This window comes from Lactuca virosa, chromosome 4, assembly GCF_052849685.1.
Source record: "Lactuca virosa cultivar CGN04683 chromosome 4, Lactuca_virosa_CGN04683_v6, whole genome shotgun sequence".
Lineage (NCBI taxonomy): Eukaryota > Viridiplantae > Streptophyta > Magnoliopsida > Asterales > Asteraceae > Lactuca > Lactuca virosa.
The window spans coordinates 457908669-457980757 of NC_136429.1; the positions used below are offsets into that span (position 1 = coordinate 457908669).

Below are 72089 nucleotides of genomic sequence, written 5' to 3' on the forward strand. Positions count from 1 at the left end.
GAGAATGTGGTCTTTGTAGCTAGGAGGGCTTTCTTTCGAGAGAGAGAGAGAGAGAGTTCATATGCCAAGGAGACAGTGGGATGCAAGTTGACCTTGAAGAAATTCAAGAGTCAAGTGGTGAAGGAACTTCAAACCCTAGCACTCAACTTGAGGAGGAAACTTTTGTTGAGCCAATTGACAAGTCTGTACCTCTGAGGCGTTCCACAAGGGTTAGGAATGCACCTGAGCATTACTATGGATTCCATATTACTGCGGAAGGTGATACACTTATCAGTGATGAGACACTGATAGGTCTGGATGAACCTAACAGTTACGCGGAAGCCATGGCAGGCCCTGAGTCAGCCAAGTGGAAAGAGGCAATGGACAGCGAGATACAGTCCATGTATGACAATCAAGTTTTGAACTTGGTTGAGAATGTATCAGGTCGTAAGACTGTAGGGTGCAAATGGATCTTCAAGAAGAAGACCGACATGGATGGTAATGTACACACTTATAAGGCACGACTGGTTGCAAAGGGTTTCTCACAAACTCCGGGAGTTGATTATGATGAGACCTTTTCTCCAGTGGCCAAGACTAAGTCTATTAGGGTTCTGTTAGCCATAGCCGCATTTCATGACTATGAAATATGGCAAATGGATGTCAAAACCGCTTTCCTTAATGGAAAGTTGGCTGAGGATGTTTACATGAGTCAGCCAGAGGGTTTTGTCAACACAGAGTACCCTAATAGAGTGTGTAAGCTTGAGAAATCCATTTATGGGTTAAAGCAAGCACCTCGCAGATGGAATCTTTGCTTTGATGAGAAAGTCAAAGAATTTGGCTTTTCTAGGAGTGAAGATGAATCTTGTGTATATGTCAAGGCTAGTGGGAGTATAGTTAGCTTTTTGGTATTGTATGTGGATGACATACTACTCATAGGAAATGACATCCCAACTCTGCAGGAAGTTAAGTCCTGGCTTGGGAAGTGTTTCTCTATGAAAGACCTAGGAGAAGCTGCCTATATTCTAGGGATAAGGATCTTGAGAGACCGGAGTAAAAGACTAATTGGACTTAGTCAGAGTACTTACTTGGATAAGGTGTTGAAGAGATTCGGCATGCAGGACTCCAAGAAAGGAGAGTTACCCATCCAGAGTAATGCCAGATTGAGTAAGACACAAAGCCCTAGTACTGAGGCTGAGATAGCATAAATGAGTCGAATACCTTATGCTTCGGCTGTAGGATCGATCATGTATGCTATGACGTGTACTCGACCTGATGTAGCCTTTGCTTTGAGCATGGTTAGCAGGTATCAGGGGAACCCTGGCAAGGCACACTAGACTGCGGTAAAGAATATCCTCAAGTACCTACGGAGGACTAAGGACTGGGTCCTTACCCTCGGTGGGAGTGAAGACTTGAGAGTTGTAGGGTATAGTGATGCTAGCTTTTAGACTGATAGGGATAATTTCCGCTCTCAGTCAGGCTGGGTCTTTACCTTAAATGGAGGAGCAATTTCTTGGAAGAGTTCCAAGCAAGAGACAGTGGCTGATTCAACTTGCGAATCAGAGTATATAGCAGCTAGCGAGGCAGCAAAGGAGGCGATATGGCTGAAGAACTTCATTAGAGACCTTGGAGTTGTACCAGCTATTAAAGAGCCAATGGAAATTTTCTGTGATAGTGAAAGTGCAGTTGCCTTAGCCAAGGAACCAAGGGATTACGGGAGATCCAGACACATCGACAGAAAATACCATTTCATCAGACATCGAATAGAAGAAGGACTCCTCGTGGCAAAGAGGGTATCATCGGATGAGAATCCAGCAGATCCCCTCACGAAGGGACTGACTCGGGTTAAGCATCTCCAGCATGCTCGGAGCATAGGGCTGAAGGATGATATTAGATTTAGTAGTTAGATAACCTTGAAATTTGTAAAGTGTAATTGACATTAGATTATGAATAAAAGGTGTTTTATTTATGAGTAAAGTGTTGCTATCTCTTGTCGATCGTTTACTATATTTCTTTTGCATGTTTTGACTTCCAGAATAATTATGTTTGGTATATCATATTATTCGAACCTCCACAGTCGATCATATGTCGGAAGTAGGTATGAATCAAGACTGTCATGATTGGTTGCAGAGGTCTAAGTTGTTGGACATGGCTACAACACTCATGAGTGCTCATAAGTTCTGAGCATTGGACTCAACCCACGATCACTGGAATCACTTCATGGAATTTATCTCGAGTGATCGTGAGACGGTAATATCATATAAGTCTTCAAACCTAGAGATATGATTTGTTAATTATGAGTTGGTTATGCATTGACTGTACGTTAACGCATTGGTAACTCGATGTTATAAAACGTGCTTTTGTGTATAATTCAATGAGTGGTAGAACAAACATATGAGTCGAAGTTTATCTGTTCCTTCTTGGATTAGAAGCTGATATATGGGCCCCTCGATGATTTTGTTTTGACCTATGTACCGGGCCCGGTCAGAACTAAGTTGATGTGTTCAATTAAGTTCTTTGTCAAACAAATCGGAAATCGGGAAACAAACTGCTGGACAATAAGTAAGACATTGTTCCATGTATTTGTCCGGCTGATATCTAGAACAGAGGATTATATGATCACTTATCTTAAATGGCGTATCATCATCTTCTCAGTTCCGAGAGACCTTGAAAGAGCTACGATTGTCGATCGGTTCCTGAAGTATTGCAGTTATAGTTATTAGACTTATCCAAGTGGGAGACTGTTGGATAAGGTGTCTAAGTCCATAACTATTTCTGGTATGTACTTGACCCGACCCAACATGGTCCATTTGGGTTGCATGACATCATGCATTTGGATAGACTAAATGAGAGAAATAACACTTGTGGTTTATTAATATATTATAAGTTCTAATATATTAATAGTATTATTTAATTAGTATTGATCAAGAATTAATCTAGGATTAATTGAGTGATCAAAAGATGACTAGTTAAATATATGGGTTGATCATGTAAATCATCCATAACTTGTATAGTGGGCTAAAAGGCTCCATGGATAATCAAGTTGGGTTAAACCCATTGAATGCTCCATGGAGGCTCCATGGGAGTTACAAACCCATGGGTCATGGAAATGAAGAGTCATGCCACATTAGGGTTTACATGGTGTAACCCTAGATGTGACACACTATATAAGCAACATGTTCTCCACCAAAATCGGCGGCACACAAGAATCAAGAGGGCTAGAGCCGATTTTGCAAGTGTAATATTCTCTCAAAAGTTTACTCCAAAAGCATTTGGTGTTGTGTGAAGCATTTGAGGCATCACACTTAGGGTGCTAGGCTCACAAGGTTTCAAGGATCATAATCAACAACAAGGTAAGTTATTCTATCTTTCATTCAAGTTAAAAATGTTCCCCATGTATGCTAGATAGGAATATAACCTTGGAATTCAACTTTGCATGATTATTAGACAAACATAGATTCAAGGTTATTAGGGTTGCATGTACACTTAGGAAGTGTTAGAATGCTCAAAACCCATCAGATATATTTCTTAATATCCAACTCCCATTAATTGAAACATTTCCATATTTTCCATATAACAACTCATTCTTAATAGAATCTTATCTATTCATAATAATGTCAATATAGTCCATCCAGTACTATACTTCCAACTACTCACAAGCGACAAATCCTCAGTGAACCTCAGATCGTCCTTTGATAGTTGTTTAATTATTTTAGTCAAAATCAGTTCTAGTCCCTTTTTCCCTCTTAATGCCCTAGGCATTTGGAAAATTTTAGAATAGTCAAATATTATAGCATATGCAATCGATCCTATACCCGAAGCGTATTGGACACGATGCATAATGTCTCACATAAAGACATGATACTTCATCATCCTTCTGCCATAATATTTTATGTGCCCTGTTCCCACAATTCGAACTATGAAGAGGGATGCCGTAATCATAATCGAATTTTGAGAATGCACTATGTATCCTTGACTAAATTTATTAACATTTCTCGATCTAAGCTTTAGAATTTTGAAATGAAGTATAATATTCTCTCCCTTAATTATAGCAAAACAACTTTTCAACCCTTGCAACTTTGCAAAAATGAATATTTGTTTTCTATAATTAATATTGCTAACTTGCAATACTTACCATAATAATCATGCTCCCACTAACATGATGATTATTTTCTTACCAGCATAACACTTATGCTCCCACTAGCTTTGACATGTATTCAGAAAACAATTAAACTTCTAGAAAACAATGCTTATTGAATTCCTTAAGTTCATATTTCTAATACCTAATGCTTTGATAATCCTTTATCTAAGTTTTTTTTTTTTAAGCTCATACACCTTTGCCTTAGATAGCTCACATGTGTGTCTAAACAATTCAGAATTTATGTTACTAAGTCCCAAATGTTTAGATCAATTGTCAAATCTCACAATTCGAACTATGAAAAGGGATGCCGTAATCATAATCGAATTTGAGAATACAATTTTCACAATTGCTATCTTCTTAAAATCTCTCTTAGTGAAAGTATTTCCTCACAATCATTTTCATGAAGGATTAAAACCTTATGACACTTAGATTTTATGATGTATGTGTTCCTATCCATGTGAATTTGTCAAAACGAAGGTTTGCGACAAATCCAAAACCATATGGACTGAACTTGTTCAATCTTGATTTCTTGCCTCATGGTAACATGAATGCCCACCATGTCTTCCAAGCAACTCACCCTTTCATATCAATGTACTTTCCATTGATCAAGGTGCTTTGTCTTTATGCATTCAAATGAGAACTCATAGAACTCACACGCATAATTAACTCAATTGGAATGGCACAGAAAAAGAGTATGTCATCCACGATAGGCTTTAAACCTCAAGTCGTGTGCTAGTGATGATCAACTAGGTTTACTCTTGATTTGTTCTTGAAACTTTTCAAGACCATTAAGACTCCCACTGACTCCTTGACATATAAGATTCTCTTGTCAAGAAACATTTATTGACAAACAAATATTCAAGAGTTAGTGTAGCCTTTTGTCAAGTTTAACACTTCACACAATTGGTCCTGGTTGGTCTTTGTCTTATCCAAGACATCACAACTTACCGATTTCAAATGTGCAAGAATAAGAAAACTTTTCCAAATTCCACATTTGTCGAGTGTTATAAACCTACTTAAGACTTGTCACTCATGTCAGAATCTTGACTCTAAGACTTGATATTGGAACGAAGTATGATTGACTTCTTGATTTAACCATTTCTACAATTCTCGATTCCTCTTCTTAGATATGCAATTGCACTAAGACTCACTTAGAGGATCAATTGAGATATGGTTCTTAATCATTAAGACTTATCATAAAACATAATAAAAGGTACTCTCCCTTCTTCTTAGAATAAATAAACTTTTATCTTTCTACCTACTTGATTCTTCTTATTCGTTCTGCTATTGATTGAAACTCTTTCAATCAACTCAGAATTATACTTAATCTTATAAGTATAATCATATTTACTAAACTTTAGTAAATCATGATGAATATCTTTATTACTCTTGTGGTGGACTTGATCAATGCACAACCTAGTGTACTCGATCTCCTGGTCCTTCTCTTGACACTTTGCCAAAGAATTAGTCTAATTTCCAAAATATGAAGTTTCTCATTCATCACGAAACCAAGTTGTATGATTCCAAGTTTCTGTCCAATTGAAACTTAGGCGATGAGAATCTTCCTTTATTTGGCAAATCCTCGACATTTCACAAATAACATAATCAAGAATCACATCCAATTCAACATTGCTAAAATTAGAAATACATAAACATCCATTTTCACATATGCCATTGCAAGGATAAATAAATAGGACGAAATCAAAATTCATTTTATTGCGGAAAAACTTGTCCTTACAATCCAATTCAAATGAAAACTATGTTATTTCAGTTTCTAAGCAATTTATTCTAACTCTAAAGTAGTAGCTCAAAAATCCGATCTTCAAGCAATGCGATCGAAATCCATTTCTTCACGATCAAATTCAGCTTACTTCTTCCCTTAAGCTTCCTCTATTTTCTTCGATCCTACAAAACATCAAAATGTAATCTTATCACATCATGTATTGAAAATCAAAGAATAGGAACTTATAGAGTTAGTTATTGGATTTTACCTGAAGTAGAGCCATACGTCTTGACTCTCCTATCTCTTAGATCTCTCAGGTAAACAGGGCAGCTTCGTCTCCAATGCCCCTTCTTTTGGCAGTAGAAGCAGATGGACTCTTTTGGAATGGCACAAGGAACTATCTCAGATTTTACCTTTTCTGGATTTCCAATGTCACTATTTTCAATGTCCATTGAAGTTTGGGAGTTTGATTTGCCAGACAAATTTGCTCGATCAGCATGCCAAATCATTTCTGATTCAGCAGCTATAAGCAAATAGGTCAAATCAATGAGGGTCATGTCATGGTCCATCATATAGTACTCTCCAACGAACTCACTATATGATTCAGGAAATGACTGAAGAACCCAGTCAACAGCCAACATTTCTGAGATATCGACACCCATCATCCTTAACTTATCAATGTGTGACTTCATCTCTAAGATGTGTGCACACACAGGTTTCCCATCTTCGTGTTTACTTGCCAATAGGACTTGAGTGAGCTTGAACTTTTCAAGCCTTTGAAGTTGTGGGTTAGGGAGAATAATTGGAGGAGGTGGAGGAAGTGAAGCATGACTCTCATTTCCTTGATCATATCATGGAATGTCATCTTCATTTGGAAAGCTTGTTCCAAGGGACTTGGGAAGACCATTGTAAGATTTAGACATCTACAAAACGGGAGAAAATTCAAGTTAGTTGATAAGAATCCTTGATGTAACACACAAATGAAACATCAAGGCTAGGATCCAACACAACATTCTACAACCTAGAAGAGGGATGCCGTAATCTAGTTGCAGAATATTTGAAGGTAGGTAAATGACGATTTACCAATTCCCACCATGAAAAACGAAAAAGAAATTTAAGTTTTAAATGAATTGAAACTCCTAGATCTTTTGAGATTCATTGAACTTTTCAATGGCATGTTTAATCTTGATTATACCCTTCTATTTGTGACTGGGATGCCGAGGATCACAAACAAGGTGTGAATAACCACGCGAATCACTTGGTGCACTCAACGTCTTGCTCACCTAATCAATGTGCCGGTTAACCACACACGCTCCATTGATCAATAACAGACATCGAACCACTCTTCACCACCAATGCCAAACCCAAGTTAGTGTGCCGGTTAACCACACATGCTCCACTAACGTTTAGACAAGGGTACAAAGTGTAATTCCATGGATTAGCATACAATTCCACATTTTTCCTAAAGTAACTATGATTTGGGAATTTATAAAAGCATTTAGTTACTTTGTACTTCATTATACTTATAATGGAAGGTTTTGTCCTATCCCACCCGTTCGGCTAACGACCCTCCACTAGTCAAGAGTGCGGTGGGTAAGAGTAGATACCCATTCAATCGCCATTTTATAGGCAATTTCCTTAAACACCCCTTATAGACCAGCTTCGTGAATGAGGCCTACTAACGGTAAGACTGACTCTTTACTCATATATATAATATTAGGCTTTTAAAGTTACATATATATAGTATATGGTGTATATTACACTTTTAAAATACTAGGTGGTTTTATTAACTTTTCATTTTAATTAAACTTTTAATTAACTTAACAAAACCATGAGGATGTAATTTGAACTTTTCAAAATACTATAGTTTTAGAATTTAAGTATTACATAATTAAACTATTAATCAAAATTTTTAATTCCAAAAGTTGAGGGCAAGTTTTGAAACATTTCAAAACATTAGGTTTTAGAATTTAAATATTTCAACATTAAACTTTTAATCAAAATTTTAAATTCCAAAACTTGAGGGCAAGTTTTGAAACTTTTCAAAACATTAGAGTTTAACTATTTAAATTTCAAAAACAAAACTTTTAAGTTCAAATTTAAACTATAAACATAAATGGAGTAATTTGAAACTATTCAAACTTACTAGGGATCAAATAACAAATAAGATAAATCAAATAATTAATTTAGTGATTATTTATATTTGACCTAATCTTATTTTAGTCATTAGATAATTACCAAATAACTTTAAATAATCCATATTTATCAAATAAACAACTAATATTCAAAAGATTTGAAATTATCTATTGGTTTGGCAAGGATAATCATTTAATTAAGATAAAATTTGGATTTTAACTCAAAAAAACGATTTAGCCATCAAATCCAAGACAAAACAGCAACTAAATCTCGAAATATCCTCTGCCTGACGCACAAACTCGCCGAGTCAGCACTGAACTCGCCGAGTAGGGCCAACTCGCCGAGTCCAGATACTGACTCGCCGAGTTGAGTCGGGCAGAGGCAAGAAAATGATTTTTCAGCAAACAAAACAGTTAAGCATCACATACAATTGAAACCAATCAAGGCTCTGATACCACTAATGGGTTTTATGTATAAGAACAATCCTATGTGCTCATACAAACCCTAATGCTTGGATCTAGGTTTCTCTATCGTACATGCAATGAATCCAAGACTTACAAATCCTAGATCTATCAAATAAGAACTGAAATAAGGGTTTAGTAATTACCTTTGATTGTTATATAGCAATAACAATCAATCCTTGCTTTGATTGGCTTCAGAAAGCTTAGTGCCTCAAGTGTTGCACCTCTAATGGAGTCACAAACACCATTAAGCAACTTGGATGAAGAGGGAGAAGAGAGGATGCACCAAAAACGGCTGGAAACCCTAGAGGAACTCTTAGCCACGTTTTTGGGGCATAGGGGTCCTACATATACATGTAGGCTATTAGGGTTTGCAATTAGGAAACCCTAATCTGACTGCTTAAGCCCTAAGCAGTCCAATGGACCATTCCAAAAAGCCCTTGGACGATTTCTTTATGGTCCTCCATATAGAATTCGTCCATTGCCATCTAATGGATCCTAAGCCCAACTTTGTAACTATCTTATAATTACAATATCAGTCCCCTTAATTTAATTAATCTCTTTTAGTCACAAAATTAATTCTTAATTAATTCTTAACTAATATTAATTAAACAATATGATTTCTCCTTTAATATATTATTCTTATAATATATTAATAAATCATATATATATCCTGCTAAAGTAAGTTTTCCCATCTAGCATAGAGTTCACAGACAACTTGACTGTTGACCCTGGATTAGACCTTTAATAAAGGGAAGGGGATGGAAGGAGAGGGAGGAGAATGAAAGGAAAAGACAAATGATTAATCCGTTCTCGAGTTGGAGGGGAATGGAATGGAAAGGTGGGATATAAGCTTTTTTTTTTCTCCTCCTAACCCTCCCAAAAGTGGGCCGGTAAAAAATACACATGTGTTGCTTCCCCTCCCATTCCATATCTTAAAAAAAATTCAAGAACATATTTCCCCTCTAAACTACTTCGCTTCCTTTCCATTTCACTTCCTAAATAAACTCGAGAACAAGGTGTTAAAGGTAGTCTTTTAAACCCGAACATGGATCAAATCCGAAAAAAAAAAATACAAGGATGGTCCGAGTTAGAAAAATAAAAGTTAGGGACTAAGTATACGCGCAATTTTGATACGAATTGAAAGAATAGGGACACAAGATAAAAGATTGTCCTAAACCTTAGGACCATTCTGTAATTTATCCTAATACAACATGAGCTTAAGTGTACTAAAAAACAAAGCATGTCAATGAAGTCAAACATATGATTGAGATATTTGGTGCGTCGTATTTTCTCCCTGTTCTACTAGTATTTTGGTCAAGTTTTGTGGTTGAAGTATCAAACAGCCACCATGTGTGGAAATTCTGAAAAAATCATTAAACACACACTATGGTCATTCAAAAATATTTGGTCATCAAATCTTAACGTTGAAAAGTCAAAAGAGCCACCATGTGTGGATATTGAGAAGTCATTATATATTTATATGTTATTATGTTAGGTACAATTTTTTTGTTGTCCTAGGAAAAAGAAACATTTTATTTAGATTTACGCCCAAATTTATCTATTTACATGTTTGAAATGGTTATAAGATACTTGTAAAAATCAACTGTTCTTCATAAGTTTATTTAATAAGTCAAAAGCTCTTATCAAAACACGTAAAGTTAAATTCTTTATTAATTTCTAAACGAATTAAACATATTTAACTAACATATTAGAAGTATTATAATATTATTGAAATTTGGAAATCTTTTTCTAACACATACAACTTGGACTGGCAACCCAAATTTTCAAACTTGTTAGTCAATAAAACGTATCCATTTCTTCAATTCTTTTATCTATAAATATCACCCCAAAGGTTTTCCATTTTTGAACATAAACCACAACCAAACATTACTCGCTCCCCTAATCTCATTATACAAAGATTTTCAGATGGCTATAGCTATTAAGTGCCAAAATCTTATAACCCTTCTCGTGTTACTAAACTTGGCATTCTTGATGAATGCTCGACCTTTAAGTATTATAAATACTGTTAATTGTCCAGATGAAAATGATCAGTTGTTTGATCGGTTTTCTTTGGGTTCCATTAAAGAAGGACCAAGTCCTGGCATAGGGCACAAGGTCGAAGATAAGGCAATTCTTGGAGGAATCAAGGTCGGACCTAGTATTGGAGCAAAAGACAGATATACACATGAACCTAGCCATAGAATTGAAAATGTGTTCAACATTGAGACCTTGGTTGGAGTCAAAGATGGACCAAGTCCAGGAATTGGACACAAGGTTGTAAATGTTGAGTCGCTTGGAAATCTTAAGAACTCTGGTCCAAGCCCTGGTGCGGGTCACTAGTGCAACTGACTGTTTAGAAACATTTATGATTTTTTTATACAAACAACAAATATACATTTTCTTTTTAATACGGTCAAAATACACACTATAGATAGCAAGCCTCAATTCATAGTCATTGATTAAAGAAACCCTATAGTTAGTATCAATAGAGTTGAAAGAATTTATTTCAATCATTGTATTAGAAAATTTTATTTGTTCAATTGTGGTACTTTAAGTTTATTGTGTGATAATTCCAATATTAATTAGTACTTCTTCGTTCTCCTACAAATTGTAGTACCATTTATGTAAAATTATATGAATTGTTAAAATTTATGGAATTGGGTTAAAGTTCACTCTTTTAATATAACTCTATTGATTTTCTCTTTCACGACCTTTGCCTATACTAAGCTAAGACATGTTCGTCATTCATTTTCTCTTTCACTCGCATCGAACACTCTTGATTTCTCTGTCTCTCGCATACATGTCTTAGTTTCATTCCTACTATCATGCAATTTAATTTCCGAATGTTAGCAAAACTGGACCGAATCGAGCCAAAACCGAAAAATCAAGAACTGAATTTATGGATATAGAGAAACCGAATTACATATCCAGTTCCTAATCGGGTTTGATTTGGTTCGATTCATGGTCTCGTCTTATAATATCTAAGGAGCTAAAAAAAAATCTTTTATACAAATTAAACCGCCTCAATTCCCTGACAATCACACCAAAAAATCGATTCAATTCGGTTTGTTCCAACGAGTATTTTGCTCATCTCTAATTAAAAACTTTTGTTAAATAAATCTACAAGCTCCAACTTCCAAAAAAAAATTAATTCAGTATTTTTTTTTAAATAAAAGTTAAAAACTTTTAAAATTGGGCACCTATATCATAAGTCATAACATAACTAATTTAATCTTATGAAACTTAAAAATGTTACACATTTAAATTTCGGAAGTTACCACAAAATTTCAGTATACTTCAAAGACTATTAACGATTTTAAATTATTCCACTTCAAAAAAAAAAAAAAAAATGCACCATAAATAACATCATATACATAATTGAATAAAGTCTTTAAAATTAAATTTTTTGATAACATAAAGTTACAAAAGCTGCAGAACAAACTAATATTAAACAGAACACTCAACGCCCGACGACCACAAAACACTCAAAAAAAGAGCGGGCGAAAGCCAAGCCTTCGATCCAAAACTCCCAAAAACCTTCACAAATCATGGGGAGTTCCAAGGACGATTCCGCCACCGACGGCGACAAATCCACCGGTAATCGCCGCCGTCCCGAATCCAATTCCAACCTCTTCTCCGACGGAGAGAAAGTCCTCGCTTTTCACGGCCCTCGTATATACGAAGCTAAGGCATGTTCTTATTCATTTTCTCCTTCACTCTCATCGAATACTCTTGATTTCTCTATCTCTCTCGCATAAACAGCCATTTTTGGTTTTACTATCATTCAAATTGCAATTTTAAGTCTGGATCTTAAATGTCAGATAATTTGGGGGTAATATGGAGGAAAAATAAAACATGAATATTTTATTTTTTGGATAAACCGATTTTGTGTGTTTACTTTACTCTCACATTACTGAATTCAATACTAGGGCTCACAATTCAGAAACGCAAAATAGAAAATAAAAAAAAAAGTTGTTTTTGGATAAATCAGATTGATTAGGTTTTCGTTAGGTGTGTTTACTCTCACATTAGCAAACCAAATACTAGGGTTCCCAATTTGAAATACAAAATAGACAAAAAGAAAAAAAAGGAGCTACTCTCTGTGTTCTACCCTTTGTTTGATGCCATAACTGCTTACATTTAGTACCACAACCATTCTGTTAATGTTTTCTTCTTTCATCTTGAAGGTTCAAAAGGCTGAGATACGAAAGAATGAATGGAAATACTTTGTGCATTACCTTGTAAGTTTGATACAATCTTTTTAGATCAACTTGTTTTCATATTACCACATTAAGTAATGAAATAATGAATCACTTTCTTTCTGTTTTCAGGGTTGGAATAAAAAGTGAGTAAGCTTTTCCATATCTATATTATTTTGAATATTGTGTATAAACTATAAAGTTTGTCTTTTTAACATTCATAAAGCTCCAATATCTTGATTACAGTTGGGATGAATGGGTTGGAGTTGACAGATTAATGAAGTACACAGAAGAAAACATTTTAAAGCAACAAGCACTTGACAAAAAACAAGGTGTTGACAAAAACTCAAAAGGAAGATCAACTCAAACTAAACCCAAAATATCAAATGGTAAGTAATTTGACTATTTTACCCCCTTCTTAACAATCTATTTTTATATGCTCTGAATAACAATGAAAAAAATTATGTGTTTTTTGGATCTTTCAGATGTAAAGGTGGAAAAAGAAGATGTGAAGAGTAGTGGTATATTACTATATTTATATTTATATTTATATCTATATCTATATTTATATTTATATTCTTTGAACTCAAATAAATAATTTATTTTTACATATATTGAGAAATTTTAACTATCTATTTCTGTGTTACTTACTCAGGGGCAAAAGGGAAAAAGAGGAAGAGTGATTCGAGTATAGAGGTATGTTTATGTTTATGTTCAAATATCTGATATTAGATTTATAAAATTTTTGTTCCCAAAATAACCCTATGCTTATGGTGTTAGAAAGAGAATGCATCTGTTGAAAAGCCTGTAAAGATTCAAATTCCATCAGCTCTAAAAAAACAACTTGTGGATGATTGGGAATTTGTTAATCATCAAGATAAGGTATTAATTAAACTATTAATTAATATTATTATTATTTTGCTTTTTACAAATTGTTGAGTTATTATTATTTTTTTTTTTAGCTTGTTAAACTTCCACGTTCTCCAAATGTTGATGACATTTTGGCAAAGTATCTTGAATACAGGTCAAAGAAAGATGGGATGTAAGTCAACAAGTGTTTATTTTTAATTTTTTTTAATCCTATGAAAATATTATATTTCTAAATTCTAAATTCTAAAAATGAAAATATTAATTAATTTTTATGAATTCAGGATGACAGATGCAGTTGGAGAGATTTTGAAAGGATTAAGATGTTATTTTGATAGAGCTTTACCAGTTATTCTATTATATAATAAAGAACGCAAACAATTTCAAGAATTAATTACAGATAATAATAATATTTCTCCTTCAACAATTTATGGAGCTGAACATCTCCTACGTCTTTTTGGTATTATTTTTTTTAATATATATATATATATTTTAATATTCCTTTTTATTATGTTTCTTTATTTTTATTTTTCTTTTTGTTTTTTCAGTTAAATTGCCAGAGTTATTGCCATACGTGAACATAGAAGAGGATCTTGCCATGCGTTTGCAACAAAAATTTCTCGACTTTCTCAAGTAAATCTTTTATTATTATTATTATTATTATTTTTTAATTTTTTTTTAGTAAATTACATGAATGGTCCCTATGGTTTGGGGTAATTTGCACATTTGGTCCCTAACTTTTTTTTGTAACTTGGAAGGTCTCTACTGTTTGTTTTTGTTGTGTGCTTGGTCTCTGTCTTACCTAAAAAGACTTATTTGCCCTTGATTTTTTAATTTATTTAATTAAAGTGGGGTAGGTAAGGTAAGGCAATGCGAGATAAAAGTGAGGTTAGGGGTGTGTTTATTTAAATAAATTAAAAAATCAATGGCAAAATAGTCTTTTTAGGTCAGACAGGACCAAGCGCACAATAAAAAGAAACAGTAGGGACCTTCCGAGTTAAAAAAATAAGTTAGGACCAAACGTGAAAATTACCCCAAACCATAGGGACAATTCGTGTATTTTACTCTTGTTTATTATAAAAAAATTCCATTTTCAAAAAACTGAGACTATTTTTATATTTAATGTTGTGGTGTTGTAGGTTTATGCAAAAGAATCAAAGCTCTTTCTTTATTTCTTCGTATGATGGGATGAAGGTTTCTGACAGGGGCAAAATGGTCCAAGAGTAAAACATTAGTTGTTGCCATTTTTAACAAAAATATTTCGGTGTTGTAACATAATCTCAATTCTTTTTTTATTAGTTGACAAATTTGTATAAATCAAGATTCAAGAATCAATCTTGGTTCAAATAGCTAAAGTGTTGTAGAATTAGCATTTTCTCATCTAGTAGTGTCCCAAATGTGTAGAACATTTCTGATTTTTATAACTTGAAAATTGCTAAAATTTGTGGTTGTTTTATTGGCTCTTTTCTTGCAATATATTTGAAAATTGCTAATTCATAAAAAATAATGTTTGGTAAAAATTGATTGAAATATATAAAATGACATTTAGGATAATGAATATAATTGTTTAAGCCATAAAAAAACCTGCCTTGATGTATTAAGACATTAAGACTTCCAACCTTTTTCCTCTTAGCTTCTTTTTATGTTAAAATTAATAAATATTATGAAATTTGTTTTTTCTAGAATGGAAGGTTAAAATGGTGGTTTATGGTTGTTTTTTGATAGTTGCTAATTGAGTTGAGGTTTGGGTTAGAACTATGGGGTGTTTGGGAGTGTTTTTTGAACTTTAAAAGTATTTTTAGATAAAAATGTTTATTGACTTGTAGTGGTTGTAAAAAGAGTTTTTTTAAAAGTGTTTGTATTAACTTTTATGGTGAAAAAGCCAATAAGTCAATAAGTTAAAAAGTGTTTGGCTTAAAAAGTACTTTTTAAAGTTATTTTGGTTAAAAAACCAAAATCAGTTTCAAAAAGCCAAGTTTTATATGTTTTTTAAAAAATGTTTTTCAAAGCTAATGGAAAAGCTATTTTGAAAAGTGCTTCTGAGTTTGCCAAACACTTTTTTTAGACTTATTAGCTTTTCAAAAAGCCAATAAGTCAATAAGCTGTTTTGAAAAGCAATCCCAAACACCCCACTAGTTTTCTATCAAACATGGATATAAGAGGCTATAGGGCCGAATTAGGGATTTCGTATAAAAAATAGTTTGAATCTGTCCGAGTCACATCCAACTCATACCAAATTCGGTAAGAGGCATATCAAACAGTCCTCTAATCTCATTCTTACTGTTATTCTGTCAAAAATCGAATCGAACCTTATATATACAATACTTTATTCAATCCAGGTAGACATCAAATGCCATACTACATTATGCATAATGAAAAAAAAAATTGAAACTATAAATAATAATAATAAAATTGAAACTATAAATATTATAATATGAAAGCATTTTCGAACAATTGAAGATATACAAAATGAAAGTAGAGTGCCATAATATGCAAATAAATAAATAAACAAAAGTACATTGCTAATTTTTATTTAGACAAAATTTCATAATTGGTCCCTGTGGTTTACAAAATATCGCACTTTGAGGACTTCCTAGCAAAAAGTCACGCCACTGATCCTTATGGTTTCAGTTCATTATGTGATTGGTCCTTAACCCTAACCCCGTCACTTTTGTACCGTTAGTGCAGGGGTATTTTTGTCTTTTCATTTATCATCATTTCAGATTAAAAAATTAAAATAAAATAAATAGCCAACCCAACCTCTCCTGGTCCCCATCCTTTTCTCTACCAGGTTCGTCTCCCTCAATCTGACCCAACCCTCATCCTCTCAATCACAGATTCCGGTGAGGGTTGGTAGTGGTGCTCCGTTATAATCACAATCTCCGGTGGAACCAGGTGAACATTATCGGTGATCACCACTGAACCCATCCCACCCGTTTCCTCCCCAGACGACACCCTAAAAATCGAAACCCAAGAATCGCAGGAGAAGAAAGAGATTACGAACGATGCTTCTTTGGAACCTACAAATCAGAACCTGCAAATCGAACCTAACTTTGTTACCCTTCTTCATCTCTCTCTCTCTCTCTCTCTCGTAGATCGATCGATATTTCATCTCCTTTAACAGCTTCAAGAACCCTAACCCTAGTTCTATCACACAAGTCATTGTAGTTGGGTGAAGAAATCATCATCAGCAACAACACATACCCCTGTTGCTGATCATAAATCAACGACATCAGAAGTTGTAATGGGGGTTGAATTAGCTGATGTTCCAAAAGTTAAGACGGAGATGTCGGGTCTGGTGAAGTATTAGATCCTAATTCTGCTAAAATTCACGGTGATTAAGTTACAACTCTTGCTTTTTCTCCCGAGTATAAATAAAGATTTGGAGATTAGGGTAAGAAATCGATGAATCTAGCTTGGTGGTGATGATGGTGGTGTATGTGTCGGTGGATATATTGGTGGTTTTGGTATAGTTTTGGGATATAACTTTGGTGATGAAGGATTACAGTGAGTAATAAATGAAAAGACAAAAATACCCTTGCACTAACGGTACAAAAGTGACGGGGTTAGGGTCAAGGACCAATAGCGCAATGAACTGAAACCATAAGGATCAGTGGCGTGACTTTTTGCTAGGAAGTCCTCAAAGTGCGATATTCTATAAACCATAGGGACCAATTGTGAAATTTTGTCTTTTATTTATTATTTATTTATTTATTTATTTATTGTGCATATAGCTCTAAACATTTACCACTCACTCAAGGTCACTCCCAGCCACATCAAGCACAAACCTGTACCTCACATCATTCTTTACCATTCTCTCAAATGCTCTGTTAATATAATCCATCTTCACTACTTCGATCATCGTCTTCAGACCTTTCTCAACCCAAAAATCCAGAATCTCTTGTGTCTCTTCAATGCTTCCGATGAAGCTCCCACTAATCGTTTTCTTTCCTGTAAAAATTCTCAAAATCAGATCAAAATTCAGGCACAATTTGATGGGCGACTTTGATTTTGTTACGTACCTAAGATCAAACCAGATGCACCGAACTGCAATGGCTCAGGAGCAGCTCCGACGATGAATATCTTACCTTCGACTTTCAGAAGTGGAAGGTAAGTTTGTAATTGGTGAGAAACGGGTATGGTGTCGAGTATATAATCAAGGCTGTTCAACGATTTCTCCATTTCGTCATGATTCGAGCTAACTAAGAAACAATCGGCGCCTAAATCGGTTAACGCCTCGTGTTTCTTTTTATCGGAAGAGCTTATCACTGTCACATGGTGGCCCATCGCCTTCGCGATTAAAACCCCTAGATGTCCGACTCCTCCCAGCCCTAAAATTCCTGCTCTGATAACCTCGTCGGAGTTGATGAACTGTTTCAACGGACTGAACGCCGTTACTCCGGCACATAGCAGCGGCGCTGCCTGCTCCGGAGCTAGGTTTTCCGGTATGTTGACTACGTAGCTGCAATTTCATTCAATTTTGACTTTTTAGTACGTAACTGAAAGCGTCGGGTCGGGGGAGATGGATTTTGATTTTGCTTACTTTTGATGGACGACCATGGCGGAGGAGAATCCTCCTTGAGTAAAGCTTCCGTCGTTGTTAATGGCATTGTAAGTGAACACCATTTTGCTGCAATATTGTTCTTTGTTGGTTTTACAACACCAACATTCACCACAAGATCCCACAATACATCCGACTCCAACAATGTCGCCTATGTTGAATTTCTTCACTTCTGATCCCACCTCCATAACTTCTCCGACCACTTCATGTCTGCAATTCAAGAACAACATGAACAATTGAATACCACTTGCATTTGTACAACAATTTATGCACGGATTACAACCGGGGAAAGACTGAAACGTACCCTGCAACTAAAGGGTAGGTAGCGGAGTGAATTTCGTTCTTCAATTGATGAAGATCACTGTGATCAACTCCACAATACAACACCTTGAACAATACATCTTCTGGACCTGTTTTCCTGCATATTTGAAACAATAATCACTGTTTTCAAGATCAAAATACAAAAACAGTATTTATTGTTTATAAGTAGTGACATTGACATACCGGAGATGAAAAGAGTAAGGAGAAAGAATGGCAGATGAGTCTCTAGCAGCCCAACCGGTAACTTTTCTTCCCTCCATAATCTTAAAAGTTTCTGTTTTTAGTAAGAATTAATATCTGTTTGTTGCTAATTTTAATATTGTGTATGTGTATATATATGCACATACAAATCGTTGAAGTATTTGATTTTGTTTCTTAATTAGGTGCATGAATATGATTAAAAAATTGTTTGATTATTGATCATGTATCTATATAAAATGAATTCTTGTGGGTTGTGGAATTGTCATTGATGACGTTAAATTTCAATCCAAAATAGTTTAAAGCAAAACACTTTCCTCTTATAGATTAATATTAGATTATGACCCGCATTAAACGTGGAGAACATAAATTAAATACATATCATATTAACAGGTGACATTTTAATAAAAGAATGTTAGTTAGATTCATTTTTAGAGTTTTTGAACCAAACTTATTAAATAAAAATATTTAATATGTATATTAGAGGAGTTTGGTTTTTTAATACAGTAAATTTTAACATAAATGATCCAAGTGATATTTGTTTTATTACAACATGATGCAACTCCTTGATTAAAACATGTAATGTAGTAGCTTTATGAATTGACTTTGTTTGGTGTACCAACCCTTATGGAGGCTCATATGGCTCTTTTCGTATTGGCACTATAAAACCAAAAGCAACAATAAGTTGGTATATGTACTAACAATGTTACATTCTGTAAAGAAATTCGATAAACATTACAATTAAAGTGCATTGCCATAACCATAAACATCAAATTCGGACATTGTAATTTGGTCAATTTTTAAAGTATTTTTACCTTATAAGAGTTAAAATATGATTTTTCAGGCTACACCCAATCACATATACATATCTTCCGATCAAAGAAATTATTACAATAAAAACATGTTATGAACAAAAATATAATATTACTTTCATAATTTGCCAAAGGTTAACACTAATAAATAATAATGAACTTTTATAAATCTTGCATTTTGGTCATTGTATCCAACTAACAAATGAAATTCAGTTTAGATGATTGATTTAAGAAGTGTATCCATGACTTAGTGTAGCTAAATTTGGGGAAATGCACAGACCTACTGAGATATGAGGAACGGTTTGTGAGGCTACGGTTGGTTTTTGGAGGGCAATACAAATTCAAATCGTTAGCACATACCTTTCCTATCTGTTTCAATTATCAAATTTAGATCAAACTTGTCAAAATCAAATTACAAAAAAAACTCAGATATGTAACCTAGCAATCAAACAAAATATTTTTCATAGAAATAAATATAACAAATATACAATTTACACTTTATATAATATTCTTAAATTATATCTTACTTTTTCATCTTTAATGGTCACTAACACATCTTTCTGCCTTATTGTTGTGACATATATCTATATCGAAAATAAAAGAAAGAACTATAGAGAACGAATGTTGACAGAGTGATCCTTCATTGAAAACACAACAAAATTCTTCATAGAGTTGCTAGGATTCTTCTATAGATTGCTAGAAGGTCTCTATAGTGACAACTGGTGTGGCATCTATGAGAACGCATCATTTAAAGGAATAGTTTTGATTAATGTAACTGAAAAATCATTTAGAATGCTTACCAGTTGTGATTGTTTCCACTTAGAAATGAATATTAACATTCTTATAGAGAAATGGAACTTCAAATGAACCCTACATAGTCAAATCAACAAACATGACAACACAAAAAAGAAGCCTATATTGACATATAACCAAATTTCCAACAATTTCAAAATTTTAAGGTTTCGCTGAACAATTTTTTCAATTTATCAAAATTTTATTTTATTACAACCCTATATGAGTAATCAAGAATCTAAAGCAAGTGAAATAAGTAATTGTTCATTTAAAGCCAGTAAAAAAATATAATATTGTGAAATTGCTTATAATTTACATGTTTTCTTACTGTCCTGGAGGTACCCGACCACTTGGACATGTACTATTATTTGATTAATTAGTGCGTAAATTACATTATAGAATATGAAATTTAACAATTATTCAAATTCATTTACACTTGATTTAACAATAAAAAATGGACAAACTTATAATCATAAAAGTGTGCTTAATTCAACAAATTTGTTATCAAAATTAATAGAAAATTGAGTTTCTTGAAGAAACAAATCAAATACACAAAAATGATATAAATAAAAAACAAAGAATAAGGATATTTGAAGATCATGTGAGAAAGGTATGACCAATAAGATCTTTTTGGCACTTTTCAAAGCCATGGTTAATCTTTTATCATCTTCAAGATGATTAGTACAAGTGAGTAGAGAAAACAAATTAATAATCATAAAAATATGCTTAATTCAACAAATTTGTTATCAAAGTTAATGGAAAATATTTTTTGTCGAAATAATTAATTATTAAGTATGTAGGATATTACCACTAAGGGACTTAGAGTTTTGCATCATCCTCAAGCTTCAATATAGACATTAACTAATGCTCATCACTTTCAAGTAAAAATCTCTGCAATTTAAACTTAATTATAGTAAATCTAATAAATAACATTATAAAAAAGGGTAAGGTTAAGAATAAATACATACAATTATTGAGTTAGATAGTTGGAAATCGAGCAATTGTAATTTAACATATATAAGACCGATTATTACTTTTAAAACTGGAATTATTTACTATATTAATAAGATTTAAATGCAAGGTGACTGTTTTTCCCTTGATGAATTTTGGTACCATCAATGTACACTAAAAAAGAAATAAAATATTTAAGAAGATATATCATGTTGATTTGCAAACATATAGGATGGTTAGTGCATAAATTATGACTTTAAATTTGGGGAGGATTTGAATTTTGAATTTTGAATTTTATTTTGAGGATAGAGGAAATTGGTGAAGCTTTAAGCGGAAACATTGATGGACAACATGTTTAACCAAACATTGGTCAAGATGACGTAAACAATTAGATCTAAGGGTAGAAAATGTATAAGTGAAACAGACTCAAAAGTCTTTATTGCTTTAGATGATGAAATAAAGTTTCTCTTTTAGACATAGAATTTAATCTGTAAAACTGTAGTCTTTGCCTCTTTCTAAGGTCATTGTAATGAATTTTATTATTTAAATCTGTAAAACTGTAGGATATCATTAATATCTAAAAAATATTAATATTTCAGTGGTAAATGTTTACTAATAAATTTATCAATAAATTCACAATGAACTATAAATAATTGTTATACAACGGTTAAACGATTTATAAAAATTTACAATTTCATAAAAAGTGGTAGTCTTCTAGTATTTATATTGAAGTTGTAATGAATAACATTGTAACAATGTTGACAAATTCACATTCAAGTGGAATAAGAGTAAAAAAATGATAAAAGTTCTAAATTCATCTGAGTTTAAACCCAAAAGGCAAATAGATGAATAATGCAACATTTCATAAAACCCAAAATGTGTATTCAAATGATCAAAATTCTAACAAAAAAAAAACGAATAGTATGAAACAAAGTCATCAAAAACCAAACCTAAAAACCAAATAGTATGTAAACATAATACGAAATCAATAGTACTCAAATCACCCAACTCCTCAAACAAAATCATGAAAATCATATATTATTTTTCTTGCTTTGGAATTAATAGTTTTGGCTTGTCTTCTCCAAAAGTACGATTTGCCATCGATGTTGATGGTCATTTGGTTGAGGACATTGTTGCCGGATTATCAACATCATAAACATATTCCAGGTTGCGATTTTATTCTTCATGTCCAGACATAAACATATTCCAGGTTGCGATTTTATTCTTCATGTCCAGACACTGTTTTAAAGGATTTCCACTTAGTTATTGGACTAGTTGCAGTACTTTTATCAAGATTCGAAGCGAGTGTGACGTTATCACCAGTAAACGAAACAACATCCTAAATGTAGAAATAAATTCATATGTCGATCTAAAAGTTAATAATATTTTAAAGTATATAAAATATTATATTTAATTATATTATATTTAAAACCTTCAAATTTAATGTGTCTTGAGATCCGAATTCTGCTGATAAAACGCTAAACGAATCGGATTATGGCGTCTACATTTGTAGTACATAGAAATATGTTAGTTGATCAACTGAAATATAAAAAACGAAATTTAATAAGTGTAGTGTTTGTAGTATTCTTCGTAAAAGAATGTTACATGTTCGATGTTAAATTTCTTTTTCCAATTCATCAATGATTGTATTATCAGCAGTGAAGTTTGAGATTGCATAACCATCAACTTTGTTCTTCAAATTATAATGTGAAATTTGAATTTTGAACGCCAACTTTTTATCAAAAAGTATATTCAAAGCAGATGGATAAATCTCTATATTACCCTCCTAAAAAAATGAATGGTTATAAAAGTAGATAGACAAAAAGTAAAAATTAGTTTTATGTAAATAAAGTTAATATCAATAACCTCATTAAACTTCTGAAGCAACTCTTGTGTGGTTTTTTCCAGAAGTTTCTTTGATTCACGATCAAATAACGTAAGTGACACCACACCGGTAATGTCTTGTACTCTAATGATGATTTTGAAACTAAAACCATTGATATAAACAAATTCAGTAATATAAAATTAAAAAATTTAAATGAAGATTACAATAATATGTATAAAATAATTATTGAAAACCTTGGAACATCAGATATCTCTTTGTTCATGCAAGTTAAAGTGTAACAATAAAAAACTTATTTATCTTGTTTTTGGTCCGTTCCACAAGTTTTTCCATCATGCATTAAAATGAATTTTCTGGCTTTCTCTTGACATATAGTACAAATCAAATAGTACCATTCCACATCAGTAAAAACATGCTTAATAATACCGACAATAATCAATGTTTTTTCTGAGAAATATTGATGTAAGTTTAAATTATATAATAAAAAAAGTAAAATGAAATATAAACCTCATCTATTTGTTGGAGATTAACAATAGCATGAAAATTAAACGTATGAAGGAAATCGTCATTTTCAGAGTAGAGGATGGAGGACGAAGCGTTGCTACAGTTAGCAGATGTGCTTTCTGGACCGGCTTTGGCAAGAAATCTTAACAATAAAGAAGATGATATTTTTGTTGCTTTAAAATAGAAGTAAAACAATAATAATATGCAAACAAAATAATAAGGAATTTATCTAACTTCTCCTTCAATGTAAGAATCTTTAATAGGATCATTGATGAAGATCCTAGTCGTAGTGACGCAATTTGTAACGGAGAAACATTCTGAAACGATACATAATGAAGTTAGTATAAATGTATATTCATTTATAGTAAAAGGAAGAATAATATTTTGAAATTTTTTTAAGGTGTAAGTTGTTAATCAGAGTAATGAACAAACCTCTATAATAAGATATTTTTTCACACTGAATAACAACTACCATACGAGTTTGTTTGTTATTTTCCAAATAGTCAGCAAACTGTTATGCATACACATCCCAATGTGTTACATTTATTTGTTTGCTTCTACAAAAAAAATAAAAAATAAATATACAATATAAAATGACCTTATAAAGTAAAATTTGACACAAAATTTTGAAAAGTAAACACTCTAAATCTTCCAAGCTCAAATTGACTCTCTTTGATAATTTATTTTTCTTGTTCATAAGGGTTTCCACTGGGAAGCATCTCACAACATCTCCAATAACATCTATTATATAAGATAAAAAAAATGGAAGATTAGTATATAAGTTTTGGTATGGTGAGTGATGGTAAATTACATAATATCGTTATATAAAATGGTTAGATTGTAACATATAAAATACCCAACATGTTGTTGGATTAGGTGTCTAAGCCCATAACTATTTTGATATGTACTTGACCCGATTATGAGCATGGTCCTTTTGGGTTGCCTTTACTCATGCAACTTGATAGGATGACAAGAGGAGAGAGAGTAGAATTTATTATATGAATAATAAATTGGTACTCGAAAATGGTTTTATTAATATATTACAAGTTTAATATACTATTTGGAAATCATATTATTTAATTAGTATTGATCAGAAATTAATTTGGTGATCAAAAGAGACCGATTAAATAAATGGGACTGATATTGCAATTAACTGTTAGTTGCTAGTTGGGCTGATGGACTCCATGGAGTGGAGTGGACGAAATTTATGGGGAAACCCATAAGATTTCGTCCAAAGAGCTCTAAGGAAGGAATCCATGGGTTGCTTAGGCCTTAAGCAGGAATTAGGGTTTCCTTCAGAAACCCTAGCAGCCCACACAACTATACAAGGAACCCTTTGCATAGGATTTTCGGCCCTAATGAGTTCTCTAAGAAACCCTAGCCGAAATCCTTCCCTCTCCAAGTCATCTTGTTGCATTGAGTGTTTGTGATTCCATTAGAGGTGCAACATTTGAGGCACTAGGCTTTCAGAAGTCAAGATCAAGAAGGACAGTGATTGTTATTGCTACATAACAATCAAGTTAAACTTTCTAACCCTAATCATATGTGTTTTTTAGATTTGTATGCTAGTCAATTAGAGTTTATTGCTTTGGTATTCAATGTTGTATGTTTAATTAGAAAAACCTAGATGAAAGCAATTAGGGTTGCATGAACACCATATGAATGATGTTATGCTCATAACCCATCAGTGGTATTAAGAGCCTAGGTCGTTTTTCTAGTGAATAGATGCAAAAGTGAATTGCCAAAGTTCAAGAAAATCGAAAATTTTGCCTTCTGACTGGCAGACTCGCCGAGTCCATGAATGGACTCGACAAGTAGGTCCTACTCGACGAGTTCCATTGTGGACTCGACGAGTCCAGGGCTCTGGTGCCGGGATTTTCGATTTTTCTGCCAGATTTTGTTGAGGATAAATGCTAAAACTCGTTTTTCTTGCCAAAATCCGATTATTTAAGTTTGGAATGGTTATCCTCATCAAAATTGATGGATTTGGTTAAATATGGATAATATAGGATTATTATTAGTCAAATATTTGACCCAGTAAGTTTGAAAAGTTTCAATTTACACCCTTTAGGTTTTATAGTTTAAATTTGAACTTAAAAGTTTTAGTTTTTGAAATTTAAATAGTTAAACCCTAATATTTTGAAAGGTTTCAAAATTTGTCCTCAAGTTTTGGAATTTAAAATTTAATTAAAAGGTATTAATTTTGAAATATTGAATTCTAAAACCCTAGTACTTTGAAATGTTTAAGTTACACCCTTATGGTTTTATTAAATTAATTAAGTGTTAATTAAAAGAAATAATTAATAAATCCATAATTAAAATGGTTTAAGTTAATCAAATTAAAAGTCTAATTTATTAATAGATTAAACCACATAGTATTTTAAAAGTGTAAAATACACCCTTATACTATATAAGAATTAAAAGTTTAATATTATATATGTATAAGTAAAATGTCAGTCTTACTGTTAGTAGACCTCATTCACGAAGCTGGTCTATAAGGGGTGTTTAAGGAAATTGCTTATAAAATGGCGATTGAATGGGTATCCACTCTTACCCACCACACTCTTGACTAGTGAATGGTCGTTAGCCGAACGGGTAGGATAGGACACAACCTTCCATTATAAGTATAATGAAGTATGAAGTAACTAAACACTCTTATTAATTCCCAAATCTAGTTACTTTAGGAAAAATGTAGAGTTTGTGCTAATCCATGAAATTGCACATTGCACCTTTTTGGTCGTTAGTGGAGCGTGTGTGGTTAACCGACACACTAATATGGGACCAATGAAGGATGGCAATGGGTAACTCGTAGATTATCATAGATCAATGGAGCGTGTGTGGTTAACCGGTACATTGATTTGGTGATGACATCTTCGAGAGTACCAAGCTAATTTGCATGGTTATCCACACCTTGTTTGTGATCCTCGGCATCCCAGTTGCAAACATGAAGGGCACAATCGAGATTTAAACATTTCATTGAAAAGTTCAATGAATCTCAAAAGATCTAGGTGTTTCAATTCATTTAAAACCTAATTTTCAATTTTCGTTTTTCATGGTGGAAATTGGTAAATCGTCATTTACCTACCTTCAAATGTTCTGCAATTTGGATTACGACATCCCTCTTCCAAATTGTAGAATATTGTGTTGGATCCTAGCATCAATATTTCATTTGGTTGCTATATTGAGGATTTTATCAACTAACTTGAATTTCTTCCGTTTTGTAGATGTCAAAGTCTATCGACTATGATCTTCCTGAATCCATCGGAAAAAGTTTTCCACTTGAAGATGATGTTCCACGATTGGATTGTGGAAATGGAAATCATACTTCACTTCCTCCACCTCCTCCAACAATTCTCCCTGACCCACGTGTTCGAAGACTTGAAAAGTTCAAGGTCACTCAAGCCTTATTGGCAAAAAGACACGAAGATGGAAAGTTTGTATGTGCTCATGTCTTGGATATGAAGTTACATATTGATAGATTGGGAATGTTGTGTGTCAATGTCTCAAGGAAGTTGGTTGTTGACTTGGTTCTTCAATCACTTCCCGAATCATATAGTGAGTTCATTAGAGTACTATATGATGGACCACGACGTGACCCTCATTGATTTGACTTATTTGCTTATTGCTGCTGAATCAACAATGATTTGGCGCACTGGTCAAGCAAATTTGTCTGGTAAATCAATATCCCAACCTTCTATGGGAAATGGCAACATTGGAAGTCCAGAAAAGTTTTCTCTACGCAAGAGAAAGACTGAGTCTGAGATAGTCCCGTGTACCATTCCAGAAAAATCCATATGTTTCTACTGCCAAGAGAGGGGGCATTGGTTACGAAGCTGCCCTAACTACCTGAGAGATCTAAGAGATAGGAGAGTTAAGATGTATGACTCTGCTTCAGGTAAAATCCACTATCTAACTCTGTTAAGTTTTTTATTTTATATTTTTAATACATGATGTGATAAGATTGCATTTTGATGTTTTGTAGGATCGAAGAAAAGAGAGGAAGCTTAAAGGAAGAAGTGAGTTGAGTCTGATCGCGAAGAAATGGATTTCAATCGCATGATTCGATGATCGGACTTTTTGAGCTGCTACTTAGAGTTATGATACTAAATCCTTGTTCACAAAAGTATGTGAGTCAAGGACTAGGAGACCTGGTACGCAATGTTGTGCACTGGTCAAGTCCACCACAAATAGCAATAAAATTATTCGTCATGATTTACTAAAAGTCTAGTAAATGTGGTTATGCTTACAAGATTAAGTATAATTCTGAATCATTGAAAAGTTTCAATGAATGGCAGAACGAATAAGAAGAATCAATTGGGCAGAAAGATAAAAGTTTCTCCAATCTGAAAAGATGGGAGAATACTTTAGTATCATGTTTTATGATCGTCTCATTGATTGTGAAACCATATCACAATTGATCATCTAAGTAAATCTTAGTGCACTAGTATGGCTAAGAAGAGGAATCAGGAATTGTTGAAATGGTTAAATCAAAATGATGAGTAATACTTCGTTCCATAATCAAGTCTTAGAGTTGTACTCCAAGATTGTGATTTGAGTGACATCATCTTAAGAACGTTTAACACACTTATCAAATGTGGAGTAGAAAAATGTTTTTTTCTTACTCTTGCACGTTTGAAATTGGTAAGTTGTGATGTCTTGGATAAGACAAAGACCAACTAAGACCAATTGTATGTAGTGTTTGTCTTGATAAGAATCCGCACTAACTCTTGAATATTTGTTTGTCAAGAAATGTTTCTTGACAAGAGAATCTTATATGTCAAGAGGTCAGTGGGAGTCTAAATGATCTTGAAAAAGGTTCAAGAACTAATCAACAATAAACCTATTAGACACTAGCACACGACTTGAGGTTTGTAACCTATCGTGTTGACACAATTTTATGCCATTCCAGTAAAGTTACTTATGCATATGAGTTCTACGAGTTCTCAATTAACTGCATAAGGGCAAGCACCTTGTTCAATGAAAGTACATTGACTAGTATAGGTGAGCTGATAAATAACTTGGAAGCAATGGTGGGACCCTTGATGGCAAGAAATTAAGAATGAACAAGTTCTGTCCATAAGAGTTTGGATTTGTCACAAACATTATCTTATGATTATGGTTATGACAAATTCACATGGATAAGAGTACATACACCAAAAAATCTAAGTGTCATAAGGTTTGTCTCCGTTTCATGAAAATGATTGTGAGGAAACGCTTTCACTAAGAGAGATTTTAAGGAGATAGCAATTGTGATATTTGCATTCTCTAATTCGATTATGATTACGTCATCCCTATTCATAGTTCAAATTGTGATAAATGACAATAAGTCTGAACATTCGGGACTTACTGTTGTAGGTTCTGAAATGGTTTAGACACACATGTGAGCTATCTAAGGAAAGATGCATGAGTTTGAGAAGCTTAGATAAAGGCTTATCGAAGCATATCGTATTAGAAATATGAACTTTGGAAGTCAATAAGTATTGATTTCTAGAAGTCAAACTGTTTTCTGAATACGTGTCAAAAGCTAGTGGGAGCATAAATGTTATGCTGGTATGGATATAATTATCATGTTAGTGGGAGCATGATTCTTATTTTAAGTGTTGCAAGTTAGCAATATAAAGTATAGAAAACAAAAGGTTTCACTTTGCAAAGTTACAGGGGTTGAAAAGTTGTTTTGCTATAATTAAGGGAGAGAATATTATAATTCGTTTCAAATCTAAAAGCTTAGATCAAGAAATTTTAATTAAATTTAGTCAAAAGACATATATGAATGTTATGTTGAAAAGATTTAACATAGGGGCATTCCATATATGACAATATTATAGCAAGAAACTGGTAAAATATCACGTTTTTCATTATGAATCGTGTCCTATACGCTTCGGGTATAGGATCGATTGCATATGCTGTAATATTCGAACGTTCTAAAATATTTTCCAAATGCCTAGGGCATTAAGAGGGAAAAAGACTTGTAACGTCGTGATTTTCACCATTATTTTTTTTCTTTTTAAAACATTTATTTAACAGAATACGTTAGCGGAAGACTTAGTTTTTAATTCAAAACATTTTCGAAACCACAACGTTACTTCAAAAATTCAAACATAATTCAAAACCATTTAAAATGTAAACAAGGTACTTTAAAGTAAATAATCAAAAACGTGTCCAAGAGTGGTATCGTTACTATAAAACTACTACCCATAAGAACCCCCCTCACCAACGCCAATCTTCTAAACTGCCTGCACCAATCATAACGCACAAAAGAGAAAAGATGCAAGTGTCAGCCCCTGCTGAGTGAGTTCATAAAGTTGCACATAAAACATACAAACCCCAAATGGGTCAATCATTCATTTTATGATGAAGCATAAAAAGGATAGACAAATACCATTTAGAAAACAACTGCATATCATAATTATTTAACTGCATACATGCATATATGTTTAACCACAATTCTACCATATAACATATATGATCAACCAAATACCACATAAGCAACCGCATAGCATATAAATAATCACATTTCATATTTAAGCAACCTTTAATTGTTCAACCTTTTATTAATAACCAACCTTTGTTATATATTCAACCTTTTAATATGCAACCAACCTTTTGTTACATGTTCAACATTTTAATATTAACCAACTTTTGTTATATATTCAACCTTTTAATATGCAACTAACCGTTTGTTACATGTTCAACCTTTTATTATATCTATCCAACCGATTGATAGAAAAGTGTCTCTTAGTGCTACCTAACCCAAGATAAACACCCCGTTCACTACTTGTGTGCACGGCCAGCCGAATGCTCTAAGTGGTTCATGACTTCCACCCGACCCGTGACTCCACTTTCGCTACCCCGACTTCGCAAAGTACAAGTACCCCGCGATGTCGTTCAAGATCGGTACAAACGGTGCCAATTCCACCGAAACACCTCCCGATTCCCACGTGATGTTTGCATTGGCCGCGAACGAGGGACCAACATCACTCCAGCCCACGAACACCGAAGTGCCCGCAAACCATGTGTCACACAGTCATCTAGAAATACCGGAAACTAATCACCGTTGTGGCTATAGCTCTTCCTATAGGTACTCTTTCAACCTAGTAGGCACCCTCAATGATCCGGATAAGGTTTTAGGCAAAGGTCATTAACTACCCAAACCCTCTATGCATAACCCCGCAATGTCATTTATAAATTAAGCAAGTCATATAATGCATACCATATGAATGTGTAATAACCATGCAATGTATTCATAACCAACACATCAAAACACAACCATACATCATATTTCAAGCAACTTAAGCTAGCATGCTATATACATCAAGTTCATTAAAGTGTAAGCAACATAGCAATTAGGTCATAACATGGCATTAGCACAAAGCATATTTTAGCATCACAAATATCATATCATCATCAAGCACAAGTAATGACATTGTCATCCTAAATTGAATCAAATCACCATCTACGGATTGCACGTTTCAATCATGCAACCTTAGTGAGTTAAAACTATGAACTCACCTTTAGCCTTGAAGAAATCCTCCTTCTATTCCAAGCTTTGAACTTACTTGAAATTCTCAAGGCCCCCCTAAACATCACACATAACATTCAATTAACAAATAAAGTATATGGTTTAAAATACAACTTTATTCTAACTTTTGTATTACTTTTTTTTTAATAATTTCCCAGCCCGATCCCCATTCAGTGTTTTAAGCATAAAACCGAATCTACAGATTTGATTGGGACGACATCGGACTTTCTGGAAAATAGACTCGATTTCCTAGAACTTCATGAGAGAGGAGCATCTTCCAATTCTGCCCATATTAGCAGCTATAGCTCTCGCAAGATGGGGAAAAGTTGCTGTGCAAAATTCCAACATTCACCAAAAATCACCATATGCTTCGAGACTTTAGGTAAAGGATTATAGTCACTTAATTTTACACACAAAGGGATTGAATGATACTATTAAAACAATATCATATCTATTATTTAATTTGTTTTATTGGCATTCAAACTATTTAAATGTTATGGACAATGTGATGTATTTGTTTTACGTTTCTTTTATTCCAAAACAATTATAAAGGCATAAAGCCATCACTAATTTTATGTCCATTAAGCTTCATGTTATGATAACAAACAAAAGAATAAATCGTAAACACTCCCATAGGTTTACTCTTACTGTTTCTTTTTTTCCTTTTTTTTTACAATTAAGATTAATTAACTAGTATATTACCGCCAACATGTATGCATCGTTTTTCTTTTTCAAGGTCAAAATATGTATGTTGCAACAGCAATACTGAGGCACCATAGGGTTTAGATATGCATGAACTATTAACTCATAATTGGGGATGTTTAGAATAGGACCAGAAAGAAACGAATCAAATTCTACCGGAAAGATGATAACAAACGTGAAACAAAAGGTAAAGAAAGTTTACCGTGTTGTGACGACATACAGTTGCGGCACAAGGCAGTGATCGGTTTGCAGCAGTAAGTCGTTGGAAACACACCACACACCCGTCTCTGGTTCTTTCAATCACTCTCGCGCTTTCTCCAATCTCCCGTTTGAGTCGATATCGTCTTACTTACGCCGAGCATGAAGCAGCCGTCAAAAGAGGAGTACGATCGTTTCTTTTTAGGTTGAGGGTAGGCACAAGAATCGCATGTAACGCCAATTAAAGAAGAGAAGAGGAGACGCACATTTACAATTCACGTAAATGAGGTGTTTTAATTCCAATTTTATAACTTTGGTCCCTAGAGTTTAGCCTAAAAGGCACATAAACCCTATAATCCAAATTCGCTACATGCATTACTTTCTAAAATGGCAATTAGACTCTTGGATTTTATTTTTACTTTTAATGGATTTTATTTATCCTAAATATTTTTTATAATTTAATTAATTAATTTATTCACCTTTTAATTTATTATCTAACTCTTTTAAATATTAAATAACATCACTTTTATTTAATATATTTTGATTTATAACCTTAAAGCCGAGATCATTTACAAAAAAATAACTAGCACATAACGGAAACTAACGTCATTTACGGTAGGATTTTCGGATCGTTACAGGACTGGAACCGGATTTGACTAAAATAATTAAACAACTGTCAAGGACAATCTAAGGTTCGCCAAGGATTGATTGCTTGTGGTCAGTTGGAAGTATAATATCGGATGGAACGTATTGACATTATTATCAATAGATAAGATTCTATTAATGATGAGTTGTCATATGGTAAATATAGAAATGTTTCCATATTGGGAGTGGGATATCGAGAATCTATGTCTAGATTAGAAACTTTTATGCAAGAAGGATGTTCAAAGGAATGTACTTTGAATGTGGGACTTCATATCTATGGAATTGCCTTGTAACAATATCCAATAGAGCACTTTGTAATTTCATTGACAAAGTCTTGGTGACTTTGGTGCTGTGACATTACGAAATGATCGTTGCATAAAATATTAGAATCTAACATATTCTAATAGTGGCAAAAATTTGGTATTCTTACACTTATGACAAGGATTAGGAGTTGTGAAATGAGTATCATTGGAAATGTGTTCAATTGATCTATTTCACAAAGTATAGATCATAGGAAAATAGAATGTGCACGCTTGGAGCATGGGACAACTGTTGTTATAATTCAAGTAATAAGTTGATTATCCGAAACATTATGCAATGAATAATGAGTAATCAATATGGTGATTAAATAAATGTGTTTTATTTATACTCAAAAGTTTGGGGCCATATAGGATTAGTAGTATTCTTGTGTTTCACTTTGCATGTTTTGACTTCCCGAATAATAAGATTATTCAAACCATCCACAGTCGATAAATACTTTGAGAGTAGGTATTGAAGCTAGATTGTCATGAATCCGACTGTAGATTGTCTGAAGCATTTTAGACATAACAAAAGTCTGCTGCAGTGTTCATGAGTACTACTGAAATAAGATTTGAGTATTGGATTAAACCCACGCTCACTTGAATCACTTCATGGATTTTATCACGAGTTATTGTGAGACGATAATATCTTATATTCTTGAAACGGAGACGTATGAGTTGTAGTTTGCAAGTCGATTGCGCATTGATAATATGTAAACGCACCAGTAACTTGGTGTTATAAAACATATTGTCGTGTGTGATTTGATGAGTAGGTACAAGCGATCATTTGAGTCGAATTTTATCTGTTCCTTTTACCCAAGTGGGATAAAAGCGATATTCGTGGGGCCCCAATGATTTAGTGATGACACCTTAAGCGCTTGGCCAAGCCGGGACTAAGTTGATGTGTTCAATTGTAGTCTGTTGTCAGTCGTAATAAATCAGAAATTGGGAAACAACACATGAACATAGAGTATGATTAAAATCCATGTCTCAGTTCATACGATATCTAGAATGGAGGAATATATGATCCCTTATCTAAAGGACGCGTTTCTGATAAGATTAGAGTTGACAGTGGCTTTTGAAAGCTACGATTGTTCATCAGGTTCTGAAGTCATAATTGCAAAATAGTTATTAGACTTATCCAAGTGGGAGACTGTTGGATTAGGTGTCTAAGCCCATAACTATTTTGGTATGTACTTGACCCGATTATGAGCATGGTCCTTTTGGGTTGCCTTCACTCATGCAACTTGATAGGATGACAAGAGGAGAGAGAGTAGAATTTATTATATGAATAATAAATTGGTAATCGAAAATGGTTTTATTAATATATTACAAGTTTAATATATTATTTGGAAATCATATTATTTAATTAGTATTGATCAGAAATTAATTTGGTATTAATTTGGTGATCAAAAGAGACTGATTAAATAAAGGGGACTGATATTGCAATTAACTGTTAGTTGCTAGTTGGGCTGATGGACTCCATAGAGTGGAGTGGACGAAATTTATGGGGAAGCCCATAAGATTTCGTCCAAAGAGCTCTAAGGAAGGAATCCATGGGCTGCTTAGGCCTTAAGCAGGAATTAGGGTTTCCTTCAGAAACCCTAGCAGCCCACACAACTATATAAGGAACCCTTTGCATAGGATTTTCGGCCCTAATAAGTTCTCTGAGAAACCCTAGCCGAAATCCTTCCCTCTCCAAGTCATTTTGTTGCATTGAGTGTTTGTGATTCCATTAGAGGTGCAATATTTGAGGCACTAGGCTTTCAGAAGTCAAGATCAAGAAGGACAGTGATTGTTATTGCTACATAACAATCAAGGTAAACTTTCTAACCCTAATCATATGTGTTTTTCATATTTGTATGTTAGTCAATTAGGGTTTATTGCTCTGGTATTCAATGTTGTATGTTTAATTAGAAAAACCTATATCAAAACAATTTGGGTTGCATGAACACCATAGGAATGATGTTATGCTCATAACCCATCACATGTGTGTTCTCAACAAATGCACCATCCAAAATGGCGTTGAAGTTTGCAAAAGGGAATCCATAAAGTGATCCAGTCCATTCATAGCATGGTGTAACTATAACATCCTCCCAAAAATTTCATTTTTAAAATAGATAAAATAGTATTTTCAAATATTATCCATACATCTCAAATAACCAATGTATCAAATGTCATAAAAATCAGAGGGAAACATCATATGTGGAATCCCAATGGTGTGTGCGATGCAGTCAACCCGAGCTCTTTCCTTTGCAACCGGAAGTACCTGAAACATAAACTGAAAACAGTAAACACAAAGCTTAGTGAGTTCCCCAAACTACCCCATACCAATACATAATAAATCAAATAATGGGCCCCCGCTCGACATCAGGCCTCGCCCGACATCGAGCCCTGCTCGGTTTACAAATCTGTTGTTCTCAGGACTCGCCTATCACTGGGCCTCGCCCACTATACACATACAATATATCACATAAACATGCTAACACATATAATGATCATAAACACTAGCATATGTTCCAGTCATCGGGCATCGCCCGACATCGAGCCCCGCCCGGTATACATAGCAGCATATAACACTTGCAAGGGTCACGTTGACTCCTAGCGTCCTAGCTTAAATAATAAGGGCCGACATTGGTGCCTTAGACCCACTAAACCTAGTAAGGACACTCACCTCAAATGTTGAATCTCACAGAAAGAAATCGTTAGTTGCTGCCCTGACGACTCCTCGAGCTATCAAAGAAAAATAACACCCAATCAATAGTTGGGTCTCAATCAATTTCCAATATTTCATACTTGGGGTAAAATGACCGGTCATTTTACCCATGGCCTAATTTGATCCAGGACTAAGGCCCAAATCCACAATATAAAAGGCCTAACACTAAATAATCTTCCAAGGCCCACTAGTGGCCCACTTATGGCCTAATTTTCCAAATTGGGCCCAAACCCCTCTAATGGGCCCTTCCCTAAATCCCAACCATATCCTTAGTCCAAAAGCCTGATTTTAGATGGCTCGCTAAGGCACAAAGCAACAAGGTCCAAGAAATGGCCCAAACCGAGGCCCAAATGTGTGAAGCCCACTCTGACTGAGTACGTAGGGCGTACTCAGCTGTACGCAGCGCGTACTCGCTTGCTGGCTTATACGTTACGCGTACAGACTTGTACGCCCATCGTACTTCTCTATTAAGCCACCTTTTTTACATTAAGCACATGCTTATCCTAATGGTCCAAACCACATATCTGAGTCCTAATCAATGTCTAGACCCATAAAGTCACTGACTTGGTGACTTTGCATGCCTCAAATGAACCTAAACTCCAAATATAACATTCTACTTCCATGAAAATGGCCCTAACTCATGCATGGATGGATCTCAACCTAAAAAATGGCAACTTTATGACTCAAGGACCCAAATAACACTAAGAGTAGCAACTCTAAGCTTTAAAACGATGTGGACTCATAAGATCTCATCAATGGGACCAAAAGGATCCATAAACCCAAACCAAAAGAGATCTAAGCTAATAAGCATCAATTTCAAGACTTTATACCTCAAATGAGTGCCAAAATATGATAAGGTTATGGATCTATAAGCCTTCACTCCTTCAATGAAGCTTCAAGAATGGACACCTTCCTTTAAAGCACCAAAATACTCTTCCAAATGACCTTCTAAGCTCCAAAATCACACAAGATGGGATTAGGGTTCGAATACAGGGTAAAGGGGACAAGGAGGCTGGTGAAATGAGGGTTTCAAGTCCATAAGGATGCTTATATAGTGGCCAACCCCTAAAATTAGGGTTTTTCATTAATCCTCGCGTACGCATCCAGGACCCCGATCACACCCTCGCATGAGTACGCTAAGCGTACCACTAGGTACACCCCGCGTACTCGCTTCCTCACTTGTACGCTAAGCGTACCTCGTTGTATGCCCTGCGTCCAACTCAAGGGTCAAAATGGGACAATTTAAATATGCAAGGTCAGAAGAGGAACTTACCGAGATTCAAGCGTTACAGTAACTTTGGTTGTGATATAAATATTGATTTTGTTTTCATGATCAACAAAACTATTTTTGTTTTGATTAAGACTAAGTTGTGGATTTTTGGATGTAGTAACAACCGTCCTCATGAAGCAAACTTTCAAATCTTTCAACCCATCTGTTAGTAACCTCTACCTCGATCTTCCTTCCCTAAATGCGCAAAAACCACTTTATATATTGTTATATGTGGTTAGAAGGAAATTGTAAGAAAATTCATAAATAAATAAAAATTGCTATTACATATTCGTCAATAAGAATCATATCAATTTTGTAAGTCTTTATTGAAGATCCATAAGCAAGATGTTTCATGAGACAGATTATTCTTACTCTCATGGTAAATTGACTTTTTGAAACATTAAGTTGGTCTATGAAGGTAATGTTGCTTTGAGCCATGTTTATGTTTGTGAAAAAACTAATGATTGTTAAACACATGTGACTCAACCAAGTAATATGTACCGGATAAAATAGGCAAAACAGAAACAATTCAAAATCATAGGGTCAGAATGAAAATATAGTTTTAAGGACGAAATTTGTAACTTTTGATGTAACTCAAGGACGCTAAATGTAATTTAGTGTAAAACATATAATATAGAAAGTCTTTTTGTATGTAATCAAAATCAAAATTATAAAAATAAAATAAAATTCTTATCATTTGAATGATGTTACATACATTTAAGAAACCTCATAATGAAAACCTGACAATAAAGTAAATATAAATAGTTTTTGTTGATTTGCATTAGAAAATATATCAAGAATGAAGGATATAATTTTGTTTCTGTAACTAAATGAATGAAACTAATATGCTTAAAATAGATTGATTAATTTTTTTCATGACCTATCAACATGAATACTGTAATAACATGTAATAAGAACATACTAAATGCAAGAAATTGGAGAAGAAGAAGGAAAACAATGTAAAGAAAGAACCTGGAAAAAAATAATTGGAGAAGAAGACTGCTGAAAAATAACACTGCAAATCGTAGGACCAATTCAAAATCGTAAGAATAACAACTTCATTGTAATTGTATATATATATATATATATATATGGTGTTTTTGAATAAGGAAATCATTATCTACTAAAAAAATTGGGATCCTAAGATATCATCTTAGAGATTTTCGACTATTCATCTGGAAAAAAGAAAGATATAAGTTATATTGATTCAAAATTTCAAATTAATTGACTTGCTTATGTAATGAGTTTAAATTTCAAACAATTATCTCAAATTTATTCATTTTACATGGGATATACTCGGAGATAAATTATGAATAATATTGATTTTCATTATGAATCTCAAATATTTTGCTGATTTAATGGGATTAGATTAGATTTTATAGGTTAATAACCGAATTATTGTTATGCTTATTTAACGAGTTTAAAAAAAAGAGCTAAACGGGTTTCAATTTTGAAGCCAAAAGCTATAAATAAGGGAGTTAAATTAGGAACAATATTAATTAGAGAAACTGATATCTCGTATATAAATAGAATGATATGTTTCAATTGATAATATAATTGCTTAATTTAAAAACTTTATAATTAAATGTAATTGTGTTTTAATTCTTTTTGGGGAAGATAATGTCAACATTTTGATCTAAGGGTGGAAAACATAGGATTGAAATTCAATCAAGGGTCCTGATTGTTTCATTGGTGAATTAAAGGTTTTCTTTTAATAATATTTAGAGATTATATATTTTTCCTTTCAAAAAAAATTATGTTTAATTTGAAATATGATTAATAAAACATGTAATTAATCTAGTCAATGTTGTGCACCGGGGTTAAGAATATTTTGTTGTTAAAAAACATATAATAAGGTCAATTGTTACGTAAGAGTTGTGCATTATTCTTACACAAGTCAAGTTTTGCTTTCCAAAACAATGACTGTTTAAATCATTTTTAAAAAAAAATTCTTTTTATAATAAAAATTAATAGTTATCAAGCAGTTTGTTGTGTAGTGGGTGTTTGGGATCGGGGCATTGGGCTTTGGAATAGATCATGCGATATGAACAAAATTGAATAAAAGTGTTGTAGAAAATAGTGTATTGAACTATTGATACTCTTTTTGTTGTTTAATATAATAATAAGAGTAAAAGACTAGTTTTGTCCTTATGGTTTGCTCAAAGAGCATCACCATTAGTCCATAGCATTCGTTTCTTGCAGATATGTTTTCAAAGTCCCTTGGAACTTTTAAGTGTTAACCCTCCTCATGTGTTGTGCACATGAGGGTCTCTCTCTCTCTCTCTCTCTCTCTCTCTCTCTCTCTCTCTCTCTCTCTCTCTCTCTCCACATTTCTTGAAGTCATATCCCATTTACCCCATCAACAACCTTCCATATCTGTATGGAATTTTGCAACTTTTAGGGCCGATTTGAGGCCCTAAAATAACAAAAATGAGGCCCTTAACAGTAATTTTTTAAAATAAAAAAACGGTTAAATGCTTAGATTCCTAAAGAATCAATTAGAATTTCTTTGCATTCTACACCAATTTTTGCTCCAATCTTGTTTTTCCTTTTTTTTCCGTTGCATGCAACGACTTAATAGCAAACGTTTTTTTTTTCTTGTAGTAATATATGTAGATACATACAAATGGACTCTAGAAATTTGGAGGTCCCGAACCATCACTCATGCTGTCCCACACTCTGATACAACCCTGACAACTTTGGCTGCCATTCACAAACTAAAAGGTTATTGATATGGTGTAACTATATTTTCTGTTGCATGTAGCCATGTATGTATGTTGATTAATGTATTCTTGCATATTTATTTATTTACAAATCATTGAAGCAATGATTTGTATATAACTAAAAAAACAACCACGGTTAAAATTATAAAAGACTATATTTTTGGATTTTTATTCTTTTTAACATCACAAAATATTTTGAAAGAACCCTTACATTTTCAAGATGGATCACCTAGGTTTCCTGATAATCTTTCAGTAAGACAAAACTTTTTTTTTAGAAAAAAAAATCTTTTTATAAAAAAATTCCTCATATTTGACAAAATTTTCGATGTGGCTCATAATTCTCTTGTATTTGCTAAGTTTCAATTTGGAAAATGAATGTGTGCGAACTTAGATGAAATCATATAACAAATGGTTCACATCTGCTAATTCGTAGACAGGAGGTTATCAGGGGCGCATGTGTGTGGTGCCCGGGGGTCCCAGGCCACTGCTCCGCTTCAGTCCGTAAGGGTAAAAAAAAAATCTATTAGGTGCACCGGCTTCAAATTTGTTTGGGTGACACTATACTTTCGAGAATTCGAGGCCCAAAAAATATAAAGTGTAAAAAATGCTAGTCCAATAACATAAAGAAAATTAGTCCAATAGCTCAAATGCATTGTGAGTGGCCCAAGTTGTTTATTAAATTTTTAACCCACTTGACCCATATACCCACCCATTACCCAATGGGGGCTTTGAGTCCTTGTGATTCATTTGCTAAATTTGACAAAACAAAGTTGTTAAAGTTGGGTGAGTTATACAAAAAAGATTTTGATGATGCGGAGATGATGCAACTTGATGGTGAACTTGAAATATATTATCACGCTTTACATAAAGATGACCGGTTCACTAGTTTGCAAGGAATTTCCGACCTTTCTCATTTGATGGTGGAAACGGGGAAACATCGGTCTTATCCTATGGTTTATAGGTTGTTGAAGTTGGTTTTGGTTTTACCCGTTGCAACCGCAACAGTCGAAAGATGTTTTTCAGCAATGAAGTTGTTGAAGACGGATTTGCGTAACAAAATAGGTGATGATTTTTTAACGATGCCATGATTTCTTATGTTGAAAAAGAAGCACTTATGGAAGTGAAGATCGAAGATGTAATGGATCAGTTTCAAAAAATGTGTACCCGTAGATGTCAAATTTAAATATTAAGATGTAATGGATCGGTTTGATGTATTAGTACTTTTAAATTTTTTTTATGTTATTATATTCTGTGACATCCGCATTTTCACGGCCAGAAAAGACCGATTATGTTTATGCTTTATAAAAATCAGAGTACGTCTTTTAATAAAAATGTTGCGAAATTTGTTCCTAAAAAAACATGATAAATACATTATCAAAGCATCTCTGAAGAAATGTATTTTTATTCATTTTCAAAACCTTGGGATGTCATCGTCAATACAGAAACATAAGCATAAACAGAACTTACATTCATTTACACTAGTGATCTACATCTCTTTTAAATCTCTCAGTGTAAAGTAGCTTTATATCGACACCTGTGATACAAATAAGTTTGAGTGGGTCAGGTTGGGAAACCTGGTGAGTACATAGGGTTTTCAACCCACAATAATATAATTATTATGTTTAAAAATCAAACAATCAACCCAATTACCCATCCCCATTATCTTCTTTATTCTTAAGGATCTACCCTAAGAATCAGCAATTCCTCGTTCATTCATTCCTAAGGATTATCCTAAGGAATAGGCACGAAATCCATCGTTGCTAATGACACATCTGTCAAGCACAACTGCTAATATTATCACTTAGGCGCATCTGCCAGAATTGTGACATTCTTTATGGGGCGCATCTGCCGGTATAGTCCTTTAGGCGCATCTGCCGGGGTTATGAGGTTCTCTATTTGGCGCTTCTGCCGGTAGAGTCCTTTAGGCGCATCTGCCAGAGTTATCTCGTTTATTGACAGTATCATTTTCGAGAGTCCACTCGCAATACATGTCAATGGGTTTTTTAGAGTACACCGGTGAACACATCGTTCACAACACCTACAGGTTGCGAGCCTGCTAGTGTTCCACTGGACTGTCTAGAATAGTCCGTGGTTGTCATCCATACTCTGCTAGATGACGGGGCCAACATTTGGGTAAAAGGCTTCTCACATCGTCCACCTCTCACCCTCACCTCATGGTCTATTTCACCTCTCACCTCATCATCCGAATCATATTTCATCTACCCATGTTTTACCCAACATATTTTGTAGATATAAAATATATATATACAGTTTAAATCATTTAAAACATGTATAAAATCTTTCATTCAGCATAGACAGCAAGTATTCAGACAATATGCACACATAGCACGTAATTTATATTAAAATACTTCATATCTATGTGTAAGATGAAAGTAACTATGCACTCACCTGATATGGTGGTGACTCGGCACTCGGACAGCACTTCGTTACTCTTAAAACAATTTCCTTCGACAAAACCTAGTACCATTACCACTAGGGTTTAGTCTAATATTCACCGAGACTAATTAATAGTCTAGCTATTATTAATATTATATAAGCGTTAAACAATACTCTTCACCCACTATGTACAGACAGGGGCCAGACATAAAACACCGGAGGGCAGGACCATTTTGGCATATAGCACTTCTGAAATCCAACAACCCTATGCAACCCTTTAAACCAGATTCCCCGTACCGCAAGTAGTTAAAAAGATATTATAACGACCCTTATATAACTCATAATAATAGCCCAAATAATTATTATAAGGTCCTAATAACATTACTTTATTATAACATAAGCTATACTAAAGATAGGGTAGGCATAGCTCACTTACAGCGGGGTTTCTCGAAAACCGGGCTTCGCCGGAGCAGCGTTCCCGAGCTGAAAGGCTCTTTTTTCGGGACTCCGGGAGCCTCGGGGCTTCCTTCGGGTGCTAGGGGGTTTACCTAGACTTTAGGGGGCTTAAGGGAGGCTAGAGAGAGAGTCTAGAGAGAGAAAGAAGGCTTGAGAGGTGTGAAGAAATGGCAATGCCCGACACCTCTATTTATAGGCTGAATTCCTGATGGACTCGCCGAGTAGGTCACTGACTCGCCGAGTCATTGCTACTTGTCAGCTTTCTGGTGGCCATACGTGTGTGGCCTGTATTGTGCCACGTCACCTCTTTTGCAGCAGCACCCTGCCGACTTCTAAACCCCGTAACTTTCGCATACAAGCTCCGCTTTCGACGTTCTTTATATCCATGCATAGGTAAAAACAAGATCTACAACATTAATTTAGACTCCGTCGGCTAAATGTCGACCGATCTTAAATTTAACAGTACGAGGAGATTATACTGTTAAATGTCTGCGTAAAATACGTAACTTCTACATACAGACTCCGATTTCGTCTGTCTTTTTACCGTTGAGTTCCTATTAATGAGATCTTCAACTCTCATTTAGGTCGCGTAGGCCAAAAACCGCTCGAACTAAAATTCGAGTTTCGGGCTGTGCACTGCTATGCCAAATCTTATATAATTCATAACTTCCTCATACGAAGTCAGATTTGGGCGTTCTTTTTTTGTATGTTCTCGGTTTAACGTATACTACAAGTTTTGTTTAGATCACTAAGGCTAAAACGTATTCTACCGTAAATTCACTATTTACATCTCCCGGTGCCGTGTCGGTTTTGCCGTAAAACTTCGACGGGCCATAACTTCTTCGTTATAACTCGGATTTCGGCGTTCTTTATATGTACGGAACCCTTGTAACATATACTACAACTTGTTTAAGATTAATCCTTCTAAATAATATTCCATCAAAAACAAATTTTTGATGCTCATCGTCTCTAAATTGATTAGCCCGGATCTGCGGGCGTTACAATTATCTCCCCCTTAGGATGATTACGTCGCAGAATCATCAACAAAACAGGGCTTGTATAATGACTCCATACGTTATCTATTCATCGTAGGTAATAATCGTAACTTCTATGTTTCTTCGAATGAGTATCTAACTCTTGGTCCTCTTTACTGCAAGCGGTGCTCGATCTTGCACTTTCTCCCTATCTCACGTTAGACTCCAAATTATGACCTTCAAGTCACAATCTCGATCCTCACTGGATACGAACTTAAGATAAGTTTTTTTTTATTACTACAATGGAACGATGTGTCATATTCTAATGACCTATCATCGTATGTTGCAACGCTTAGACTCAGGTCTCTTAGAGTCTTCCAAAACAGACTATACTTTCGTTCATGTTCTAATCTCATCTTAAAAGGTAGCATTTCTAGCTACAAGCAACTTTTCGCGATACCTCTACTGATCGCTTTTTATTTCAATCTTCCGTCTTAAGTCGGATGCTACATCGAACTTGATTCTCTGAACCACATAACATACTCAGCGTAGTCGGACTCAATTTGATATGACCACTAGGGTCGGAATAACAATAATCTTCTTAGTCATTACCGAAACGATGGTAACGACATACTTGAATAAAACGAAATCAATTACTAGCTCCTTGGTAACCTTGTGACTTTCCCTGATCCAAGCGTGAGTCCTGTGCTTCCGGTAGTATAGGCCTCTACTACCTTTCACACCTACTCATACTCGTCCCGAGTATTGTCTCGCAGTTCTCCAAGTCATTATCACAAAAACAATTTTTAACACATACAAATGTGTCCAAACAATCATATAATTTTCCCTAGACTCTAATAGGACTTCTTCCATGCGTATCTTCAATCATCAATTCTGCTTCAACTCGGTTGGTGATCGAAATGTCAGACGATGGGATAACTTCATGGATTATACCAAAAATCTTTCTTTCTGCTAATCGAAAGTGTACTTCTCCCGTACTATACGTATTATTTCTTGGACGCGTTCTAAAGGCAAGATATCCCTCTTAAAATATCTTCCGTTAGGTATCATTCAATATCGTAAGCCTTCTCATTTCCTCCATTTGCTCAGTCTGCTATGAGTCATTCTATACACCAAAGCAGGCGTTCGGTGTATTGAGACGAGAATATAGATAGAGGAAGATTTAGACGCGTATTCCTCCTTATTACTTCAAAAAGTTACATGCCAGTTCTAATATCGTAATTAAACGTTTAGAAATCTGAACACATAAAGTTTCCAGATCCGGTCGGCAACAGACCATAGATCCGATCAAAAGATAGCATCATAAAGCTTCACAAATCATTTAGCACATAAAAGCAATTTAGAGATCTTCCCTAAATGAGCTAGTGCTTGTGTCTATTCAGGTGTATTACCTAAATTTTATTAGACACACTCCTCACAATCATCGCTTAGCATTCTAAGTTTAAGTCTAGAAATAAATCCATATTCCTAGTTCGCTTAAACTAATGCTCTGATACCAACTGTGACATCTCCATTTTCACGGCCAGAAAAGACCGATTATGTTTATGATTTATAAAAATCAGAGTACGTCTTTTAATAAAAATGTTGCGGAATTTGTTCCCAGAAAAACATGATAAATACGTTATCAAAGCATCTCTGAAGAAATGTATTTTTATTCATTTTAAAACATTTGGGATGTCATCGTTAATACAGAAACATAAGCATAAACAGAACTTACATTCATTTACAGTAGTGATCTACATCATTTTTAAATCTCTCAGTGTAAAGTAGCTTTATATCGACACATGTGATACAAATAAGCTTGAGTGGGTCAGGTTGGGAAACCTGGTGAGTACATAGGGTTTTCAACCCACAATAATATAATTATTATGTTTAAACATCAAACAATCAACCCAATTACCCATCCCCATTATCTTCTTTAATCTTAAGGATCTACCCTAAGAATTGATTCCTAAGAATTATCCTAAGGAATAGGCACGAAATCCATCGTTGCTAATGACACATCTGTCAAGCACAACTGCTAATATTATCACTTAGGCGCATCTGCCAGAATTGTGACATTCTTTATGGGGCGCATCTGCCGGTATAGTCCTTTAGGCGCATCTGCCGGGGTTATGAGGTTCTCTATTAGGCGCTTCTGCCGGTAGAGTCCTTTAGGCGCATCTGCCAGAGTTATCTCGTTTATTGACAGTATCATTTTCGAGAGTCCACTCGCAATACATGTCAATGGGTTTTTAGAGTACACCGGTGAACACATCGTTCACAACACCTACAGGTTGCGAGTCTGGTAGTGTTCCACTGGACTGTCTAGAATAGTCCGTGGTTGTCATCCATACTCTGCTAGATGACGGGGCCAACATTTGGGTAAAAGGCTTCTCACATCGTCCACCTCTCACCCTCACCTCATGGTCTATTTCACTTCTCACCTCATCATCCGAATCATATTTCATCTACCCATGTTTTACCCAACATATTTTGTAGATATAAAATATATATACAGTTTAAATCATTTAAAACATGTATAAAATCTTTCATTCAGCATAGACAGCAAGTATTCAGACAATATGCACACATAGCACGTAATTTATATTAAAATACTTCATATCTATGTGTAAGATGAAAGTAACTATGCACTCACCTGATATGGTGGTGACTCGGCACTCGGACAGCACTTCGTTACTCTTAAAACAATTTCCTTCGACAAAACCTAGTACCATTACCACTAGGGTTTAGTCTAATATTCACCGAGACTAATTAATAGTCTAGCTATTATTAATATTATATAAGCGTTAAACAATACTCTTCACCCACTATGTACAGACAGGGGCCAGACATAAAACACCGGAGGGCAGGACCATTTTGGCATATAGCACTTCTGAAATCCAACAACCCTATGCAACCCTTTAAACCAGATTCCCCGTACCGCAAGTAGTTAAAAAGATATTATAACGACCCTTATATAACTCATAATAATAGCCCAAATAATTATTATAAGGTCCTAATAACATTACTTTATTATAACATAAGCTATACTAAAGATAGGGTAGGCATAGCTCACTTACAGCGGGGTTTCTCGAAAACCGGGCTTCGCCGGAGCAGCGTTCCCGAGCTGAAAGGCTCTTTTTTCGGGACTCCGGGAGCCTCGGGGCTTCCTTCGGGTGCTAGGGGGTTTACCTAGACTTTAGGGGGCTTAAGGGAGGCTAGAGAGAGAGTCTAGAGAGAGAAAGAAGGCTTGAGAGGTGTGAAGAAATGGCAATGCCCGACACCTCTATTTATAGGCTGAATTCCTGATGGACTAGCCGAGTAGGGTCACTGACTCGCCGAGTCATTGCTACTTGTCAGCTTTCTGGTGGCCATACGTGTGTGGCCTGTATTGTGCCACGTCACCTCTTTTGCAGCAGCACCCTGCCGACTTCTAAACCCCGTAACTTTCGCATACAAGCTCCGCTTTCGACGTTCTTTATATCCATGCATAGGTAAAAACAAGATCTACAACATTAATTTAGACTCCGTCGGCTAAATGTCGACCGATCTTAAATTTAACAGTACGAGGAGATTATACTGTTAAATGTCTGCGTAAAATACGTAACTTCTACATACAGACTCCGATTTCGTCTGTCTTTTTACCGTTGAGTTCCTATTAATGAGATCTTCAACTCTCATTTAGGTCGCGTAGGCCAAAAACCGCTCGAACTAAAATTCGAGTTTCGGGCTGTGCACTGCTATGCCAAATCTTATATAATTCATAACTTCCTCATACGAAGTCAGATTTGGGCGTTCTTTTTTTGTATGTTCTCGGTTTAACGTATACTACAAGTTTTGTTTAGATCACTAAGGCTAAAACGTATTCTACCGTAAATTCACTATTTACATCTCCCGATGCCGTGTCGGTTTTGCCGTAAAACTTCGACGGGCCATAACTTCTTCGTTATAACTCGGATTTCGGCGTTCTTTATATGTACGGAACCCTTGTAACATATACTACAACTTGTTTAAGATTAATCCTTCTAAATAATATTCCATCAAAAACAAATTTTTGATGCTCATCGTCTCTAAATTGATTAGCCCGGATCTGCGGGCGTTACAATTATCTCCCCCTTAGGATGATTACGTCGCAGAATCATCAACAAAACAGGGCTTGTATAATGACTCCATACGTTATCTATTCATCGTAGGTAATAATCGTAACTTCTATGTTTCTTCGAATGAGTATCTAACTCTTGGTCCTCTTTACTGCAAGCGGTGCTCGATCTTGCACTTTCTCCCTATCTCACGTTAGACTCCAAATTATGACCTTCAAGTCACAATCTCGATCCTCACTGGATACGAACTTAAGATAAGTTTTTTTTTATTACTACAATGGAACGATGTGTCATATTCTAATGACCTATCATCGTATGTTGCAACGCTTAGACTCAGGTCTCTTAGAGTCTTCCAAAACAGACTATACTTTCGTTCATGTTCTAATCTCATCTTAAAAGGTAGCATTTCTAGCTACAAGCAACTTTTCGCGATACCTCTACTGATCGCTTTTTATTTCAATCTTCCGTCTTAAGTCGGATGCTACATCGAACTTGATTCTCTGAACCACATAACATACTCAGCGTAGTCGGACTCAATTTGATATGACTACTAGGGTCGGAATAACAATAATCTTCTTAGTCATTACCGAAACGATGGTAACGACATACTTGAATAAAACGAAATCAATTACTAGCTCCTTGGTAACCTTGTGACTTTCCCTGATCCAAGCGTGAGTCCTATGCTTCCGGTAGTATAGGCCTCTACTACCTTTCACACCTACTCATACTCGTCCCGAGTATTGTCTCGCAGTTCTCCAAGTCATTATCACAAAAACAATTTTTAACACATACAAATGTGTCCAAACAATCATATAATTTTCCCTAGACTCTAATAGGACTTCTTCCATGCGTATCTTCAATCATCAATTCTGCTTCAACTCGGTTGGTGATCGAAATGTCAGACGATGGGATAACTTCATGGATTATACCAAAAATCTTTCTTTCTGCTAATCGAAAGTGTACTTCTCCCGTACTATACGTATTATTTCTTGGACGCGTTCTAAAGGCAAGATATCCCTCTTAAAATATCTTCCGTTAGGTATCATTCAATATCGTAAGCCTTCTCATTTCCTCCATTTGCTCAGTCTGCTATGAGTCATTCTATACACCAAAGCAGGCGTTCGGTGTATTGAGACGAGAATATAGATAGAGGAAGATTTAGACGCGTATTCCTCCTTATTACTTCAAAAAGTTACATGCCAGTTCTAATATCGTAATTAAACGTTTAGAAATCTGAACACATAAAGTTTCCAGATCCGGTCGGCAACAGACCATAGATCCGATCAAAAGATAGCATCATAAAGCTTCACAAATCATTTAGTACATAAAAGCAATTTAGAGATCTTCCCTAAATGAGCTAGTGCTTGTGTCTATTCAGGTGTATTACCTAAATTTTATTAGACACGCTCCTCACAATCATCGCTTAGCATTCTAAGTTTAAGTCTAGAAATAAATCCATATTCCTAGTTCGCTTAAACTAATGCTCTGATACCAACTGTGACATCTCCATTTTCACGGCCAGAAAAGACCGATTATGTTTATGATTTATAAAAATCAGAGTACGTCTTTTAATAAAAATGTTGCGGAATTTGTTCCCAGAAAAACATGATAAATACGTTATCAAAGCATCTCTGAAGAAATGTATTTTTATTCATTTTAAAACATTTTGGATGTCATCGTTAATACAGAAACATAAGCATAAACAGAACTTACATTCATTTACAGTAGTGATCTACATCATTTTTAAATCTCTCAGTGTAAAGTAGCTTTATATCGACACATGTGATACAAATAAGCTTGAGTGGGTCAGGTTGGGAAACCTGGTGAGTACATAGGGTTTTCAACCCACAATAATATAATTATTATGTTTAAACATCAAACAATCAACCCAATTACCCATCTCCATTATCTTCTTTAATCTTAAGGATCTACCCTAAGAATTGATTCCTAAGAATTATCCTAAGGAATAGGCACGAAATCCATCGTTGCTAATGACACATCTGTCAAGCACAACTGCTAATATTATCACTTAGGCGCATCTGCCAGAATTGTGACATTCTTTATGGGGCGCATCTGCCGGTATAGTCCTTTAGGCGCATCTGCCGGGGTTATGAGGTTCTCTATTAGGCGCTTCTGCCGGTAGAGTCCTTTAGGCGCATCTGCCAGAGTTATCTCGTTTATTGACAGTATCATTTTCGAGAGTCCACTCGCAATACATGTCAATGGGTTTTTAGAGTACACCGGTGAACACATCGTTCACAACACCTACAGGTTGCGAGTCTGGTAGTGTTCCACTGGACTGTCTAGAATAGTCCGTGGTTGTCATCCATACTCTGCTAGATGACGGGGCCAACATTTGGGTAAAAGGCTTCTCACATCGTCCACCTCTCACCCTCACCTCATGGTCTATTTCACTTCTCACCTCATCATCCGAATCATATTTCATCTACCCATGTTTTACCCAACATATTTTGTAGATATAAAATATATATACAGTTTAAATCATTTAAAACATGTATAAAATCTTTCATTCAGCATAGACAGCAAGTATTCAGACAATATGCACACATAGCACGTAATTTATATTAAAATACTTCATATCTATGTGTAAGATGAAAGTAACTATGCACTCACCTGATATGGTGGTGACTCGGCACTCGGACAGCACTTCGTTACTCTTAAAACAATTTCCTTCGACAAAACCTAGTACCATTACCACTAGGGTTTAGTCTAATATTCACCGAGACTAATTAATAGTCTAGCTATTATTAATATTATATAAGCGTTAAACAATACTCTTCACCCACTATGTACAGACAGGGGCCAGACATAAAACACCGGAGGGCAGAACCATTTTGGCATATAGCACTTCTGAAATCCAACAACCCTATGCAACCCTTTAAACCAGATTCCCCGTACCGCAAGTAGTTAAAAAGATATTATAACGACCCTTATATAACTCATAATAATAGCCCAAATAATTATTATAAGGTCCTAATAACATTACTTTATTATAACATAAGCTATACTAAAGATAGGGTAGGCATAGCTCACTTACAGCGGGGTTTCTCGAAAACCGGGCTTCGCCGGAGCAGCGTTCCCGAGCTGAAAGGCTCTTTTTTCGGGACTCCGGGAGCCTCGGGGCTTCCTTCGGGTGCTAGGGGGTTTACCTAGACTTTAGGGGGCTTAAGGGAGGCTAGAGAGAGAGTCTAGAGAGAGAAAGAAGGCTTGAGAGGTGTGAAGAAATGGCAATGCCCGACACCTCTATTTATAGGCTGAATTTCTGATGGACTCGCCGAGTCATTGCCACTTGTCAGCTTTCTGGTGGCCATACGTGTGTGGCCTGTATTGTGCCACGTCACCTCTTTTGCAGCAGCATCCTGCCGATTTCTAAACCCCGTAACTTTCGCATACGAGCTCCGTTTTCGACGTTATTTATATCCACGCGTAGGTAAAACAAGATCTACAACTTTCATTTAGACTCCGTCGACTAATTGTCGACCGATCTTAAATTTAACAGTACGAGGAGATTATACTGTTAAATGTCTGCGTAAAATTCGTAACTTCTACATACAGACTCCATTTTCGTCTGTCCCTTTACCGTTGAGTTCTTATTAATGAGATCTTCAACTCTCGTTTAGGTCGCGTAGACCAAAAACCGCTCGAACTAAAATTCGAGTTTCGGGCCGTGCACTACTATGCCAAATCTTATAAAATTCATAACTTCCTCATACGAAGTCAGATTTGGGCGTTCTTTTTTTGTATGTTCTCGGTTTAACGTATACTAAAAATTTTGTTTAGATCACTAAGGCTAAAAAGTCTTCTACCGTAAATTCACTATTTACGTCTCCCGGTGTCGTGCCGGTTTTGCCGTAAAACTTCGACGAGCCATAACTTCTTCGTTATAACTCGGATTTCAGCGTTCTTTATATGTACGGAACCCTTGTAACATATACTAAAACTTGGTTAAGATTAATCCTTCTAAATAATACTCCATCAAAAACTCATTTTTGATGTTCATCGTCTCTAAATTGACTAGCCCGGATCTGCGGGCGTTACAATTATCTCCCCTTTAGGATGATTACGTCCCGGAATCATCAACAAAAACAGGGCTTGTATAATGACTCCAAACGTTATCTCTTCATCGTAGGTAATAATCGTAACTTATATCTTTCTTCGAATGAGTATCTAACTCTTGGTCCTCTTTACTGCAAGCGGTGCTCGATCTTGCACTTTCTCCCTATCTCACGTTATACTCTAAATTATGACCTTCAAGTCACAATCTCGATCCTCACTGGATACGAACTTAAGATAAGTTTTTTTTATTACTACAATGGAACGATGTGTCATATTCTAATGACCTATCATCGTATGTTGCAACGCTTAGACTCAGGTCTCTTAGAGTCTTCCAGAAATGATTAGCATATGCCCGAGAATGGTTGTGGCGTTGCAACAAGTCTAATAACTTACCAACTCTATCTACAAACAAACATCGAAAACATAAGACAAACATTAAAATACTATAGGAGTATTTGGTGATACTATAACCAACTTATGTGAAAACTAAAGACCCCTATTAGTAGGTCTATAATGACTGAGTGCATACGCTAAGGTTATACATAATTAAAGATATTATAGAATCAGAATCTCTGACTATTGCTCTACTTCATGTTCCTTGTTTGGTTGTGGACTTAGAGTAGAGTCATTTATTCGAAGGTCTATTCCATCTCAGATTATGTATAACTAGTATGCACTAGGTGATTATAGACATGACTGATAAGGATCACCCCTATAAGTAATTATAGGATTAGACGTCTATTAATTATCTCTTCTACCCCTATTCTCGCACGAGCAACGTGATGGGTAAATCTTAACGCCCGTACAAAACCCACTTCTACCCACTACCATAACTCTGTCTCAGGGACGTTAGCAGAAACACCGAGAATAGTTCAGTAAAGTGCGAAATTTATATGTGTGTATATAAATGGTAAGGATATAACCAAAGTATATCAATAAAAATTGGCATGCATTTTATTTCAGTGGGAGTTTACCACATATTTCATAACCTGTTATTACAAACAATTTGCTTATGGTAACTCTAAGATTACTTGATGTAAACCTCAAGGTTATATGTAATTAAGAGACAATCGACTTAGAAATGGTAAGTCCGCCTTAGGTCCTGTTCCTTGTTTGGTTGTGGGCTTAGGGCAAACTCATTAAGTTCAACGGCCTATCGGACCTTAATTACACACAACTGGTATACATTGGGTGATCTTAGGGGTGGATCGGGCATGGAACAAATCACAAGATTACAATCGAGTCATTTCTACTAAATTCATAAGTTTATTTATGAAGACCTCTGGTATGAATTGTTTCCACATTCGAAAAATCGGGAAATACTATACTTGAAAACTAATAACCTAGTTTTTACGACGCCTGACTAATAACCAATACTAAAAGACTTATACTCATTTCGTCTTTGAAATTCTATAACAGAAAGATGCCGCCTCGAAGGTCTGTTAGACGCACTAGCGGAACGCAAACAAATCCACCACCGCTGCCTCCCCAATATGATCATGTTATGTTCCAAGCTGCGGTCACGGCCGCGGTGGCAGCTGCTATGTCCCAAATCAACACTGATGGTGCAGGACGGGCAGGGAGCGGTACTAATAACTCCACTCAAGGAGATAGCCAAGGGCGTTCTAGAGAATGCTCCTTTAAGGACTTCACCAATGGTAAACCCGACTCGTTCAATGGTAGCGGGGGAGTCATCGATTTGATGCGGTGGTTCGAGAAGACCGAATCTGTCTTCGAGATCTGTGCGTGCCCTGAAGCGAGCAAGGTCAAATTCGCAGCTCGCACTTTCTCCGGCCGGGCCCTTACTTGGTGGAACGGCCACGTTAAGTCACTGGCGCTTACAGTGGCTAACTCGATGAGTTGGGAGGACTTAAAGGCAAGGATGCTAAAAGAGTATTGCCCAAGGGGCGAGGTGCAAAAGCTAGAGCAAGAACTGTGGAACCTCAAAATGATAGACTCTGACCTTGCAACCTATACCGTCCGATTCTGTGATCTAGCACTCCTTTGTTCCGCTATGGTCACCCCGGAAAGCAAAAAGTTGGAGCGATACCTTTGGGGATTGTCCCCCCAAATTCAGGATAGCGTGTTGGCCTGAAGACCAACTACTTTTGAGAGTGCCAAGGAATTGGCACAACAACTCATAGACCATCGTGCCAGCCATGAAACTACGACAACCACCCCTGATCAAGCAAGAGGAGGAAACAACAAAAGGAAGCTCTGGGACAGCAAGAAGGACCAACCAGCCCAAGACTTCACTAAGAAGCAACAGATCGTTGCTGTTCATGCTGCCACAGCCCACGCCACGCCAGCACCCATAAATCGATACGCTGGAACCCTTCCGAAATGCAACGAGTGTAACTTCCATCACACTGGGGCTTGCCGAGAGATGCATTGCAAAAATTGCAACAGAAAGGGGCACACTGTCCGTTTCTGTAAGGCACCAGCACGACCCATCAACCAGGTCCCCGACACTGGAGTTAGCCCAGCCTGTTACAAGTGCGGCGAAACGGGACACTTTAAAAGGGACTGCCCAAGAGCAAGAAATGCCGGTGATGGTGGAAGGGTGCTTGCGATCACTGCAGGAGAGACCACCCCGGAACCACCCAGAAATATCAGTACGTGTTTCTGACATCGACGTTTAATTTTTTTTTTACTAAATCTAGCATCGATTAAAGTATACCAACCATAAATCTCGAGAACACGACAAAACCCGAATAAGTCTTATCATCTATATAAAAACGCAGGGTTTTTACTAGTGAATCTATGATGGCTAGTGTAAACATTATGGTCATATATCATTAAGATTCTATGGACTTAGAATGTGTGATTCCGCCTCATTTCCTGTTCCTTGTTTGGTTGTGGGCTTAAGGCGGGGTCACCCATCCGAATGCCCTTGCAATCTTAATGATATACGACTAGTTTACACCAAGCGATTATAAAAGAACTGGTAGGACTTATAATGCAAATTTCATCACAATTTGTTGAAAAATTCGTAATGCTGGAACTCGCTAACTACATTATAAAATATTCATAGTAGTAATACCAAGTGTAAAGCGGAGAGCATAAAGGCACACATAGAATACACTATCATTCCAAAACAATAACACCTTTTAAATCGACTCAGCTCAAGTTACACTAAGAAATTCCAAGGACGTCATTTAACATCAGGCGGGTTGTTTCCCCACCATAGCAATTTCTTATACTACGAAAAGTTCCCCCATCTTTCCCCCAAATTCTTGAAGTCCCAGTCGAAACACTAATTTCGGGACGAAATTCTTTCTAACGGGGGGATGATGTGACAACCGTCAATTTTTGGCCAAGTCAAAGTCAACTAAAGTCAACGAGTCAAACCGGTCAACTCATCTAACCCTTGTACATTAGGGTTTCCATTATGTTTCTTATTGAACAACTCGCAATCTTAATACAAAGTATCACTTAGAGTTTTCACGTGTTCGAAAATTCTAAACCCTAATCAGGGCAAGTGATGAAACTACTCGATAAAACATTATTCCTTAACCCTCAGGGGCATATAACAATCATAACGAGACTTAACGAGATGTACAAACCTTGCGTTGCGAAGCCAAACACTCAAAAAGGTCACAAAAGAAGTCTCTCCCAATCTCTTTCACTCTAACTCTCCCAAAACTCTCTAAGTAGGAGAAATCGCTCCAAGAATGTGAAATCTCTCCCAAATCTCTCCAAGTATGTAAAATCTCTCCTAAATCTCTCTAAGTATGTGAAATCTCTCCCAAATCTCTCTCTATATGAGAAATCACTCCAAGAATGTGAAATCTCTCCCAACTCTCTCCAAGTATGTGAAATCTCTCCCAAATCTCTCTCCGTATGAGAAATCTCTCCAAGAATGTGAAATCTCTCCCAAATCTCTCTCTGTATGTCAAATCTCTCCAAGTATGTGAAATCTCTCCCAAATCTCTCTCTGTATGAGAAATCTCTCCAAGAATGTGAAATCTCTCCCAAATCTCTCTATGTATGTCAAATCTCTCCAAGTATGTGAAATCTCTCCCAAATCTCTCTCTGTATGAGAAATCTCTCCAAGAATGTGAAATCTCTCCCAAATCTCTCTCTGTATGTCAAATCTCTCCAAGTATGTGAAGTCTCTCCCAAATCTCTCTCTGTATGAGAAATCTCTCCAAGAATGTGAAATCTCTCCCAACTCTCTCCAAGTATGTGAAATCTCTCCCAAATCTCTCTCTGTATGAGAAATCTCTCCAAGAATGTGAAATCTCTCCCAAATCTCTCTCTGTATGTCAAATCTCTCCAAGTATGTGAAATCTCTCCCAAATCTCTCTCTGTATGAGAAATCTCTCCAAGAATGTAAAATCTCTCCCAAATCTCTCTCTGTATGTCAAATCTCTCCCAAATCTCTCTCAAAACCTCTCTCAACTTCTTATAATCACTCGGGGCATCCCGTCCCTTAATTTAGTCGAAAACCGCTCGAAAACGGAAGTCTACACGAAAAACAGCCTTAAGGAGCCGAAACCCCTCTTAGAGCCGAACCTCCTGAGAACCGAAACCCTCTCAACCGAAATGGACCGAGTGCTCTGTCTATTTCGGTCCCCTGATCATTCCGAACCGAGCCTGACCTTCTACTCTTCTCTTCTCACTTTCGGTCCGAGGACCTGACCTTCGGTCTGAGGACTTGACCTTCGGTTCCGAGATGCGAGCCACGACCGAACCCTCGCACCTTCGGTCCTCTCTTCTACTCCCGGTTCCTTCCTTCTCCACTCTCGGTTCTCACTCCCTTAGAACCGAACCTCGCAGGTTTGGTCCAGATTGCCGGTTTTTTTTACCCAAACTTCGTTTTAAGCCCGTTTTTCGAGATTTTAACGCGGGATTTTCACCCAAACTCGTATTTTAACATAATAAACCCCAAATATTCATATTTTAACTATATTTTGGAGAAAATCATTGCCTAAGAATAAAATCTATTTGGTGAGATATTTAGGTGTAGTGTTGACTTATCCTTTGGACAAGGACACAAGCAACCTCCCTATACTTCCATAGTACAACCCTCAGTCACTATTTCTCCATGCTTAGTCAATTAATTGTCCTTTCACACTATTTCACCAGCCCATAATCAGATCAAAGGGCTGGAAAAGCTTCACTTCACTTCCCTCAATATTCACTCTTTCTCAAGAAGGATCAAACCCATTTCTCTCTCACTTCCTCTCTAAAATTCGAGATTCAAAGGCTGGTCTTGGGTTTTACCCCTACATTTGGTAAGTATCTTCCTCCTACACTTAGATATTCTACTACCCTTCATCCAAATCATAGATTGCTTACACAAATATCGTCATATTTGTGTTAGATCTTCGAATCTTCAAGCATCATCTAAGTGTTCTTGAGCTGAACACTTCTCTTCTTCATCATCTATCTACTGAAATCACTCAAGGTGAGTTCATACCCCTACATTTTCATGTTTTTCTTAAGTTTTAAGGGGGGGGGGGGGGGGGGAATACAAGCTAAAACACCAAGAACACAACTAAACTCAAACAACAGCTTTCATCAGAAAAGTTGAGTCTTATTGACAGACTTTTTTGACTATCTTAAACTTAATATCTTTCAAAACTGTTTAGTATGCAAATAGTTCAGCTTCATACCTTTAAAATGACTACTTGCACATCTCCATACGATTTTTCTACGATTTATGGTGATTTTTACAAAACTGCCTATCATTTCAGAAACGAATTCGGACCAGTCTGTGAATATGAACATTTTAACACAAGTTAAAGACTTCTAAAAATCATAATAAAAATTATGAATAAACTAGACACATTTTTTGAACTCTCAGAATTTACGGATTTAGTTTTCGACTTCGTATGATTTTTCTATAATTTTTCTAAAACAGTGTAGAAATGTTAAAAACTAGTTAACAACTTACAACTTTCATAACACTTTGTAGTATGTTGAGCAAAGTGCAAAACAATAAGTTCTAAATAATGAATGTACTTTCTTGTTAGTTTATCATCATAAACTGAAATTTAGTCATTCATGATAAGGTTTACTCATTCATTTCGAACACATATAATAAACTTCAATAAACACAGTTTATGGATTTTTACTTCATGAAAAAGGTTTTGCTCTCAAAACAAATGAGTTTTTCATATCCTACGTGATAAACTATAATAGTATTAGTTTAAGGATTTCATATCACTAATTTATTCAGAAAAGGTGATTTTACTTCCTCCATGGAAGAGGTTTTAATATCAAACTATGTGTAAACTAGTTAACTTAGGTTGTGAGGCAATTCTCTCCCCGTACGTTCGAGTACGGGATCCCAATTCCTGTAAGTTATAACCAGAGTCTCTTGTAGGGAGAACGTGATAATTGTGTATAGATCTATATTGGGATTGACACCCCACACCTCGCTGCTAGCTACAGCCGGACCGGCAGGTCTGCGGGTGACAAGAGTCATAGTATCTTAACGTCTGAAAAACGTTGTGCAGGTTATTTCTCGTCATAGTATGGTTATAGCGACTCACATAGGTAGTTAACAATCTTTCAAGTTTACATGGAAACTTCTACTTTGAAAAGGGGTTTTACTTCTAAACTAAACGAGTTTATGTCGATTTAAACTTGCAAGAATTACTTTAAGTATGGTAAAATAATTGTTTATTCTCGGTCCTAGGATTTAGGACTACCTAACTTTAAAAAGGGTTTTATGCCGATTTAAAATCACTTTTATATCTTTAAGTATGGTAAAATACTTGTTTATTTTCGGTCCTGGGATTTAGGACTACCTAACTTTTATAAGGAAAATATTGGATTTTCTTTAGAACATATTCTCATTAAAAACTACATAAAGCTAGAATTGTTAGACTTCAGCTATAATTGCTAAGTGTATATGATAGAGTTATATAAGAATCTAGTCACAATCGACTTAGAATTGGTGGGCCCGCCTCATTTCCTGTTCCTTGTTTGGTTGTGGACCTAGGGCAGACCCATTATATTCAACGGTTTATTTAACTTAAATTTTATATAACTTATATGCGCTGGGCGATTATAGAAGGAATCTATGGGTCCTTCTAGGGTTCATTATCGCATAACATAGAACCATTCATTTCACTTAATAAAGAGAATATTGGATTTTCTGGAAACATACTTTGTCGCTTTTACAAGGAAAACGGTTTCTTTCTCAAACAAAACTCTTATGAACTCACCAACTTAATTGTTGACACTTTTTCAAAACTACTTGTATTCTCAGGAAATCAGTGAAACAGGAAAACCAACAGCATTTTGAGGATGGGACGATAAATCGTCAAACGTTTCATTTTGTCATCATAATGTAATTGATTTTGAAACATGTAAACTTATTCCATGGTGTAACCTTTTCAATTATATTTATGATGGTTGTATTTACTTTGAGCACTATTATATTCATTGTTGTGATACTATACATGAAGTCCTCCACCCCCGGACGTTTCCGTCATCCTTGGTTTGGGGGTGTGACAAGAAAAGACCGATTATGTTTATGATTTATAAAAATCAGAGTACGTCTTTTAATAAAAATGTTGCGGAATTTGTTCCCAGAAAAACATGATAAATACGTTATCAAAGCATCTCTGAAGAAATGTATTTTTATTCATTTTCCAAACTTTGGGATGTCATCATCAATACAGAAACATAAGCATAAACAGAACTTACATTCATTTACACTAGTGATCTACATCTCTTTTAAATCTCTCAGTGTAAAGTAGCTTTATATCGACACCTATGATACAAGTAAGCTTGAGTGGCTCAGGTTGGGAAACCTGGTGAGTACATAGGGTTTTCAACCCACAATAATATAATTATTATGTTTAAACATCAAACAATCAACTCAATTACCCATCCCCATTATCTTGTTTACTCTTAAGGATCTACCCTAAGAATCAGCAATTCCTCGTTCATTCATTCCTAAGGATTATCCTAAGGAATAGGCACGAAATCCATCGTTGCTAATGACACATGTGTCAAGCACAACTGCTAATATTATCACTTAGGCGCATCGGCCAGAATTGTGACATTCTTTATGGGGTGCATCTGCCGGTATAGTCCTTTAGGCGCATCTGCCGGGGTTGTGAGGTTCTCTATTAGGCGCTTCTGCCGGTAGAGTCCTTTAGGCGCATCTGCCAGAGTTATCTCGTTTATTGACAGTATCATTTTCGAGAGTCCACTCGCAATACATGTCAATGGGTTTTTAGAGTACACCGGTGAACACATCGTTCACAACACCTACAGGTTGCGAGCCTGCTAGTGTTCCACTGGACTGTCTAGAATAGTCCGTGGTTGTCATCCATACTCTGCTAGATGACGGGGCCAACATTTGGGTAAAAGGCTTCTCACATCGTCCACCTCTCACCCTCACCTCATGGTCTATTTCACCTCTCACCTCATCATCCGACTCATATTTCATCTACCCATGTTTTACCCAACATATTTTGTAGATATAAAATATATATACAATTTAAATCATTTAAAACATGTATAAAATCGTTCATTCAGCGTAGCCAACAAGTATTCAGACAATATGCACACATAGCACGTAATTTATATTAAAATACTTCATATCTATGTGTAATATGAAAGTAACTATGCACTCACCTAATATGGTGGTGACTCGGCACTCGGACAGCACTTCGTTACTCTTAAAACAATTTCCTTCGACAAAATCTAGTACCATTACCACTAGGGTTTAGTCTAATATTCACCGAGACTAATTAATAGTCTAGCTATTATTACTATTATATAAGCGTTAAACAATACTCTTCACCCACTATGCACAGACAGGGGCAGACATAAAACACCGGAGGGCAGGACCATTTTGGCATATAGCACTTCTGAAATCCAACAACCCTATGCGACCCTTTAAACCAGATTCCCCGTACTGCAAGTAGTTAAAAATATATTATAACGACACTTATATAACTCATAATAATAGCCCAAATAATTATTATAAAGTCCTAATAACATTACTATATTATAACATAAGCTATACTAAAGATAGGGTAGGCATAGCTCACTTACAGCGGGTTTTCTCGAAAATCGGGCTTTGCCGGAGCAGCGTTCCCAAGCCGAAAGGCTCTTTTCTCGAGACTCCGGGAGCCTCGGGGCTTCCTTCGGGTGCTAGGGGGTTTACCTAGACTTTAGGGGGCTTAAGGGAGGCTAGAGAGAGAGTCTAGAGAGAGAAAGAAGGCTTGAGAGGTGTGAAGAAATGGCAATGCCCGACACCTCTATTTATAGGCTGAATTCCTGATGGACTCGCCGAGTAGGGTCACTGACTCACCGAGTCATTGCCACTTGTCAGCTTTCTGGTGGCCATACGTGTGTGGCCTGTATTGTGCCACGTCACCTCTTTTGCAGCAGCACCCTGCCGACTTTTAAACCCCGTTGGTTTCGCATACGAGCTCCATTTTCGACGTTCTTTATATCCACGCGTAGGTAAAAACAAGATCTACAACTTTTATTTAGACTCCGTCGGCTAATTTTCGACTGATCTTAAATTTAACAGTACGAGGAGATTATACTGTTAAATGTCTGCGTAAAATTCGTAACTTCTACATACAGACTCCGTTTTCGTCTGTCTTTTTACCGTTGAGTTCCTATTAATGAGATCTTCAACTCTCATTTAGGTCGCGTAGGCCAAAAACCGCTCGAACTAAAATTCGAGTTTCGGGTCGTGCACTGCTATGGCAAATCTTATAAAATTCATAACTTCCTCATACGAAGTCAGATTTGGGCGTTCTTTTTTTGTATGTTCTCGGTTTAACGTATACTACAAATTTTGTTTAGATCACTAAGGCTAAAAAGTCTTCTACCGTAAATTCACTATTTACGTCTCCCGGTGCCGTGCCGGTTTTGCCGTAAAACTTCGATGGGCCATAACTTCTTCGTTATAACTCGGATTTCGGCGTTCTTTATATGTACGGAACCCTTGTAACATATACTACAACTTGGTTAAGATTAATCCTTCTAAATAATATTCCATAAAAAACTAATTTTTGATGCTCATCGTCTCTAAATTGACTAGCCTGGATCTGCGGGCGTTAAATATTCGGACGAAAAAAAATGTGCCACTGCTATGACAACTTTCTGCGTCCGCCACTGGAGGTTATGCGTCTGCTAACTTGGATGAAATTGTATAAAGAATGGTTTTACGTCTAGTAATTTGAAGGCTGATGGTTCTATGTTTTCAAAATTGTAGATTTTGCGCCTACTAATTTGAAAATGAATAACAAGGAAACGCCTAGAGAATTTGTTGACTTTGCATTTATTGATATGACTATTGACGAGGAAAAATATATTAATGATGTAACGTCCATAAATTTTACGCCAAATTCAAACTTTTTCAACCATAAATAAAAGTCAAATAGTATTGTTTACAAAATGTTTTCAAATCAATATCCATCAGAGTGTCCCAAAATTATATCATAAGGATGAGGAGCGGTACGGTCACGCCTTCGCCTTGCCACGATCTCCTGAAGTACCTGAAACAATAAACTGAAACTGTAAGCCCGAGGACTTAGTGAGCTACCCCCAAAATACCAATACCACACTGACAATACCATATCAGTAACAACCAATCAATCAATCATGCATACTGGGCCATCGGCCTGACTAGTCCGCCCTACCGGGCCTACAGTCTAACTGAATCTATTCATGCATACTGGGCCATCGGCCTAACTGGACCGCCCTACTGGGCCTACAGTCTATCTGAATCTATCCCGAGCCTTCGGCATGACTGGTCCGCCTCGTGGCCTGCAGTCTCCCCGGACCGCTCATAGGGTATGTTGGCCTTCAGCACAAAGCAGGACCGCCTCAACCCAACCAATAAGCAAATAACCAAGTTCACATAACTATCATATACTGGCATATACAACATCAAACATATCTATCATACTAATCATCAACCATAGAATCCTCTCGTAACGAGAGTACCGACCTAGCACGTCACTAACATACCAATCCTTACGGATCATAAAGCATAACATACTGTCTACCCTGATTCCGATCTAGCAGACCAAACCATATGTAGCATACCATAACAATAACAACAAAAGGGCCGGCCTTGGTGCCGTAGACCCTATCGATATAGTGAGGATGACTCACCTTGCAGATGTCGACTCGAAAGGTAAACTCAAATTCTCGGATCACTTGTCACAGGCTCCACCACCTATGACCATAGTACAATATAATCATAAGTCCTTAACTCTATAAGGTACTCCATAACCCACCAGCCAACCCCTGGTCAAAGTCAAAGTCCTCAGTCAAGGTCAACAGTCCATGTTGACCCCCAACTCGCCGAGTACCCTTGGCTACTCGCCGAGTTTCTCGAAGCACATTCCACTCGCCGAGTCATCGGGGTGACTCGTCGAGTTCCTTCGATTCCCGATCAAACTCTAAGGCCACCCGTCGACTTCCCTCCTTTCCACTCGACGGGCACATACGCATGCATATCCTAGGGAAAACTCATCCGACTCGCCGAGTTGTTCTTCAACTCGTCGAGTCTTATGGTGATCTTCATCGGACTCGCCGAGTTGTTCATCCAACTCGTCGAGTTCACGGCCATCTTCATGTGACTCGCCGAGTCAACCTTGCGACTCGCCGAGTACATTCAGTCCATTTTCCATACAGACTTGTTTTGAGCCAAGCAGCGGCTCCAAATCATAGATCCATGCTTCTAGGGCATGCTTTTCACGTAAAGTTGCAAACTTTACGTGCATGCATGACTAATAAGGCTCTTAATGCCAAAACTAAGTTCTTAATGGGGCTTGATGCACAAGGAGGGCCTCATTCTCGACCAAAATCAGAGCTTTATGACTCTAGAACCCAAGAAGGTTACAGATCTGAAGTTACAACTTCAGATCTAGCTCATATCCCACATTACCATCACAACCAACCCATAAAAACCCTAGATCTCAACCAAAAGAGGTCTAGAAAGAAAAGGGAGAAAAGGTGACGACTTGATACCTCCAAATGATGCTATTTGAGGTAGATTTCTGATCTCCCACACTTCCTTGCTCCTAGCCTTTTGTTTCCCTAAGCTTCTCTCCTCAAAAGATCTCCTCTCCAAAGCTTTACACACACAAGAATGAACACTACACGAATTAGGGTTTTTTTTCTGAGCTCTCAAGGACTGCAAAGAGGCCAAAGGAGGCTTATGCTTCCTTAAATAGGGTGCAAAACCCCGAGATTTAGGGTTTCATCTGCCAGCTCCTACTCGCCGAGTCCCAATATGGACTCATCGAGTAGGTCACTTAACAAGCGATCCCACCCCGCTGCTACTCGACGAGTAGGTCAACCAACTCGTCGAGTAGAGCTTCACCCAATAAATCTTATTTAAACAATACCTGAGAATCGGGGCGTTACAACTCTCCCCTACTTGAACTAGACTTCGCCCTCGAAGTCCGTCGGAATAAACAATGCCGGGTAATGCTCGCGCATCTCCGCTTCCGGCTCCCATGTCCACTCGGATCCCCTCTGATGTTCCCACTGTACCTTTACCAAAGATATTTCCTTGTTCCACAGAATCTTCTTCTTCCTATCCAAAATAGCCACCGGCCTCTCCACATAGTTCAGGCGTTCATCGACCTGAATGTCATCCAACGATACCACTGCCTCCTGGTCCATAATGCACTTTTGCAATTGCGAAACATGAAATGTGCTGTGGATCCGGCTAAGCTCCTCCGGAAGCTCTAGCCTATAAGCCACCCTGCCAACCCTGGCAACAATCCTGAATGGCCCGATGTAGCGGGGACCCAATTTTCCCCTCTTCCTGAAGCGGATCACTCCCTTCCAGGGTGAAACCTTCAGGAGAACCATGTCACCCACCTGAAACTCCAGCTCAGATCGGCGTCGGTCGGCATAACTTTTCTGCCGACTCTGAGCGGTCTGCAGTCGCTGTCTAATCTGCTGTATCATCTCGGTAGTTTGCAGAACTACCTCTGTCCGACCCATCACTCTGTGCCCAACCTCGCCCCAGCAGACTGGGTTCCTACACTTCCGCCAATACTGGAATGATATCTGTTGTTGTAGGCGAACTCTACAAGCGGTAGGTGGGAATCCCAACTCCCACCGAAATCAACGACGCACGCCCTCAACATATCCTCGAGGGTCTGTATGGTCCGCTCACTCTGCCCATCAGTCTGCGGATGGAACGCTGTACTAAAATGCAACCTCGTACCTAGTTCCTCGTGGAACTTCTGCCAAAAATGGGAAGTAAATCGGACATCCCGGTCAGAAACTATGGAAACTGGAACCCCATGGCGAGAGACAATCTCGCGGACGTACAGGTCGGCCAACTTCTCCGCCGACGAACTCTCCCGTATAGCTAGGAAATGGGCACTCTTGGTCAATCGATCCACGATGACCCATATAGCATCGAAACCCTTTGCCGTCTTTGGCAACTTCGTGATGAAATCCATCGTGATCTGTTCCCATTTCCACATGGGAATCTCCGGGGGCTGCAGCTTACCATGCGGCCTCTGGTGCTCGGCCTTAACCATCCTACAGGTCAAGCACCTCTCAACAAACCAAGCGATATCTCGCTTCATGCCTGGCCACCAATAACTCGAACTCAGATCACGCTATATCTTGGTGGCTCCCGGATGAATAGAGAAGCGAGACTTATGAGTCTCCTCCATCACTGTCTGCCGGACCCCTCCGGTCATCGGAACCCAAACCCGACCGTAACGGGTCAACAATCCGCGGCTATCCTGAACAAACCGGGCGCTTTCGCCGTTAATCTTCTCCAACTTCCAGTTCTCTGGTCTCATACCCTCCATCTGAGCATCCCTAACCAGACCCACCAGCGGGGAATCCACCGCTATCCTCATACACCTGGCTGGGGTCGAGGACCCAGCTGACTTGCGGCTCAGAGCATCCGCAACCACGTTCGCTTTACCAGGATGGTAAAGGATCTCACAATCATAGTCCTTGACTACATCCAGCCACCTGCGCTGCCTCATGTTCAGGTTTGGTTGATCCATAATGTGCCTCAAACTCTTGTGATCCGTGTATATGGTACAACGGACCCCGTACAGATAGTGTCTCCAAATCTTGAGAGCGAAGACCACCGCTCCCAACTCAAGATCGTGCGTGGGGTATCTCGTCTCATGCGGCTTTAACTGCCGCGATGCATAAGCTATCACTCGTCCCCTCTGCATGAGGACTGCCCCTAAGCCTGTGATGGACGCATCACAAAATACCACGAAATCCTCCACTCCCTCAGGGAGTGTCAACACTGGCGCCTCGCATAACCGCTGCCGGAGGGTCTCGAACGCCCTCTACTGCTCAGGGCCCCACCGGAAATCCACTCCCTTCCTCGTTAGACGAGTGAGGGGTACGACAACCTTGGAGAAATCACGAATGAACCTCCGATAATACCCTGCTAAACCCAAGAAACTCCTGATGTCTGAGGGAGATCTCGGAGTCTCCCACTGCATAACCGCCTCCACCTTGGCCGGATCAACCAAAATCCCATCCTGGTTAACGAGATGTCCGAGGAACTGAACCTCTCGTAACCAAAACTCACACTTCGAGAACTTGGCATACAGCCGTTCTCATCGCAGTACCCCCAGTAGCTCCCTGAGATGCTCCTCATGCTGCTCTCGGGTCTTGAAATATACCAAGATGTCATCTATGAAGACAATGACCGAGCGATCGAGCATCGGTCTGCAGACTCAGTTCATCAGATCCATGAACACTGCTGGCGCGTTGGTAAGCCCAAACGGCATCACCACGAACTCGTAATGACCATAACGAGTCCGAAACGCGGTTTTCTCCACGTCTTCCCCCCTCACCCTGACCTGGTGGTATCCTGATCTCAAATCAATCTTGGAAAACCAAGATGCACCCTGCAGCTGATCAAAAAGATCGTCTATCCTCGGAAGCGGATAACGGTTCTTCACCGTTAACTTGTTCAGCTCCCTATAGTCAATGCACATCCTGTGCGAACCGTCCTTCTTCCTGACGAAAAGGATCGGTGCTCCCCAGGGTGAACTACTCGGACGAATGAACTGCTTACCCAGCAGCTCCTGCAACTGAGACGACAACTCCTGCATCTCTGGTGGTGCCAGTCGGTACGGCGCCTTAGCGACAGAGGCCGCACCCGGCACTAGATCAATCCTAAACTCAACCTGCCTCTCCGGAGGCACTCCGGGTAATTCATCCGGAAACACATCAGCAAACTCCCTAACCACCGGAACCTTTGAAACTGAGAGCTGCTCCCTAACCCGCGTATCTACTACATATGCCAAATAACCGGCACACCCGTGCTGTATATACTGTCGAGCCCTGGCTGCTGAACAAAACCCTGATCCCAACCTGGTGCCCTCGCCATATACTACCAGTTCTCCCCCACTTGGGGTTCGAACCACCACCCGCTGCCTCTCACAGTCGATCATGGCACCGAAACGGCTAAGCCAATCCATCCCTACAATCACGCATACATCCCCCATGGGGATAGGAATCAAATCTATCGGGAAGGACACCCCGAAAATCTCCAACTCGCATCCCCGGTAAACCGAAGAAGCAGAAACCCCGTGCTCGTTGGCGATCGAAACTCGCAACGGACACTCAAGATCACCTATCGGCACACTGAACCCTCTATAGAAGGTCTGAGATACAAATGACCGACTCGCCCCCGAGTCAAATAATACCAAAGCGGGCAAGGAATTCACTAAAAACGTACCTAACCACAGGTACAATCAATAAGCATAACACCAATACAATAACTGAGACAGAGAATAAAAACGTACCAGCAACCACATCCGGTGTTCCCTTGGCCTCCTCGGCCGTGAGCTGGAAGGCGCAACCCTGACCCTTCGGAGGCTCCACCCTGCCTGGCCTCCCATCTCCAATCCTCACAGTGGCTGGCGCGGGACCCTGCGCCGACTTGGCGGCGAGCTGCGGACAGTTGGTCTTCACATGACCAACCTGATGACAATGGTAGCAAATCCTCATATCTGCTGGAGGGGCGGACTGACGGCAGTCCCTGGCATAGTGCCCCTCCTTGCCACATTTGTGGCACCCCCTCCTGCTCTACACACTCCCGAATGAACCCTGTCACACTTTCCACAAGTGCGGCTCTGCTGACCCCCAGACCGTGCATCTGCGGTCTTAGACCGCTTAGGCGCTGGCTGAGATTGTGTCGGTGCCTGATGCTGCTCCTTCTGCTGCAGCTCTATCTCCAACTCACGCCGCCTCGCGGCTTCCTGTAGATCCAGGAGGGTCTCACAACGCTGTGTAGCCTTAAACTGTCGTATGTCCGTCTTGAGCATACTCAGATAACGAGTCATCTGAGACTGTTCCAACGCAAACTCCGGGCAAAACATCGCCCTCTCCATGAACATCCGGGTAATATCCATCACAGACTCCCCATCCTGTCTCAATGTCAAAAACTCCTGAGCAAGCCGCTCCCGTTCCACGCGCGGAACGTAGCGGGTGCGAAACATATCCCGAAACTGCTCCCAAGTAACAGCAGCCCGCTGATCATCAGAATATGAACCTGTCGTCAATCTCCACCAGTCATTTTGCCCCGAGCCTGAGCAGGTTCAGAGCACACCTGACCTTCTGGTCAGCAGGACATGGGCACGTGAAGAAACAACCCTCCACGTCAGACAACCACCACATATCTCTGATCGCATCCTGAGTACCATCAAATGTCGGGGGCTTCGTATTATCGAAGTCCCGGTACTGAAAAGCCCTGCCGGCTCCTCCTCCAACCCCTGCCCCAGTTACAGCCGAAGTGGCTGCAGCGGCTGCTGTCTCTGCCAGAGCTGCATATCGCTCATCAAAATACTCGACCATCGCGGTCTTGATCGACCCGAACATCTCTGGTAGCTGCGCTCGGAAAGCCGCATCGACCTCATCGTGCAGAATCTCCCGGATCCTGGCATCCAGCTCCTCAGTCCCCATCTAAACCACGGGTTCAGGTGCTACCGGAACCTCTGGCCCTCCGTCCCCCTGTCTCGACCCTGATCCGGACCCAGCAGCAAAACGTCTCGTCACCACCATACTGAAAGATACGTTCAAGACATCAGATACACAACATAATATCGGGAGACCGAAACTCACAAATCCTAGGGGTTGTGACTTCCTTGCTACGCGTATGGGTCCTGTGCTTCCAGTAGTACGGGCCCATACTACCTTCCACACCTACCCATATTTGTCTCAAGTATCACCACAACTCCCTAATACTATACTCAACATAATGTGCGCTCAACCCTCATTACTAGGGGACATCACCTATCTCACTACTGATCCCACAGCTCTGCACAACTCATACTTCCATGGAACTTCCATCAGCCCCTGCAGCGCTAGTGTATGCTAGCCGCACATAACGCTGGACCCGATAGACTTTCGAATATCCAACCCTACTGTAAGATAGAGTCAGACATTGTCAGGCTATAAGATCTTAACTATACACGGCCGTGATGCATACACTAAACATCTACATTTATGATGTTAATCCCATATACAAGAAACCCTAGGCTAATAGGTATCATATAATCAGGCAAATCTATCATGCGATTCCTGAAGATCCCTAGCCTAGCACTAGCATGCTGTTCTAACATATCAGAATATCAAATAACTGTATGGTACTTTGGGGATTACTTACAGGCTCCGGCTGATCGTACCCTCTGCATCCTCCATCCCTTCTTTTGAAAACCATTTTTAAAACTTACTTCCCAAAAATCTCCTTGGTTTGAGACTGGATTCACACGAGTGTTCCTCCAATTCACTCAACCAAGGCTCTGATACCAACTTGTAACGTCCATAAATTTTACGCCAAATTCAAACTTTTTCAACCATAAATAAAAGTCAAATAGTATTGTTTACAAAATGTTTTCAAATCAATATCCATCAGAGTGTCCCAAAATTATATCATAAGGATGAGGAGCGGTACGGTCACGCCTTCGCCTTGCCACGATCTCCTGAAGTACCTGAAACAATAAACTGAAACTGTAAGCCCGAGGACTTAGTGAGCTACCCCCAAAATACCAATACCACACTGACAATACCATATCAGTAACAACCAATCAATCAATCATGCATACTGGGCCATCGGCCTGACTGGTCCGCCCTACCGGGCCTACAGTCTAACTGAATCTATTCATGCATACTGGGCCATCGGCCTAACTGGACCGCCCTACTGGGCCTACAGTCTATCTGAATCTATCCCGAGCCTTCGGCATGACTGGTCCGCCTCGTGGCCTGCAGTCTCCCCGGACCGCTCATAGGGTATGTTGGCCTTCAGCACAAAGCAGGACCGCCTCAACCCAACCAATAAGCAAATAACCAAGTTCACATAACTATCATATACTGGCATATACAACATCAAACATATCTATCATACTGATCATCAACCATAGAATCCTCTCGTAACGAGAGTACCGACCTAGCAGGTCACTAACATACCAATCCTTACGGATCATAAAGCATAACATACTGTCTACCCTGATTCCGATCTAGCAGACCAAACCATATGTAGCATACCATAACAATAACAACAAAAGGGTCGGCCTTGGTGCCGTAGACCCTATCGATATAGTGAGGATGACTCACCTTGCAGATGTCGACTCGAAAGGTAAACTCAAATTCTTGGATCACTTGTCACAGGCTCCACCACCTATGACCATAGTACAATATAATCATAAGTCCTTAACTCTATAAGGTACTCCATAACCCACCAGTCAACCCCTGGTCAAAGTCAAAGTCCTCAGTCAAGGTCAACAGTCCATGTTGACCCCCAACTTGTCGAGTACCCTTGGCTACTTGCCGAGTTCCTCGAAGCACATTCCACTCGCCGAGTCATCAGGGTGAGTCGTCGAGTTCCTTCGATTCCCGATCAAACTCTAAGGCCACCCGTCGAGTTCCCTCCTTTCCACTCGACGGGCACATACGCATGCATATCCTAGGGAAAACTCATCCGACTCGCCGAGTTGTTCTTCAACTCGTCGAGTCTTATGGTGATCTTCATCGGACTCGCCGAGTTGTTCATCCAACTCGTCGAGTTCACAGCCATCTTCATGTGACTCGCCGAGTCTATTCAGTCCATTTTCCATACAGACTTGTTTTGAGCCAAGCAGCGGCTCCAAATCACAGATCCAAGCTTCTAGGGCATGCTTTTCACGTAAAGTCGCAAACTTTACGTGCATGCATGACTAATAAGGCTCTTAATGCCAAAACTAAGTTCTTAATGGGGCTTTATGCACAAGGAGGGCCTCATTCTCGACCAAAATCAGAGCTTTATGACTCTAGAACCCAAGAAGGTTACAGATCTGAAGTTACAACATCAGATCTAGCTCATATCCCACATTACCATCTCAACCAACCCATAAAAACCCTAGATCTCAACCAAAAGAGGTCTAGAAAGAAAAAGGAGAAAAGGTGACGACTTGATACCTCCAAATGATGCTATTTGAGGTAGATTTCCAATCTCCCACACTTCCTTGCTCCTAGCCTTTTGTTTCCCCAAGCTTCTCTCCTCAAAAGATCTCCTCTCCAAAGCTTTACACACACAAGAATGAACACCACACGAATTAGGGTTTTTTTTCTAAGCTCTCAAGGACTGCAAAGAGGCCAAAGGAGGCTTATGCTTCCTTAAATAGGGTGCAAAACCCCGGGATTTAGGGTTTCATCTGCCACCTCCTACTCGCCGAGTCCCAATATGGACTCGTCGAGTAGGTCACTTAACACGCGATCCCACCCCGCTGCTACTCGACGAGTAGGTCAACCAACTCGTCGAGTAGAGCTTCACCCAATAAATCTTATTTAAACAATACCTGAAAATCGGGGCATTACAAATGAGATTGTTATGGATCTAATCACATGAAAACTGAAATTAGATTTCCAAATATAAATTGGAGTTTGAGATATTTCTTTCTTTAAAACGATCAAAGAAGATATGCATTTTACCATCAAGGACTTGACAAAACAACTTTTCTCCTTATTCCAAAATTTTAATATTTTTTTTTAGATTGTAATGTTGAAAATTGCTAACATGGGAATAAAACATACGAATTATGAGTTAAAAAGAAAATGTTGGTCCAAACAAAATAATTTGACAAATATAAGGTGTATTGGTGAAATATATATATATATATATATATATATATATATATATATATATATATATATATATATATATATATATATATATATATATATATATATATATATAGGGGAGAGTTCAATTGAGAAAAAAAAGGTTGACAATGGGGGAATCATTCTCAGCCACTCATTTATTTTTGTCGCAAAAGCCTCCGGCGTACCAGCGGAAATGGGAAATGAATAGACATGTGTTTTCCAACAAAACATATCTCCTTAAACTATGCTAATTGTTACCTTAATATATACAAAAACATAGTTTTTTCGTTTTTTTTTTAATTTTTAAGAAACTATTTTTATCGAAAAATGATTTTAAATATACCAAAATTCATGATTTTTTTATTCTCTACAAATAGACATCCATATTTATATAGTTTTAAGATAAAATAAAAAATTTATTTTTTTTATAT

The 72089-nt window shown here is 37.3% G+C and overlaps 3 protein-coding genes and 1 long non-coding RNA gene across 4 annotated transcripts; 2 read left to right on the top strand and 2 right to left on the bottom strand.

Annotated features, from left to right (window-relative positions):
- Positions 1-11878: 11878 nt before the first annotated feature.
- LOC145109155 (MRG family protein) lies at positions 11879-14965 on the top strand. The gene is made up of 11 exons (XM_079046253.1): positions 11879-12129; positions 12628-12681; positions 12772-12785; positions 12886-13028; positions 13125-13160; positions 13295-13335; positions 13420-13521; positions 13602-13681; positions 13791-13966; positions 14055-14139; positions 14646-14965. Exons 1-11 carry the CDS (start codon positions 11989-11991, stop codon positions 14731-14733), a joined length of 960 nt encoding a protein of 319 aa, XP_078902379.1. The 5' UTR covers positions 11879-11988; the 3' UTR covers positions 14734-14965.
- A 948-nt stretch (positions 14966-15913) lies between these two features.
- On the bottom strand, positions 15914-18712 carry LOC145109156 (putative cinnamyl alcohol dehydrogenase). Its single transcript, XM_079046254.1, has 5 exons — positions 18572-18712; positions 18372-18485; positions 18050-18277; positions 17529-17968; positions 15914-17457 (listed from the first exon to the last, which is right to left on the bottom strand). The coding sequence occupies exons 1-5, from the start codon at positions 18646-18648 to the stop codon at positions 17258-17260; spliced, it is 1059 nt and encodes a 352-aa protein (XP_078902380.1). The 5' UTR covers positions 18649-18712; the 3' UTR covers positions 15914-17257.
- Positions 18713-29640: 10928 nt separating this feature from the next.
- LOC145169274 (uncharacterized) lies at positions 29641-32095 on the bottom strand. Its single transcript, XR_013742402.1, has 3 exons — positions 31912-32095; positions 30998-31064; positions 29641-29721 (listed from the first exon to the last, which is right to left on the bottom strand). It is a non-coding gene; the product is annotated as an uncharacterized LOC145169274 (long non-coding RNA).
- An 8184-nt stretch (positions 32096-40279) lies between these two features.
- On the top strand, positions 40280-40648 carry LOC145106782 (uncharacterized). The gene has a single exon (XM_079043710.1). The coding sequence runs from the start codon at positions 40280-40282 to the stop codon at positions 40646-40648; it is 369 nt and encodes a 122-aa protein (XP_078899836.1).
- Positions 40649-72089: the final 31441 nt, after the last annotated feature.

Coding starts and splice junctions, on each gene's coding strand:
- LOC145109156 (XM_079046254.1), bottom strand. CDS start 18,648: ATGGAGGGAAGAAAAGTTACCGGTTGGGCTGCTAGAGACTCATCTGCC. Junction 18,486..18,571: donor CCTTACTCTTTTCATCTCCG/GTATGTCAATGT, acceptor TCAAATATGCAG/GAAAACAGGTCCAGAAGATG. Junction 18,278..18,371: donor ACCTACCCTTTAGTTGCAGG/GTACGTTTCAGT, acceptor CTTGAATTGCAG/ACATGAAGTGGTCGGAGAAG.
- LOC145106782 (XM_079043710.1), top strand. CDS start 40,280: ATGGGGGCTTTGAGTCCTTGTGATTCATTTGCTAAATTTGACAAAACA.
- LOC145109155 (XM_079046253.1), top strand. CDS start 11,989: ATGGGGAGTTCCAAGGACGATTCCGCCACCGACGGCGACAAATCCACC. Junction 12,130..12,627: donor CTCGTATATACGAAGCTAAG/GCATGTTCTTAT, acceptor TTCATCTTGAAG/GTTCAAAAGGCTGAGATACG. Junction 13,336..13,419: donor AGAGTGATTCGAGTATAGAG/GTATGTTTATGT, acceptor TTATGGTGTTAG/AAAGAGAATGCATCTGTTGA.